Below are 63,767 nucleotides of genomic sequence, written 5' to 3'. Positions count from 1 at the left end.
TAGAGTTATTTTACCACATTTTTTAAGCTAAAAATGATTTAGTTCTTAAGTTTTTAATTAAATTATTAAGTTTTAATTACTTTTCTGAATTCATTAGCTCTATTTTAATTTTATAGATTTTTGTGTGTTTTTATAGTTATTTTGTTGTAATATATTATAGTTTAATTATTTGAATTATTGTTGTTAATTTGTGGTAAAAAAATGTGTGTTTTATTGAAACTAAATGTTAAATTAAATTAAGTTATAATCAATATTTTCAAATAATTAAATTGATTTATTTTATAGTTGAAAATATTGTATTATGATTTATTTTATATTTATTTTGTAGGAAATTGGTCTATTGTTGGTGCTTGAAAATTAATAAAAGCAAAGAAGAGAAATGTGTAATTTTGAAAGAAATAGCTAAAATATGGCATTTCAGCCACAGTGGGCTCGCCAGAAATCTGCCCAGGCCCGAAGCCCAATTCACGTTCAGCCTTCTTCAGGTGCAGCCCAGGCCCGAAGCCCACTTCACATCCTGCCAACAATCACTCACCAACGTGGCAGCATCACCCAAGCCTTCATCCACGCCAGTTCTTCTCTTGCCCAACAGCAACAAAGTCATCAATCTTCATATGCTTCCACGCCAGCTGGCACCACCGAAACTCTAGCAACCGAAGCACTCTTTCAGCAAAGCCAGCTTCAACGGGCCTTAGCATTCCGCCAGCCCAGGCCTACTCCAACAACCCATGGCCCAATTCAGCCCAAACCGAACCCACTCTGCCATAGCCACAACCACAAAAAGTACCCAAAAAAAATCATGTTTTTATTCCCAATATTTTTCACTCAAATACCAATTCACTCTTCCCTATTTTTCTTACCTAAATAAACATTCCTAATTTATTTTTTTACCCTAGCTTTTCACTAATATTTTACCCAACCAAACATTTCATCTTTCCAATACTCTTACACTTACTCTACTTATCCTACCACTTCCCAACACAATTAAATTAATCAATTTATTTATTTTAATTTGATTAATTTAATCTCTATATTTTGCCTATAAATAGAGTCTTGTAAGACCATTTGGGGAGCTCTTCTTCTTCATCTTTTCAACATCTTCTACACATATTTTTCTCTCTTCTTTTCACTATTTTCTCTCTACCATTTTCATCTTTTGAAGAGCATGTCAAGTATGTTATTTTGTAATTTTTATTTCAATCCAGTTATGAGCTTCTAATCTTTTTCAAAGGTTATTAAGATGATGATGAAACAAAATGTAACTAGATAGTATTTTTTGGTTGTATGTTGATTTCCCATTTGTGTAACATTGTTTATGGATTTTTCTATCAAAGATATGCATTTTTCATCTATTATTGAGTGTTAAAACATATTACACTTAGTTCTTCATTATGCAAAAACATGATATTCTTTGATTAAATGTTTTTCATTAAATTGTTCACATCTAATTCTTAGAGCATAAGTATCATATTTTGCCTAAAGATAATCTCTTTGATTTCTTGTAGTTTCATTAGGTTGTAACACAACTAATGCTTAGAAATTATATCTTTTATAAGTGAAGAAAAATCCTACCTTTTTTAAAGTAACTTGTGCTTGAATAGAAAATGTATTTTGAAAAAAATATAGTGTGATTTATTTCAACTATATCTAAACTTGGGAATCAATATACTTATAAATACTATTGAACTTGCATTGTGTGGATTCTAATATCTTAATAATCTTATTTTACATATCTCATTTGAAAACCATTTTTCTATTTAATCTTACATCTTTTTATTACTTGTCTTTTATTTTTCTAAAACAAAATCTCATCAAATATTTGGAACTAGGTTAGAATATTCTTGCTTTGTTTGAAATAGTTTCTTTTGATGTTAGTCAACTCCCATGGGTTCGACCTCGTACTTACATGAACATTATATTCCGAAACGATTCGTGCACTTGCGAGTTTAAATATTAAAACACCCTCTTTTGGGATGAACATAATCACACTAATGCATGACTCGGTGCATCCGAACAAGTCTAGCTCGGTACTCCTAACCCGAACGCGTGTCTCGGTGAATCGAAACAAGTTGTAGAGTCCAAGAACTTTACTTAGCTAGTTAGATAGTAGTATTATAGTATTAATAGTATTATCTTTATGGCTGTGGATTTTTGGTTCAGACCGGGAATTATTTGGACACTCATAGTAGTACTTGTAGATTTTCTAAGTTTAACCTATAGTTCAAGAATATTAATGTTAACCTAAGGTTTGATTAATATGACTGATATTGAGGATACTATTTATTATACTATAAGGTTTAAATAAGAACCAATAGGATTTTAAGCACATGTTATGTATGGGTGATTAAGGATATTTTTGAGGATTAAAATTAATAAGGGTAAAGTTTGAATGCTCTAGGGTCAGTCAGCAGCTTTGAATACGTTTGAGGGCTTAGTCAAGGCTGTTTACTCAATTTGAATTAAGCTAAAAATGTGTAATTTCGTGTTTAAATAATCAGCGAATGCCGATATATCGCAGCTATAGGGGCGATATATCGCAGCACGTAGATACGAAAAATACGAAACAATGCACGTTTGCCTCGGGCATAATGGTCCAGGCGATATATCGCCTATATGGGGCGATATATCGCCTCCTTCAACATATTTTGAATGCTTTTGAATTCGTTTTCCATTGAACCATTCAACCTTTTGATAAGTCCAGCACCTTTTTGAACGAGTCTTCAGCCTCTGCTGAACGATTATTCAAATTATTTTCACCTAAAAAGACATTATTTTTATTCAAGTTAAATTAAGATCCTTTCATTCCTAAACTCTATAAATAGGACCTAGTACCCATCCATTATTCATCTTTTGCTCTAAGTTCAGAGGCTGCAAGTTGCTAGGTGAGTGTGAGAGTGTAAACACTTGGTTGGGGAAATCATAAGCTTGATCACCATAAGCTTATCAAACACTTGGGAAAGTAAGGATTTATAGTATTTCGGTTCAAGGTTTAGATTGGTCTTACAAGTCTTCAAGGTAACCCAAACTCTAGTTCGTTTCTGTACTTTTTCTTTAAAAGTTCTCATAGACTTCTACTTATTCTAACCTTATTCTTATTTTGGTTAGGAAATCTAAGAACTCGCACATAAGTTTTTGGTAAGTATTTTCTCAATGGTTTAGTCCTTCCATTTCTTTCAATTCTCTTCTTCTCTATACTCACTCTTTTTCAAATGGTTCTTAGAAGTGTTCCAAAGTCCCACCTCTGTCCTCTTATCCCGGTTTTTGGGTAAGGAAAATAGGATAGAATTCATATGTTATATGTTTTATATGTGTTATCTCATGTTTTTATGTTATGAAATGTGTTATGATATGTATGTATGTAGGCTTGGGCATATGACCCATATGATTAACAAGACCCCAAATAGATTATGGGCATATGACCTGCTTAGCTAGTAGGACCCCACTAATCTAATGGGCATATGACCTGCTTAGTCTATGGGACCCCAAGTAATAATGGCCATTATAGTATGTGTATGATATAAGTGTTATGTTATGTTTTTATGTCTCTTATGAAATTTATGTATATGAACTATGTGGTAGATTTTCCTTGCTGGGCATTAGGCTCATTCCTTTTTGTTTATATGTGCAAGAAAATAGGTATAGTGGCGGGAAAGATTCGTGGATGCTTGGGAGAATGTGTATCGGTGATGAATGGATTCAAGGAGTCGAGAGTTCGATTTCGAGGATGTAGTCTTTTATTTATGGTTTATGTGTAATTTTTCCGCACCTATTTATGTAATTTCTTTTCATTTCAATTAAGATATGTTTTCTTTTTAAAACAATGGGATCCCATATCCTGCTTTGAGTTATGTAAGTTTTAACATTGGTTTTTACAAGTTTTTAATAAAGTATGATCTTTTTCACTTGTAAGTTCTATTAAAGATTAAGGTCTATGTATAGTTTTCGTTAATGGTCCAAAGTCTAGGGTAGTTGGGTCATTACACAAGTCCAGATTTTTGTAATCACTCTAACAAGTGCCTCGGTCTCCCGTAATGATTTGCATGGAAGTCGGTGCACCTGAAAGAGTGCCGAAAGGGTGTTAATCACACTAATGCATGACTTGGTGCATCCGAATGAGTCCAGCGTCATACTTCTAACCCGAACCCGTGTCTCGGTGAATCGAAACGAATCCAGATATTGTGTAATCACCCTAGCGAGTGCCTCGGTCACCCGTAATGATTTGCATGGAAGTCGGTGTACCCGAAAGAGCGCTGAAAAGGTGTTAATCACACTAATGCATGACTCGGTGCATCCGAACGAGTCTAGCTTGGTACTCCTGACCCGAACCCGTGTCTCGGTGAATTGAAATGAGTCCAGATCTTGTGTAATCACCCTAACGAGTGCCTCGGTCACCCGTAATGATTTGCATTGAAGTTGGTGCACCCGAAAGAGCGCCGAGATGGTGTTAATCACACTAATGCATCAATCGGTGCATCCAAGCAAGTCTAGCGCCGGACTTCTGGCTCGAACCCGTGTCTCGGTGAATCCAAATCTTGTGTAATCACCATAACGAGTGCCTTAGTCACCCGTAATGATTCGCATGGAAGTCGGTGCACTCGAAAGAGCGCCGAAAGGGTGTTAATCACACTAATTCATGACTCGGTGCATCCGAACGAGTCCAACGTCGGACTTCTGACCCGAACTCGTGGCTCAGTGAATCGAAACGAGTCCAGATCTCGCGTAATCACCCTAACGAGTGCCTCGTTCGCCTGTAATGAGTTGTCAAATTTAAGAACTTTGTGTTTCATAAATATATTGCATACAATATAAACTATTTTTTTTTAAATGACCCAAATTCCTATATGATTTTTAACATTGTATTTTAAATAACTAGAATTTTAAATTTTAAAATAACAAGCTTACAATCAAAATCTCATTATTAAGAAAATAATTTAACCATGTATTTCCAAAAATTATAAAAAGCTAAATAAATAGTTGTTAATCATCTTACAAGTCAAAAAAATTAATATAAATGTTGAAGGCCATGAGTTCTAGCAATGTGAATCCTAGAGCAACAACTGTGTAACTTATATTAAATCTCTATGCTAAATTATGTAAATAATGTGCAGTTGGCTATTACATTGTATGCATTCTAACAATTTCAACATACTACTTTTATAAGGAAAGACATTTATATCCCTATTCAATTAATTTTTTTAATATAAAAAAATCCAATCGATAACCAAAACTGGTTATCATAAATTAAAATTGTATATTGAAATAAAAAATGGACCTTCACCTTATAAATCAATTGTCGGAATAGTACACAGAAGTGTACTTGTGGACAACACCTACACAACCCTTTTATATTAAAATAATTGATATATACTATTTATATAATAAAGTAGAAGAGCAGAAGCCATTCCCCATATATTCCAAGCGGTTTGGAATCGTTATATATATATATATCCCATATACACATACACAAATACGACATTTTTTTTTTACCAATATTAGAAATAATTACTATTAGTATCTACCATTCAAAGTCATGATTCCATTGACAAAATAAATATCCAGAAACCATAAAAAAGTATTAGAAAACAACCAATATGATACAGAGAAGGGGAAAAAAATGAAAACACCGACTATCCTCTTAAAGACGACTACTGCTATGACAGAGTGGTGGCGATGGGTCTGGTGTCCGGTGGCCTTCTTTGCAAACCCAGGTGGGTTTCTCCGTTTGTCTTCTCTGTTAGAGGTCACCACTGAGTTCTCTCACTAACTTGCCTTGTAGGAGACGAAAATGCTTGACTTTAGAAAAGGCTTGGTTTAAATATATATTTTATCAAGTATTATTTTTAATATGTGTTTCTGTTTTTTATTTTAGAAATAATATTAAAACTTTTGAAAATAAAAAAATATTCGATTATTTAAAATGGAGGGTAATTTGGGTATTAATGAAAAATTATTGACTAAATTTGGGTGGAAGGTACTTTTTTTTACTGATTTTACAAATACAAGGTACTTGTTATGAATTTTTTGTATTAGAAAGTACCAAAGTTACATTTTAATAAAACACAGGGTACCAAATAAGTATATTCCCATTAAAGAAAACAAATTTAAAAATATTTATATTTATTTTAATTACAAGATGGTATTTATTCACCAATATGATACTAAATATAAATATATGTTAGTATATACAGATTAATATTTAGCACATTATTATTTAATTAAAACCTTTTGAAAGCAATATTAAAAATTATTAGTGAAAGTAACTTAAATTCTTATAAATATATCAATGCCTTATACACTTTCAACATATATAAAACCAAATCAATACTGACAATGAGGAGTGATTAAATTACGTATTGAGTAAAATATGTGAATCCATCAGGAATTCACTATACGTGTATGTTTCTCTAAAATTTGGCATGATGACGTGGCATGTAAAAATAAGTATTAGAGCGAAAATGGTGCCATGTGAATGCAAGAAATGTGCTAGCAGTATTGCTCGTCACACGACACGATAAAGAGGCACATAAACAGCACGCGCAACTCAAGTGTTTTAAAAAATGCTCTGCCACTAAAAGTTTTAAAAAGCAGAAGTGTTTAAATAAACTCTGCTTTCCAATGCATTTTTTCTACTTTTTCCAATAAGTTTAATGTAAGGCTCCACCGAAAGCTAAACTGGTCAATTTAGGCGACTTTCAAAGTAATCAAATAAATTAATATATTATATTTGCTATGTGGCAAAGTTCTGTAGAAATAGAGAGAGCGTTTGGGATTGTTTTTTGTTTCCAACATTATAATTTAAAAATTATAGAATAGAAAATAGTTTTTTGTAGAACACACCTACTGTTTTCTAGTTAAATAGCCTAACAAGCTCTAGTCTCTATGCATTTCCCATGCTTTTATCATTGCATCAATATATTTTATCTCATGTGTATATAATATATATATCACATGTGTAACCCATTAATTTGTATCCATGTCATTGAATTGATGAACTGTATTTTATCATGCAGTCGCCAATGACAAGAAAGGACTACATGCTTTTTTATCCCTATAAATAGCAGAGCACAAGTCTCAAAGTGTGAAACATATAAAACCACTACATATATTATATTAGTCATATGATGATGGGATCATTAATACTTCGCTTCAGTTTCACTGGTTTTCTCTTTCTGACTTTGTTATGGTTCTCTTTCTCGCAGCCAGTTTGCCATGATGATGAAAGGTCTTCGTTGTTGCAGTTCAAGGAAAGTTTTATTATCAACATGTCTGTTTCTAGTTTTTCTTCTCTTTCTTATTCGAAGGTTGCCTTCTGGACAAACAAAGAAGACACAAGAAATTGTTGCATGTGGCATGGGGTTGAGTGTGATGAGATCACAGGCCATGTCATCGGCCTTGATCTCAGCAGCAGCTACCTCTACGGCTCTATTGACTCAACTAGTACCCTCTTCAATCTGACTCATCTTCAGAGTCTTGATCTTGCAGACAACCACTTCAAGTATTCTCAAATACCCAGTGCTATCAAGCGGCTTTCTATGCTCACTAATCTCAACCTATCATACTCTGCCTTCTCCGGTCAAATTCCATCAGAAGTTTCAGAACTATCCAAATTATCCAATCTTGATTTGTCGTATAACATCGATCTAGTTTCTGGAGAAAATCTATTGGAACTCAAAAAGCCCAACAATTTGGAGACCCTTGTTTCAAACTTGACAAGCCTTGAGAAACTTCATCTCAGTGGTGTTGACATATCATCGGCAGTGCCTAAATCATTGGAAAATTTGTCTTCCTTGATATCACTGCTCTTGGGGGATTGCAAATTGACAGGTGAATTCCCAATCAATATTTTTCAACTTCCAAATTTACAAAGTCTAGATGTGGTGTTCAACAAAGATCTCACTGGAAGATTTCCTGTGGTGCTTGACCAAAAGAGCTCTCTCAAGTCATTGCTATTGCGAGGCACTGGCTTCTCTGGGGATCTACCGTCATCGATTGAAAAACTTGCTTCTTTGACTGAGTTGGAAGGTAGAAGTTGCAACTTTTCAGGAGTGATTCCAGCCTCCATAGGTAAGCTGAAACAACTCACTTCTCTCGACCTTTCTAATAATTACTTTGTGGGACAAATCCCTCCTTCCATTGGAAACCTAACTCAGCTCACTTCTCTCGACCTGTCCTCAAATCAATTTAGTGGTCCAATTCCCTTGTCATTCTCAAAACTCATAAATTTAGAAACCCTTTGGTTGGATGATAATAATTTAAGCGGAACTATGAATTTTGACATGTTTAATGGCCTAAAAATCCTCACTACCCTTATTCTATCCCAAAATAATTTTTCACTACTTGTTAGTCCTCATGAGATAAATGAAACATTTCCACAATTCACACGTCTAGAATTGTCCAAATGCGATTTAAGAAATTTTCCTGAATTTCTTAGACATCAAAAACAAATTGAGTCTTTGGATATTGGAGATAACCATATTGCTAGTCGAATACCAGATTGGATGTGGAACATGAGCATGGAAAGCTTGCAGACCATAACCCTTTCTAATAACTCCTTGATAGGAGAACTTTCACCTACAATATGTAGTTTTAGTTTTCTAAAAGTCCTTGACTTGTCCCATAACAGGTTAGGTGGTAAGCTTCCCCAATGTTTCGGTAACTTTAGTAAGTCATTGTCAATACTAAAGCTTAGAAACAACTCTTTTTCAGGCAACATTCCCCAATTTACAAATGGAAACCAACTGACAATTATTGATTTTGGTTATAATCTATTTGAAGGGAAACTATCAAAATCACTTACAAATTGTAAGATGCTTGGTTACCTCAACGTTGAAAGAAACAATCTCAACGATGTTTTCCCTTATTGGTTGGGGAGTCTTCGAGAGTTGAGAATTCTTATATTGCAAGCTAATGAACTCCATGGAGTTATAAGGGATCCCAAAACAAACCATCGTCAATTTGCAAAGTTACGTATAATTGATATATCATTCAACTCCTTCAATGGAAGACTGCCAATTGAATACATACAGAGTTGGAAGGCCATGGCAAGTACAAGCGCTGAAGACTTTGAATATATGATGGCAATACCTTTTGAACTCAAAGAAAATAGTAGTGGTCATATTTTTCGTATAGGTTACTTTTTCGAAATTACAATAGCAGTCAAAGGCAGGCATAGATACTATCATCATATCCAAAATATTATTGCAGTTATAAATCTCTCCAACAATAAATTTGTTGGAGAAATTCCTGAAGCCATTGGAAACTTGAAGGGGCTCTATTCTCTTGACCTATCCAACAACCATCTCAAAGGTGGACTTCCATCATCACTGAGTAATCTAAGAGCTCTTGAATCCTTAGACATTTCTCAAAATGATCTTTCAGGGAAGATCCCTATTGAGTTAGACCAACTTTCTTTCCTTCAATACTTCAATGTTTCACACAACCAACTCTCAGGATCTATACCACGAGATCATCTCAGTACCTTTGAGGCCAGTTCCTACGAGGGAAATGTGGGATTATGTGGTATGCCACTACAAAACTCTTGTGGATACTCCAGTCCACCAGAACACTCATTTCCATCATCAGAAGAAGAGTCGAGCTGTATTTTTCAATTTGGCTGGAAAGTTGTTGCGATAGGATATGGATGTGGATTCTTAATTGGATCGTTTGTTGGGAAAATTGTGATTGCAAGAAAACCTAATTGGTTAGTGATGACCTTTGGGATAAGGAGCTGATGAAACAAGAAAGGAACTCAAGGATACGATTGCATGAGGGTTGATTCTTAACTCCATTGATACTCAATTTTTGTAGTAGTTGTTTTTGGATAATGGTTTCGAATAATCATGTCGCATTTCTTGTTTGTTTGTATCAAAGTTTTTGTTCAATGAAATAATATATCACAAGTAGATTTTCTAACACTATTATAATAATATATCATTATTATAATAATGATATCCTATAACATTTGCATTTGAAATTGAATTTATATTAATGTAATTATTATATATATGTAGCCTTATATTATATATAATTATTATAATAATAATGATATTTTATAATATTTAAATTTATATTAATATGATTAATAAGTATCTAAATAAGTTAGTTAAAAGAGTATTCTATTAAATATTTAAAATATTTTGTTAAATACTTAGAATATTCTACTAAAGTTAACAAAACACTACGTTAAAACTGGTTTTATATAAAAGATATATATATAATAAAGAGTATTATTAATTAATTAATAAATTAATATATTGCCTCTAAATGTAGACATATTTTTTCAGGATTTATCAGCATAGACTGGAAGTTCAGAGATGTCGAAATGCATAATTCTAAAAATATCAATTAATTAACAATTTGTATTTTTCCTATGATAAAATCGCGGACTAAGTGAGGCTAATAACGAGTACTAATATTTGTTTTATTGAATTTCTAAGCTTGATTCAATTATATATGCAGACCTTTATCATATCTCTTCTATATAATAAGTGTGTAGTTAACGGTAATTCTTGGTTTTAACGGTTTTTTATTTTTTTAATGTTAACTTTAACAGAATATTATTTTATTTAACGGTAGTTTGTAAATATTTAAACTTAAATAAAATAAAATAAATAATTAAAAAATTAAAATAAGATATTTTTTTAGATATTTTACAATGATAATTATTTAAAAATAATAAATAATTAAAAAAATTAAAATATGATATTTTTGACATAGTTTACAATAATAATTATTTAAAAATAATAAATAATTAAATAAATTAAAATATGATATTTTTGAGATATTTTACAATGATAATTATTTAAAAAATAACAACATAATATGTTTTATAAGTTAAATAAAATTTAATTAAACTTAAACTCACTTACTAGAATAATAATATAATCTAATATCAATTAGCAACAAATTATTTTAAAAAAAAACTAGCAAGAAACTTAAATTTAAAATACACTTATAATATTTAATATTACATTAAACATATAATATATAATATCTTTTTGTCACTCCCAAATTCAAAAACTAGAACAAATATAAACTTAAACAAAAATAAATACATTATCTAATTAAAATATGATATTTATTTGAAATTTATATGATATTAATATAAATTTAATAAAAGTAATTAATAAATTCTACACACAAAATTAAGCAAACATGCATAATGCAAGTTTCTTGTATCTAGTATATATATATATATATATCTGAGCACTCTTAATGGTTATTATCTATGGATGATTATTTTAATATTAACCATTAATATCAATGATCCATATTTATAGTTGTTAATTAATATTTCTAAAAATAAATTTTGATTATTTTAAATTTTTAGAAAGGCTACCTGATTACATGTCGGTTACATATTTATGAAATTAAATAATTAAAAAAAATATTATTTAAGTATTATATATGAAAATTCAAAATTAATGTAGAATTTTTTTTTACCGTGACTTGCTATATCAAGTCACTATGTTGCGATAACATCATAATTATTAGTACCCATCTATGGTTAGTAACCATTGAGAAATCTCTTTCATATATATATATCACAAAATGAAAATGAGACTTTTTTCTTTAAATGAGGAATATCCATGATAAAATATAGTCTCTTGCAACTTTTCTAGGGCACTATATATGTATGCATGTGCTTGTGTACAATAAGCATGTACATAAAATTCAAATCATAAAGTTTATATATGCTGTAGACAAACAATTGCACTTATGAGTGTAGCACGATACCAAGTTGTTTTATAACAAATTATATTACTATCCAAGTTTATAATAAGTTTTGGAAAATTCTAGTAACTCTCATAAAATCCTAACAGTCTTGATATATTAATTATTAGCATAATTGTATTTCTCTCGCTCAAGAGTATTATTTCAATCATTTTTAAATGATAAAAAGACAACCAGCTTATTGTTTTCAAAACATTTTAGGACGAAGGTTTTTAAACTACTTCTAATTTCCATTAAATTAATAAAACCATTTCCCTTGGGGTTGAATTACTTTGAAACATAACATTTTATTCAAAATTTTAGGTTTTTATGCCAATTTGGAGAACTCATAACTTATACTCATGAGAAGCCTTTGAAGTACATATATGGAAGAATATGGAAGAATATTTAATGGCTATGTATTGATGATAATTATAATTTTTTTGATCGGGTCATAATAATTACATTTTAGGTATGTTATCAAAAGTTTCAACAACTTGTGTTATTGTATTGTTTTATCTCTAAATATAAAAAATTGAATTAACTATTTACCTAAAATATGATTGCAATTATATTAATCACTTTGATTTTATTTATTGTCAAAAATATTTTGTAAATTGCTTTTCTCACTCTTATTATTATAAATAATTAGGAACTAGTAAATAAAAACAATACAAGTTGTCTCACATGTCATTATTTATGAATTTCTTAAGCAAAACAAACAATACCAGAGATGTAGTTGGATCCGTAATCTCCACCCCATGAGGATTTCCTGGGAAAAAATGAGAGATAACACTAACCCCATTTTTCTCGAGCTTCTCCACAAACTCCATCTGGCGATCAAACACAGGATCACGATCACCCCCGACAACCAACAAACGCCACCCCAACTCTTTGATTCGAGCACAATTACTAGACCATTGATCATCGGCGGTTGGGTTGGAATACTTGTGATCGAGGTCAGCACCGATTGGCAATCCAAGTTCTCACACCAGATCCGTAGTGACTCGAGGAATGACTGGATCGTCGACACCCCTTATTTCGGAGTCAGTCCTGGCGACCCCACCAAAGAAAGGATGATGAAATATGAGCCCTCGGATGTTCAACGGAGCAAGTTGTTCGACGGATGTGGGTGCACTCGCACTCGCTCCGACATGGTAGACTATGTTGCCACCAGCACTAGTGCCCATCAGAAAACAGTTGGAGATGTCGGCAAACTGGCGCACCCAACTTTCGTCCGTGGATTTAACCCAATCCAGCGCCTCCATGGCGTCGTCGTATGCTGCCGGGAGCCGGCTCTCCGGGGCTAAGCGGTACTCAACGGAGACCACCACAGCGTCAAGTTGGGCAGCCATTGTGTCGCAGAAACCGTGGTTTAGAGATGTAGAAACACTACAAGAAAAAACATTTACGATAACTCTCGAAAAATGTTATCAAATGCAATTTATAACACTTTAACAAGTGTTAAGTCTGCCCATGTTATTAAAAGTCTTGTCATTTGATTACATTTTTTTCATATTATTAAATAGATTATTATAACGTTTTTTTGGTGTTATATTTTGTCAATAGTAACATTATCTAGATGTTATGATTCTTTATGTTAATTATATTTTTTCATTTAATTACATTTTTAAGATGTAATCTAATTATCTTTAATTACATTGTCAAGATGTAATCTTATTATCTTTAATTACATTTTCAAGATGTAATCTAATAATCTTTGATTATATTTTAAAAATGTAATCTGATTATCTTTGATTACATTTTAAAGATGTAATCTAATTATCTATGATTACATTTTCAAGATGTAATTAAATTATTTTTAATTACATTTATTTGGTAAAACAATTTATTATTTAATAATGTAATTTGAATTTGATAAAGTCTAATGTACTTTTTTTTATCAACCAAAATATTTAATACAATTGTCCCAAATGAAAAAATTTCAAGTGCAAAATACCATAATAAAAGTTTATGCTTAGAAATAATGTCTAATGAGTCTAATAAAAGGCAAATTGTAACATTTGTCCAATACTATCTCTTTATTAATTGCACGCATCCAATTCTCGTGTCGCTATCTTCGAAGTCTACATTTTGGCTTATCCTTGACATGTGTTGACTTTTCAAGTTCAGGAGAATTCTCAATGATTTGAAGTCTATGGTTTCGCTTGTGCTTCAAAGGTTCAAGAGACTCATTCTCTCTTTGTTTTTCGATCCTTTAAAGCTTTCTATTCCTTTCATTAGCCATGAGTGTCAACCTATTTAATAACAATACAACATAATTAGTCATGAATAGTACAATTTAATGAAAAATATAAAAACATCATATACCACTTGAGGAATCAAATATCACTGAAGAAATGAAAATAAGATAAATAACCAATAGAATAAATTGAAATGTAATCTCGAAAAAGTTCTATCATAATTGAAATATAATCTTGAAATTGTTCTACATAATTGAAATACAAACTCAAAATAGTTCTACATATTACTCAAACTAATATGCACTCACAATCCTTTCTTCTGACTCTAGCCCACAAACAAAGACACTAAAAACAGAGCAAGTAAAACAAAGACAATACTATCAGCTAGCAAATTGAACTCTCTAAGGATATATTAAAAATCACAATTCTGAAAACAAGAAATAACATAGTAAACATGAAGTGAAACTTAGTAGTACACGTTTATAGAAACAGAACTAGGGAAATTGAGTTCGTTTGTCGGGTCAAAAACTGCAAGTAAAGTTTAATTTTAACCAATACCCTCTAACTCTATCATCCTCAATTTCTAGACTGTAAAAATAAATGATCTGGTATGAGTTATCCTTGGGAGATGCATTCTCTTCTAGGTATCTTATCACTGTTTTTTAAGTGCCACTATTAAGAAATCAGAGAGAATGGAGATTGAAAAGAAATAAAAACAAAAGACACACAAGAGTATTTATGTTCAATCCAAATGCTCAAGAAAAAGTGTAAACAATAAGACAATGACATATAAAAGAAATTTTACATTCTAATGCAAGCAAAATAAGGTATTTTAGAAGAAGCTTTAGGCTTTGAAAATAAAAGAACAACACTTCCAATATTTCAACTTGATGCACTGAAAGAGATAGCATTAATACCCATTCTTCGTAGTTATGCAACAAAAATTCCTCTGTATCCTTCTTTCTCAAGAATTTTTGCTATGTTGATGTCTCCTGTCTTCACAATTTTTCCATCCTCCTATTGTCCAAAAAAGCAAATAATTACATTGCAAGGGAGTGCTTAATTTCATTAACTTGTCCATCACTATGATGACTTTGTAAGATTAACGACAACAACAACATTGGCAGAACATCATATTCCCAATGACAATATTTTTATTTCTTTTAACTTTAATTTGATCACTAACAAGTACTTATCTTCATATAGTTATGTCCTTAAGAACTTTTAATTTACATCCAAAAGTCATAAAATCATCTTAAATTTACATGTCAAGATACCATCAGAGTCTAGCCTGTTCAATATACTTAAAAAGCCATACATGGATTTCTTAAGTTTGTTTTCTCCCAAACAAGAAGCATCTGAGAAATGGTGGCTACAATCAAATCTCGTAACCTTTACTCAAATAGAAATTAAAAGTAGAAAGAGGAAGCAAAATGGACAGACTACTTTGAATGAGGAATAAAAGATTCTTGTGAAAGTAACTGTCAAAAAAATGGACTACAATACAGCTTTTAATATAGTTTGAATGAAAAAGAGACACAAATTGCAATACAAAGAGTCATCACCACTTCATATACAACACGTCAAAAGTTCACCTCCAGCCTATGCTATGCAGTCCTTGACACTTGAAAAGAGATTCCTTGATTTTGAAAAGTTAAGAATTTTTACGTTTTTTTTATTTCACAATACAAACAGATCCTCAAACGTTTGGAATATAGAAGTTGGTTGGGTTCATAAGGAACTTTTGAATGACTCAAATGGTAGAATTCATTGAAAGGATAATATGGTAATTTCAGAGTTTTGCTGGGCAGCATTGCCCTCATTTAGCATCTAAATAAGCTTTGAGTAGCACAATTTTCACACACTAACATCACACACACACTTATGTGGCAACAAGGGTCTGTGCACATATCATTAATCATATGCAGAAAAGGTAAAATTGAAGGTGCTTGAATGAAAATAAAAAAAACATGTAAAAGCTTGAATTTGACTGTAACGACCCGACTTTTCTTAACTAGACCCACCGAACACGACTATGACTGTCCGGGGTCAACTGGACCCTTACGGTTAACTTTGGTAAAAATCGGACGTTAAAAACTAAATAAACTTTAGAGTAAACTTTAGAAAATTTTACATTGGAGTACTTTGAAATAAAATAGTATTTGGATGGGATCCCATAGTTTTAAAAACAAAATGTAGTTTAAACGTAACTTAAGAAATAGTCTGTGGCCATAGGGCCTTCTTTAAGTAGAACTAGTAAACATGAAATTGATAAAACTCTTACTAGACTTAGCGAAAAACTTAAGAGAACCCTGACAACCCTGCAGGTCGGTTGTTTCACAGTATGCATACGTCAGACAGAATCCCCTCCAGCTTATTGCACTGCTCCTTAATCTTTGCCCTTACCTACACACACAGAGTAACTGATGAGCTATAACGCTCAGTAAGGAAGCTAGCTACAACTCATGATTCTACTATTCTAAACAAACTTTTCATAACAGAAATGCATATCTAGAACTGCAAACTGAGCAACACGTCTAGCATAATCACATAAGTCAAAGTGCTGCGTAACATACTGAAAACATATAACTGAGCCATCGTGTTATCTGTGGGGTTTTAATCCCAGTGTGGCCTCCACGACCCAGAGCAACCTCACCTCCCGTACCAAAGGGGTACACTCCGCTAAAACACAATGACTCTACTGACTTGGCGGATAACCCCACTGTACGGCTGCATGGGGAATCCGCCCTCACAAGGCACTGAGCCATTGAGTTATCTGTGGGGTCATGATCCCCGGGTGGCCTCCGCGGCTCAGAGAATACTCACATCCCGTGCCAAAAGGGTAATGTCCGCTAAAACTCGATGACTTTACGGACTGGATGGCGAACCCCACTACACGGCTGCATGGGATCCACCCTCACAAGGTTTCCCTTGACAGTCATAAACATTGCACATACATTCATGATAACTTTACTACACTAAGCACATTCAAACTCGATAGATGGGTACTATCATGCGCATCCAGCCATATAATCACACACATATATAGCATCTAGAATTTAACCAGCAATCTACAAACATGCAAACAATTCACTCGAATCACAACAAGCTAAGTTACTCTTGGTGTATACTTCCTTATCTCTTGTCCTCCGCTTTCGCGAATTATATCTTTGTGAGTATTTCCGATCGCGTTTAGACCCTATAATCATATTGGGACAATATGTCTTAGTTTATGCTTTACTAAGATTTTAAATATAAATAAGAGAATTTTAAAATAAAAAACTAAAATTCCCGACCTTGGCCCAAACCCGAGCCCTTGGGGTAAAATGACCATAATACCCTTCTCAAAAATCCCGAACTCAACATAGAAAATTATTATTTCCAATAATAATTTTACCCTAGACCACGTCCGAAATTTCAAGTCAAAACTCCAATTATTTCTTAAAATTCCATTTTCCGATGCTCGAGTCCAATTCACGAGCCCCGAGCCCACCTCTTGACCTTAAGACTTAAAATTGGCAATATTGTACTTCCTTAAATATTTTCTAAGTCCTTAAAAATATTTCATAAGTTCTAAGTCATCAAATTCAAACTTTGAAACTAATTCCCGAACCTATAACTTTTCATGAAGCTTAAATAATAATTCCCGAGTCTAGTTCGTAAATTATTAATCTTAAATATTACTTAGATAAATGTTCTAAACCTCGATCGTCAAATATCAGTTTGTAAACATTGGGGTTCCTAATCCCGAGCTTCACGACAAAATTCCAAAGTTTTGGGACCAAATACCACTTTTTGTCCCCTTTGGTTACAAATTGGTAACCATTAATTACCAAAAAAACAACAAAGCATGCATGCATGCTCACGTGCACAAGCCTTCATCAATGGCTTCCTTGTGCACGGCCAAGAATGGCAAACACTCTTCATGTTTCGAGCCATAGGTGCCTCCCACAACGTTCACTGCATCGTCCCGGCACCACCATGATCCTCACCTCCGACCACCACCACCACCACCACCGGCGGTGGTTGATGAAACAAATGGTCAAACATGGCTTCCAAGCTTCGGCCGTGACTCCCAAATTCGTTATTGTTGGAACCCAACCTCAAGGCAACTCCTAATATACCTCTAGAACTCTTAGGGGTGTGGAAAAAATACCCAACCCGTGGCCCTAACACCCTATCCGCCTGCCACCACCATTAACGCCGATGGTGCCACCAAACCATCGGCCATGGCTTCAACCACCACCTTGCCACCCAAAAACTTAATATCTACCATATTAGACCCTTCCCAATACTTTAAGGATGTCCTCTAGTCCTAAAACACTGATTAAAACAAAGTAAAACAACTCAGAAACTTGAACCAACTTTTACAAAACGAAATCGAAATTGGTACCGTAAAAACTTCGAAGGAAAACTACAGGCTTGTACCTCTTTCTGTGGCCGGTTCCTGGTGATTTCTTCTGCCCTTTCCTATAGTCCTCAACACTATGAACACATACAAACCGTTCGTCATGAGTTTCACGCAAGGAATTAAGAGAAAACCGAAGCCAAAGATGGCACTTACACTAGTTCGAATTCCGACCGAAATTTCTGAAACTTGGATCAAATTCTCTCCTCTTCCTTTGCTTCCTTCTACAATCAGCACAAGGGTTCTAAGGATGCGTCTAAGGACTGTAACCCAAAGGAAAAACCAAAGAAAACTCACCTTCGATTCCTCCTTCTTGGATCCGAAGTGAACGTACACCAACCACAACACTGTAAGTGTTCCTTCTTCTTAATATCTCAAACTGACTTTGTTTTCTCTAATAATTCTAATATTGACTGAAGCAAATGAAGGAAAAAAAAAAAAGAATGGCACCAGTTCCCTCCCTTGTAACCTCCAAACTGCCAAGACCATTTTTAAAAATGGTTTCCCTCCACTCAACGGGTTGGCCAAGACACGTAGAAGCACAATCATATATGTGCTGAAATGTTACATGCATTTTATCCAAAATAATGCATTAAACTATGGCATAAAATAATTAAAGTTCAACTATGGTTTAAGCACTAAATAATGCAACTTTAGTATAAAATTATGTCTATGATTTTATGTGAGCCCTTTCAACATAAAATCATAATTTTAATCCCATAAAATTCCTCTTGCATTATTCATAGACTTTTAGTGAATAAATCACAAAATCATAGTCTAAAATAATTCTAAGATTTTACGTGGATTCCAAACATATAAAATCATATACTTAAACTCTTTGAGCAAGATATCCATCTTAGATTTATTTCACATCGAAGTCCTCACACTATGGTCTTAAGCGATCAACTCACATTTCTTTAATTAAAATAATATTCACCAAATATTATTTTAATTATTATCCATACTCTTAAAAAAAAAATTAATTCACAGAATAATGTTTACATAAAACACAATAAATAATAAAAAAAATTTAGGTTATTACATTGACATTGTTTCTCATCCAATGCTTGAGGACTAAAATGCCAATGTGAGTGAAATTTTGATTCAGACAGAACAACCAACTCTTATTCCTACTTCAAAGTCATAAGGGAAAAGAAAGTTTGTGTACCATCCTGAGTCATGAGTGGATAATCAGCAGCACTTAATGTGATAAACCAGTCCCAATCTGCATTAATCTTGAGAAACAACGCTGCAGCGTGAAGTGCGGCTGCCAGAGCTGACGATCCAATCTCGTTGAGTGCATAACTCTTTCCAATAACATCAACATTGGCAAAGGCTTGAAACACTTTTTCTGATTGAACAGAAAGTGCTAAACTCTCTCTTTCATTGTCTGAAGAACCAAAATCAAGCTCTAGCAGGTACCGATTTCTTGGATGATATATTGCCTTTAAAACTGTCGCCATTAGTTCCATAGATCCAATAAGCAAGAACATGAGGATGCCCTTTCTCTTTTGATGGGATTCTGGTTATTGGAACTTGAAACTCATTGCCTTTTCTAGAAAATCTGCTCTGGCCTAACCTCAAAATTGCTCCCAACAGCACTAAACTAAATGCAAATGCCAGAATCCATAGACAATAACTTGAGATGAGTGAATGAACATGCAGTTTTCTCATTGCTAAAAAGACTAGAATTCTTCTTGTAATCACAGCAAGCTCAAAAAACTTAAGCCAATATCAATGGGTGACACAAATGAACAGAACAAAGTTGTTGGAGAAGATATGAGTGGCTATTAAAGCAAAGACAATGCATGTTGGAACCTCAAAAAGAGCTCAGAAGTCCTACTATTTCATCAACTATATATGCATATAATATCATCATCATCATCATCATCATAAGGTTTATTCATTAAATGAATTGAAAATGGTACAAATGAAAATGGTATATATATATATATTTTATATATAGCTGCACCTGAAGATTGTTCTAGTGGTTAAATGTTTTGAAGCAAGCATGGCAAGAAAAGTGAGTGAAGCCAACAAGTATTTGTTCTGGAGTTGGACTTGTGGTTGAGATGGGCATGGTGATGGTTTCTTGCGTGACCTACTCTTGTGGCCAAATTCATGGCAATTCTTACACTTTTTAGTGCTAGAAACACCCATTCTGTTTGGCTGCTTCTCTGACATAGGTGGCAAAGGCCTCTCCTCTCCTGCAACCCTTCTTCTACAATGCTTTTTAGGTCTCCCTGGTGGTTTTCTTACAACAGGTGGTAATAACTCCTCATCATGAAATTGAGGCCACATTGATTCATCAGGGAAAAGATGAATGACATGCTCAAATGTCTTCCTCCACATTTCAGTAGTGAAGTATGGAGAGCAATAATTGACTATGTCAGCCCTGGTGGTGGTTATACAAGCAGCTGCTTGAATACATGGTATTCCTCTTACATGCCCTTGGCCACAAATGCAAAATAATTCATTCAGTCGAATAGTACACCTTTTTTTTGTCATAATCCACCTGAAATTCTTCTTTTCCAACCCTTGTTACTAATGCAAAACGTTCTCTTTTATGGAGTTCTTGCACCTTCACATGGACTTTTGGAGTGAGCTTGTGCTCCCATCTGTCTACTGTTGCATTCCTTGCATCCATCATGGTTGTTTGTTGTATTCTTATACCCTCTAGCAACTCAATTGGGGCCTTGTATCGATGGTCTTCTATCCAATCATTAAATGACTCGACAAAGTTATTGGTGAGATGTTCTACCTTCACATTTGGATCAAACTTGCTCATTGTCCAATGCTTAAAGTCAATATTGCTCAGCCAGACATGTGCCTCAAGGTTGAATTCCTTAATCCGCTCCATTATTCGCTTGAAATTCTCAAAATTGGCTGTCTCAGCTGCTGCCCAAAAGAGACCTTGAAGGTGTGATGTGCCAAACTTTTTTACCTTGTTATTTTCCAAATGAAAACAACAAAAACGATGCCCTGTATTTGGGATGTCTGTGATAGCCTCAATTAAAACTTAAAAATATTTCCAATTAATTGTAAGATTAAGCATCTACTAAAAGCATTTACAGTAGAAAAAAATATATATACACAAAAGAATTTGAAAGAGAACACTAACCTTTTGTCTGTCACTCATGATACACCATGGTTGGCCTTTATTAGTATCTCCAATTTCGTTTCTCAACAAGTCCAAAAACCATTTCCAACTAGAGTTGTTCTCGGCTTCTACAATTGCATAAGCAATTGGATAGAAGTGAAGATTGGCATCAAGCCCCACTGTAGACAATAAGATGCCCTTGTATGGCCCTTTTAGATGACAACCATCTAAGCCAAAAAATGGTCTACATGCTGCTAAGAAACCTGTTTTCACACCTGAGTAGCAAATGAAAATTCTGTTGAACTGAGACTTCATTATTGGGGCTGCCAAATTATCATCCTCCAAATTCTCATCATCTAGATTTTGCTCAACTGGAACTAGATTTCTCTGTATAATAGCAGTACTCCCAGGGTTAGTTTTGTGAATCATAGCAGCATAATGCCTCAAATTGCCATATGAGTGAGCATAATCATAGCCCCCATCTTCTCTAGCTTTTTGTCTAGCTTTCCAAAGTTGTCTGTTTGTAGCTTCAATTCCAAAATGGTCTTTCAACTCTAGCCTTATCCTTTGCAAACTCATGTCAGGAGTTTTAGTTAAGGTACTAGAAAGCTTTTTGGCAATCCACCTTGATGTGGCTATCCTATTCTTGACAACACATTGACATTTGTGCTCTGGATTGTAGGTCTTGATTATAAATTGTCATCCATCTGGTGATAAGGAAGCATGGATTCTCCATGTGCAACCTTCAAATCTACAAACTGAAGTGATTCTATGTGAAGTATGTTTCACTTTACGGAGCTCGAATCCTTCTTGAATGGCAAAGTCTTTCAATACTGCCCCAAAGGCCTTGTGATCTTTGAATCTTTGCCACTGTCGAAGTAGTATTTTTCCATTCTCATATATGTCCTCATTCTCTGGTCTTGGAAATTTACTATTAGGATCCACCAAATTTTCATTCCTTGACAATCCCTCGTAATTCATGTGCTCAGCCTCATCACTGTCATAGTACTCTCCAAACCATGTCTCAATGTCAGATTTGTCACAATTTATCTCTAAGTCAAAACTGTCCTCATCATCAGATGAAGTCTTATTCCTTTCTTTCTCCACTCCAAGTCACTGTCATCTGTTGGACTTGACAGAGATTCCTCATTCGCTTCACCTATGCTCATCTCATTTGGCATGCTAGATGCCCTTCGAGTTGCATATTTGAGCCTCCTAGGGGCAGCACTTGATGATGCACCTAAGGTGAAATTTCCATATGGTGGAACCCCTGATGTGTCAATGCCTCCAAGGTCATATTGCATGAAATCATCATCTATTGTGTCAATTTATGCCAATTGATATTCATATGTATCAAATTCTGGGGCAACAAGGGGCATTGGTTCATTTTCATTAACTTCTGGTACAACTGGGTCTGATGTTGAATTTCAGGTGGTGTTGGTTCATTTTCAAGTGCTTCTGGTGGTGGTGTTGGATCTACTGTTGTAGAAGCAGAAGCAACTGAATGCACTATCATGTCCCTGGTTCAAAGCACAAATAAACACAATCACAAAGAAAAAATCAAATAAAAAACATCAACTTTCTCTATAAATAGAGACATTTGAAGCTACACTTCGGAAACCCAAATGTAAAGAAAAGATCAAATTTAAAAAAACAAAAAAAAAACTTTTTTCATATACTGAGACAATGAAAGCTATATATCAAATTCCCAAACAAACCAAATCATTAAATTATATTAAACAAAAGATATGGAGTACAGTGAAGATCCCAAATAGTTTTGTTTGATAAAGTGTTAAATTATGATATATATTCTATTTTAAAATACATAACATATTGAACTTATTAACATGCAATATTACGTGTATGACAATAATTTTTGTAATACTTTGGATACTATATATCTACTATATATGTTTAGATTAGCACCAATAAGATGGAAGAGTTTATTATTCTTCTCCATCTCCATAGTATTATTATATAATACAGTAAACTATAAATGTATCCCTTGTTGGATTAAACGAACCAAATCATTAAACTATATTAAACAAAAACTCTTGGCCTATTAACAACTGAAAATTATGTAAGCATTATCATGCCTTGACAGTTGAACAATGATGAACTTATATCAGTACATTCCTCTTTCAATTTGCTTATTCCCTAAACCATTCAAGTAATATACATGCATATATGATATATACAACATTTACAAATATATTTATATATATATTCCCTAAACCCCTTAAACAATATATGCATACATATATCCCATATACACATACACATATTCAACATTTTTTTTACCCATATCAGAAATAATTACTATTAGGATCCACCATTCAAAGTCATGATTCCACTAACAAAATAAATACCCAGAAATCATAAAAAAGTATTAGAAAACAACCAATATGATACAGATAAGGGGAAAAAAATGAAAACACCAACTAACCTCTTGAAGACGACTACTGTTATGACAGAGTGGTGGCAATGGGTTTGGTGTCCGGTGGCCTTCTTCGCAAACCCAGGTGGGTTTCTCCGTTTGTCTTCTCTATTAGAGGTCATCACTAACTTGCCTTGTAGGAGACGAAAATGCTTGGTTTAAATATATATTATATCAAGTATTACTTTTAATATGTGTTTCTCTTTTTTATTTTAGAAAATAATATTACAACTTTTGAAAATAAAAAAAATATTTGATTAATTAAAATGGAGGGTAATTCGGGTATTAATGAAATTTTTTTGACTAAAATTGGGTGAAAGGTACTTCTTTTTTTATTTCTGATTTTACAAATACATGGTACTTGTTAGGAATTTTTTGTATTAGAAGATACCAAAGTTAGATTTTAATGAAACACAGAGTACTAAATAAGTATATTCTCATTAAAGAAAACAAGTTTAAAAATATTTATATTTATTTTAATTACAAGATGGTATTTATTCACCAATATAATACTAAATATAAATATGTTGGTATACACTGATTAATATTTAGCACATTATTATTTAATTAAATCCTTTTGAAAGCGATATTAAAAATTATTAGTGAAAGTAACTTAAATTCTTATAAATATATCAATGCCTTATACACTTTTGACATATATGAAACCAAATTAATACTGACAATGAGGAGTGATTAAATTAGGTATTGAGTAAAATATGTGAATCCGTCAGGAATTCACTATACGTGTATGTTTCTCTAACATTTGGCATGATGACGTGGTATGTAAAAAAAGTATTAGAGCGAAAACGCTGCCATGTGAATGCAGGAAATGTGCTAGCAGTATTGTTCGTCACACGACACGATAAAGAGGCACATAAATAGCATGCGGAACTCAAGTGTTTTAAAAAATGCTCTGCCACTAAAAGTTTTAAAAAGCAGAAGTGTTTAAATAAACTCTGCTTTGCAATGCATTTTTTCTACTTTTTCCAATAAGTTTAATGTAAGGCTCCACCGAAAGCTAGACTGGTCAATTTAGGCGACTTTCAAAGTAATCAAATAAATTAATATATTATATTTGCTATGTGGCAAAGTTCTGTAGAAATAAAGAGAGCGTTTGGGATTGTTTTTTGTTTCCAACATTATAATTTAAAAATTATAGAATAGAAAATAGTTTTTTGTAGAACACACCTACTGTTTTCTAGTTAAATAGCCAAACAAGCTCTAGTCTCTATGCATTTCCCATGCTTTTATCATTGCATCAATATATTTTATCTCATGTGTATATAATATATATATCACATGTGAACCCATTAATTTGTATCCGTGTCAAAGAATTAATGAACTGTATTTTATCATGCAGTTGCCAATGACAAGAGAGGACTAAATGCTTTTTTATCCCTATAAATAGCAGAGCACAAGTCTCAATACTTGGCTCATCTCAAAGTGTGAAACATATAAAACCACTACATATATCATTTAGTCATATGATGATGGGATCATTAATACTTCGCTTCAGTTTCACTGGTTTTCTCTTTCTGACTTTGTTATGGTTCTCTTTCTCGCAGCCAGTTTGCCATGATGATGAAAGGTCTTCGTTGTTGCAGTTCAAGGAAAGTTTTATTATCAACATGTCTGTTTCTAGTTTTTCTTCTCTTTCTTATTCGAAGGTTGCCTTCTGGACAAACAAAGAAGACACAAGAAATTGTTGCATGTGGCATGGGGTTGAGTGTGATGAGATCACAGGCCATGTCATCCGCCTTGATCTCAGCAGCAGCTACCTCTACGGCTCTATTGACTCAACTAGTAGCCTCTTCAATCTGACTCATCTTCAGAGTCTTGATCTTGCAGACAACCACTTCAAGTATTCTCAAATACCCAGTGCTATCAAGCGGCTTTCTATGCTCACTAATCTCAACCTATCATACTCTGCCTTCTCCGGTCAAATTCCATCAGAAGTTTCAGAACTATCCAAATTATCCAATCTTGATTTGTCGTATAACATCGATCTAGTTTCTGGAGAAAATATATTGGAACTCAAAAAGCCCAACAATTTGGAGACCCTTGTTTCAAACTTGACAAGCCTTGAGAAACTTCATCTCAGTGGTGTTGACATATCATCGGCAGTGCCTAAATCATTGGAAAATTTGTCTTCCTTGATATCACTGCTCTTGGAGAATTGCAAATTGACAGGTGAATTCCCAATCAATATTTTTCAACTTCCAAATTTACAAAGTCTAGATGTGATGTTCAACAAAGATCTCACCGGAAGATTTCCTGTGGTGCTTGACCAAAAGAGCTCTCTCAACTCATTTCTATTTGGAGGCACTGGCTTCTCTGAGGATCTACTGTCATCAATTGAAAAACTTGCTTCTTTGACTGAGTTGGATGGTAGAAGTTGCAACTTTTCAGGAGTGATTCCAGCCTCCATAGGTAAGCTGAAACAACTCACTTCTCTCGACCTTTCTAATTATTACTTTGTGGGACAAATCCCTCGTTCCATTGGAAACCTAACTCAGCTCACTTCTCTCGACCTTTCTTATAATAACCTTGTGGGACAAATCCCTCCTTCCATTGGAAACCTAACTCAGCTCACTTCTCTCGACCTGTCCTCAAATCAATTTAGTGGTCCAATTCCTTTGTCATTCTCAAAACTCATAAATTTAGAAACCCTTTGGTTGGATGATAATAATTTAAGCGGAACTATGAATTTTGACATGCTTAATGGCCTAAAAAACCTCACTACCCTTATTCTATCCCAAAATAATCTTTCACTACTTGTTAGCCCTCATGAGATAAATTAAACATTTCCGCAATTCACACGTCTAGAATTGTCCAAATGCGATTTAAGAAATTTTCCTGAATTTCTTAGACATCAAAAACAAATTGAGTCTTTGGATATTGGAGATAACCATATTGCTAGTCGAATACCAGATTGGATGTGGAACATGAGCATGGAAAGCTTGCAGACCATAACCCTTTCTAATAACTCCTTGATAGGAGAACTTTCACCTACAATATGTAGTCGTACTTCTCTAAAAGTCCTTGACTTGTCCCATAACAGGTTAGGTGGTAAGCTTCCCCAATGTTTCGGTAACTTTAGTAAGTCATTGTCAATACTAAAGCTTAAAAACAACTCTTTTTCAGGCAACATTCCCCAATTTTCAAATGGAAACCAACTGAAAATGATTGATTTTGGTTATAATCTATTTGAAGGGAAACTATCAAAATCACTTACAAATTGTAAGATGCTTGGTTACCTCAATGTTGAAAGAAACAATCTCAACGATGTTTTCCCTTATTGGTTGGGGAGACTTCGAGAGTTGAGAATTCTTATATTGCAAGCTAATGAATTCCATGGAGTTATAAGGGATCCCAAAACAAACCATCGTCAATTTGCAAAGTTACGTATAATTGATATATCATTCAACTCCTTCAATGGAAGACTGCCAATTGAATACATACAGAGTTGGAAGGCCATGGCAAGTACAAGCGCTGAAGACTTTGAATATATGATGGCAATACCTTTTGAACACAAAGAAAATAGTAGCGGTCATATTTTTCGTATAGGTTACTTTTTCGAAATTACAATAGCAGTCAAAGGCAGGCATAGATACTATCATCATATCCAAAATATTATTGCAGTTATAAATCTCTCCAACAATAAATTTGTTGGAGAAATTCCTGAAGCCATTGGAAACTTGAAGGGGCTCTATTCTCTTGACCTATCCAACAACCATCTCAAAGGTGGAATTCCATCATCACTGAGTAATCTAAGAGCTCTTGAATCCTTAGACATTTCTCCAAATGCTCTTTCAGGGAAGATCCCTATTGAGTTAGACCAACTTTCTTTCCTTCAATACTTCAATGTTTCACACAACCAACTCTCAGGATCTATACCACAATATCATCTCTGTACCTTTGAGGCCAGTTCCTACGAGGGAAATGTGGGATTATGTGGTATGCCACTACAAAACTCTTGTGGGTACTCCAGTCCACCAGAACACTCATTTCCATCATCAGAAGAAGAGTCGAGCTATATTTTTCAATTTGGCTGGAAAGTTGTTGCGATAGAATATGGATGTGGATTCTTAATTGGATCATTTGTTGGGAAAATTGTGATTGCAAGAAAACCTAATTGGTTAGTGATGACCTTTGGGATAAGGAGCTGATGAAACAAGAAAGGAACTCAAGGATGCGATTGCATTGAGGGTTGATTCTCAACTCCATTGATACTCAAATTTTGTAGTAGTTGTTTCTGGATAATGGTTTCGAATAATCATGTCACCTTTCTTGTTTGTTTGTATCAAAGTTTTTGTTCAATGAATAATATATCGCAAGTAGATTTTCTAAAAAGATAGTATTGGACAAATGTTATAATTTACGAGGCTTCTCGGCGAATTTGATATATATTATGTTCTTTCACTTTAAAGTTTAAATTAATCACTATTCTCTGTTGATGTGATTTTATGTTTGAATTTAGCGCATAAGAGTTTTGTTAATATAATATGGCAAGTAGCTAAATCCCTAACTATCTATAGTTCAATTTCACCATAGAGATTGAATTTTTAGTCATTGATACATTGCTCACAAAAGGCCTAATTGCTCTGCTCTGCATTTCATTGTTTCATATGTGTTAGATTGATTATTAATGATTGTCGGATTCTTGTTCGGGAGCACGAGGTAGCAATTTCATTTTCCTTATTGGATTTTGATTGATATCCTTAAATGTAATTGAATTTAGTTCCCTTGTTTGAATAGTATAATTTCGATAAAATGTGAGCATGAGAAAGTTAGATTAAATAATAGGATTGGAAGTAGGTGTTTTTTTTTTTGGGAGTTCTTTGTTTAAGTTATATTCTGAAAATTGTTCTATTTACAGTGCAAGAAAACTGTTTGATAAAATATCTCAAAGATATATTGACTTGGAGATAAAGTAATAGTTGAGGAAGCAACAAGATGAAGCAAAGAAAATATAATATAGGATATGTAGCTGACACGGCTTTGTTAATATACAGAGTGATTACTGCTAATTTTAATTTAAGAAGTGGTTTTCAGCTTAGAGGTAAAGTGTGGTGAGTCTGTATTTTTTGTTTTACTGATATTACTATACCTTTCTAGATCTAATTAATATTACAGAGAGAAGAGAGTTATGTATATAACGTATGAAAATATATATGACATATTTTTAGTTTAGCTTTAGCATGGATGACAGAATCACTATATTTAATAATAGTAAATTCTTACTGCTTGGTGAGTAATTTGGTGAGTAATTTTTCATCTTCTTTTTATTTATGGGGGAAGAAATGATTTTATTTCTCATGTTCACATAATAGAAATTTGATTCTGAAGACTTGCCTTTTATCTGAACTTCACTCACAACTTTTCTAAAGATTCCTGGACCCAGAAATGAATCTATGAATTACCCAGAATCACTGGATGCTTTAAATAAAAGTAATAAAGTAATATATAATATTACTCTACTTTGTCTGACATAATTTTTGGATTCTCTTAGATTTATTACTCTACTTTGTTTTATTTTGTTGAACCTTTGATCGTTTTCATTATCTAAATCAAGTCTCTAGTTATGATTATGTTTGATGGCTTTTATTCTTTGTTTCAATGCTCTATTTGACTAGACGTTTTGGATTCTTAAATGCAAACTGCAATTAAATTATTCTGAAAAGATGCATTTATCCAAATCAAGTCTCTAGTTATTTTACAATTGTTGTCCTCTTTCTATGTCTCTAGTACCTACCAAGCTATGAAAAAAGGCTCAAAATTAATGAGTTTGGACTAGCACTACAAAAAACAAGGCCTATACCGAGAACAAATGTCCTCGGTATAAGCTCGAATGTCCTCGGTATAACCTATACCGAGACAATGTCGTCGGTATAAAGTTATCGGTACAGCCGCGTCGGTAAAACAAAAATTATACCGACGACATTAAAAATGTTCTCGGTATTAGTTTTACCGAGGATAATGTCCTTGGTAGAAAGTGGAAAATGTCCTCGGTAGAACAAACCCCAATTTCTCATCGTACTGGTATTTACCGACATCTTGGTGGTATATACCGAGGACAATGTCCTCGGTATAGACTTGTCCCCAATTTTTTTTTATATTTGTTATTCCCTTATTTATTTATTTATTTTGAATTAAATATAAGAAAATAGAATAAAATTAAAACACTTATATTAAAGATATAAATAAAAACATAAGAGTGTATTCGTTGAATTAAAATAAAGACTTGTCTTAAACATGATAATGTAATAGTCAATTGTAATAAAATTCATACATAAGTCCTACTGAGTCGGTGCTCCAACATCAGGATCATCGGGTGGTGGTGGTGGGGCAGATTGAGATCCCGGGGTGATACAATGAGTCCGGACATGCTCCTCTAACTGTCGAAGACGCTCTCTCATCTCAAACAACTCTTCATCTCTAGTTTGTGAAGGACGAAAATCAAATGGAGTTTGGTCCCTTATGTTAAGGATACGTCCATATCCTTTCTGGTGGCCCCGTCGTTTTCCGAAGACATTTTGTACCAAAGATATGTCTTCATCTTCAGGCGCACTCGAAACTGGTGTGGAACTCTCAGTATCAGTTGCCTGTGTCTGCTGTGTGTCGCGGTATGCACGCAATTCCTCCTGTGATACAATGTATAATGTAATTAAAATTTTGAAACAATTAAAAATTTGAAAAATGTTTAAAAAAACTTAACGTACCCAAGTATTTTTTGCTGTCTCTGTCACCCACCCTGTGCCTGATTTATGGTGAGTATCCATCCAGCTATCCGGGATGGACTCAAGTTGCCCAGTCTCTAAATTGCGCTGTCACGTACATATATTTTTATAAAATTAATAATTAAACGTAAATAAGAAAAATAAACTAAAAAATAATTAATTAACTAACCTTTTTATAGCGTAAGGCTGGGATTGACTGAGAACCTCCATAGCTAAGCTCTTTCAGTTTCTTTCTATTTTCCTTGTTGACCACAGAACGTTTCTGCAAAAAGTTATCGTTAGTAATATATTTAATTAAGATAGTTAAGTTTAGCAAGAAATTAATACTGTAATTTCTGGGCGACGGAAAAAATCAATTGCTTTTTGCCACTGCGTATCCGTGCAACAACCATAATGATTTTGTGGCCCATTAATCGTTAAGTGCTCTTTAATATCGTACTTCCAGTCAGAATACTTTTTAGCACACGAAGTATCAATGCCTCTCAAGATCCCAGGCATATGCCCTTCTCCATATCTAGTACGCCCAATATCAAACAAATCATCCTAATTTACAAACATTTATTAGTAAATATCATATATAACATAAAATGAGAATTAACATAAAAATACATAAACTACTTACTTCCAAATGTGCAAGTATTCTTTCTTTCGAGGCATTTGGTACTTTTGACCATTGAGGACAGTCCGGATCTGTGTACTGTCGAACAAGTAATCCGAGCTCTCTTGAGAAATTTGAGCTGTACTCTCCGATCTCTTTATATGTTCTCCCCCGCACATCCCACTCGAGAGGGAGAGGACGCCCCAACTGTTCCCTCTTTTCCCGCGTGTTCAATCCCTTATGGCGTCCACGTTTACTTGGAGGCGCTATTGTATGCAAATTCAATATTTTAAAATTAATATGGATTAATTGTTAAATTTTAAGGAGTATATCAATGTGTAAAATATTACCTCGTTCACAATCAGCTGGGATATCTGCCGGTCCACGTGGAGGATCGCATCCTCCACCATCACCCCCGTGAGATTGAGCAATAACATCAGTCATATCTGTCAAATTAATCGATATTAAAATTACATTTATCAGTTAAAAATGACAATATAAAATTATTTATTGTTAAAAATAATTACTTCAACATATTATAAAATTACCACTTAATTATCACTATAATAATCTTCACTATCATCATCGGTTTCTATGTGTTCATCTTCCTCTTCATCATCTTCATATTCAACCTCCTCCTCCTCCTCCTCCACTTCCTCTTCCTCCTCCTCCTCTTCTTCTTCCATTTCCTCCTCCCTCTCTTCCTCAATTGCACTATTTATTAAATTAGAAATTTTATTGAGTACTTCTACTAATATTCACAATATCTCTAAATTTTACAATTCTAAAAAAATATTAAATATGTTTACTAATATGTTTAATACACATAAAATTCACCAAAACAACATAGAATTTATTTTTAAAAAATACTAATCAATCATATAACAATTTTCCAAATCCTAATATCATTTTTACTAATACATATTTTGAAAACCTAAAAATAAATACATTCTATCTAATATAATAATTTCATATTTTTATTAAAATTAATATTATATTATTTATATAAAAAAACATAAATTATTCAAAAATTGAAAAAAAAATTAAAAAAATTAAAAAAAACTTACCAATGCCTTCAATATCTTGCTAGCAATCTCTTTAGTCCAACAAAAACCGAATACCCAACCTTCAAACAAAAATTACAAAATATCATTATACAATTTCATAAATATATATATATATATAAAATGAATAAATCGTTAGAATTACTTTAAGATTTATTACTTATTTAAATAAAATTTCAGAATTAATGTTTATTTTTATTAAAATTTGGTTGCATAATGTTATTGTTAATTTGATTTAATCATGATTAAAAATATATTATACAACTTATCAATTCACTATTTCTTAAATTATAAATTTTATTGAGTATTTTTAATTCTAAAAAAAATTGGGCAGCATAACGGCTGTATTTTCATATATCCCAAAATTTAAAAACCTGCAAATAATACATAAAAAAATATTCAGTCGCAGAACATACACAAAGCAATACAAATACATTGTAAATGACTATATAATTTATAATTATTACTCTAAATTTTATTAATTATTCAATTTTCTATTTAAAATATCATAATTCTACTAAAAATTAACAACAAAAACAAAGCATCAATATTCATCAACACTAAGAATAAAAAAATTAACAACAACAACAAAATTCAAATTAAATAAACAAAACTCACTCTAATAATCAAAATTTATTAACCAAATCTAATAATCTAAAACTAAAATTATTTAACTCAATCTAAAAAACAAACAATCAAATATTAAATTTTCATATAAACATATATTTATAACTAAAAGTCAAATTATATACCTAAAAAATAGATTATTAAATTAATAAATTTTCATACTAATAAATTAATTATTTATCATAGGATTAAACTAACTAAATCTTAAAACTATATATGTATTTTACAAAAATACTACACAATATATTATTTCCTCTAAATTGGATATCACTAAATTTTTAACTAATTTTCATCACAAATTATTATTTTTACCTATTTTAATTACATAATCAGAAATTATATATATAATATAACAAATAACAATATATTAACAATATTAAACAAATTATAAATAAAACCCTAAATATATTTATGCAAAAAATATAAATAAAACCAAAAAATTACAAAGAAAATGTGAAATACCTCTAAAACCGCTGGTATAAAATGCAAAACCTGAAAAAAAAAAAATACCACGAAAAACTCATTATAAAAAATCAAAACTGAAAAAAAATTTAACAATTTATACAAAAAAAAAAACTGAAATATTTGTAAATAATTACCTCAATAAGCCTTATAGCCACTTAAATCGCCTTTGGAAGGAAAACTTTGACCAAAAACAAAGTTTGTGGGGGCCGAAATCCAGGAAAACAAAAATGGGGGGCGGAGAAAACGGGGTTTGGTGTTTTTCCGTTTCAGAGAAATGAGCTCTCTGTTTGGGGAAGATGAAGATTATAAAGACCCTATACCGAGAACATGTTCTCGGTATAGGGTCCTCGGTACACAAACTAAAATGAAATAACCGCGTAAAAAAGGCGGGAGTCTGAATTAACTATACCGACTACACGTTCTCGGTAAAGACCTCGGTAAAGATCCTATACCGAGAATATGTTCTCGGTATAGGGTCATCGGTACACAAACTAGAAAAAAAAACCGCGTAAAGGAGGCGGGTGTGGAAAAGATCTATTCCGAGAACTTGTACTCGGTACGATGTTCTCAGTATAGGACGTTTTTTTTGTAGTGTAGTACTGTCAATCCAATATTTCTATAGAGGATTTTGATTTTGTTAGTTGACAACTAATAGGGCTAAGATTTTATCAAGCAAATCAGACATATATAGCTAGTTCCAGATATTACATTGTCAGTATAAACACATTCGCTTATGTTTAATTAAGCTATCTATGACTTAGAAACTAGATTACATTATATGTGTCTTTCATGTTTTGATAAATATTAGTAAATCGTTTGTATAGTTTACCTTGTTAGACTTTTGTTATTAAAATTGTATTCCCTACATTGCATACATTCTATAGAGTTTTTTTCCAAACTTTAATGGTAATGCTAACTCTATTCTTTTATGATGAAATTATGTAAAAGTGCATGTATGCTGAAGTTATATATAACTAGGTGGTCAAAATATGAAATGCCATTATAGCACAAATAAAATAAAAAAATTAAGTGGAATATTACTTTTCTCATTAAGTAACTTCTGAATTTTGTTTGATTATATGTAATAGATAAAGAAGATTTTTGGATAATGCCAAACACGGCAGTGGTCTTCTTGAATCACCATATATGCGAAAGTCACCTTGAAGGAAAAATAAGTTCCTCTTGGATTATTATTCTTTTAAAGAGACGCATTTATGAAATCCATCTTATACTCATTTTCCTTATGCTTATTGGTTAAGAAGATAACATGTGAGTTTTGTTTTCTTATTGCATTTTTTTAGGGATAACTAGTATTGAAGATAGTGTTGAAAGTATTACTGCTTGGCTCGCCGATAAAGTTATAATGAGGTAAAGATTGATCTTACCTGTAATAGTGAGTTGTATCATATTGTTTCTAGAATTGTTATGTGAAAATTTGCAGGTTTCAAAATTAAAGATTTATTGAGAAATAAATGTTATGTTGCCGATATGTTTTTAGAAAAATAACAACCAACTGATATGCGTATTGCTTATGATAATATAACACGAGTTTTATTTTCTTATTGCATTTTTTTCTCTATGTTATTTAGGTGATGAAGATAGCGACACGAGAATTGGATGCTTGCAATTAATAAGGAGATAATATTGGACAAATGTTACAATTTTCCTTTTATTAGACTCATTAGACATATTATTTCTAAGCATAAACTTTTATTATGGTATTTTGCATTTGAAATTTTTTCATTTGGGACACATGTATTGTATATTTAAACAATTTTACAAAATATAGGGTCCAAAAATAAATTTTTTAAAACAGAAGGTCCAAACAGATAATCAGAAAAAATACAAGGTCTAAAAATGTATAAACTCTATATTTTAATATAAATTTAAATGTTATAAAATATCATTATACTAATAATATATAATATATAATGCATAATCTTAATTTTTATTGAAAAGTTATCATACTATATATACTTTAAAAAAAATTATAAACAATATTTTGGTTTAATTTTTTATTTAAACATAATATTTTTTTTATATATAATATTGTTTATTTGAAATTTATATGACAATAATACAAATTTAATAAATATAATTGAAAAATTCTATAAATAAAACTAACAAAATAATCTAAATACTCTGCAGCAAGAAAATCGGAACGACAAAATGCTTAAAGAAAATCATATATTAATCTATAGGATGTACACTGCAAATGAAAAATCAGGTTAATTTTGGTTACGTTATATGAGGGGCAAAAGAGAGATTAGGCATTTCTTAAAAAACAAAAAAGTTTAGGGGCTGATTGGTTAAGAATTTGAATCCTATTTTATGATTTCAAAAACTATAAAATTGTGTGTCCATGATAATAGGTGATTGGTAACTAGTTTTTGAAAACAAAATCCAAATCTATATTCAGATTTTATGTTGTAAGATTGAAAACAATAAAATGACGTTTTCTTTATTTTGTGAAAGTTATTCTCAAAAATTCTAAAAGTAAATTATTTCTACTATTCCATTTTGCTCTTCTCCCTCCATTATTTGAGAAAAACAATTTCTCTTTTGACAACAGTAGCTCGCCATGTTCATATATATATATACATATATATATATATATGTGTATATATATTTGCCTTTGTTACTATTATGGGGTTTAGTTAGTTGGAAAAAAAATTATAGGAAAGTGGTAGAAACTCATATATATTTGTATAAAGATAACTTTAATTTAGAAAAAAAAAATTTAATAACAATGCAGTATTGTTATGAATTTAATCAATGTACTATTATTAAATCTATTGATAAATAAAAATTTAATATTATACAACTTGTGTATATAAAATTAAAATAATATTCAGATTCAGCTGAACCAATCACGTATTCAGTTTCTGTTATATTTTTAAATTTAATACCAATCACATATTCAATTTTTTAAAACTCAAAAACAGTTTACAGATATTGAACTAATCACATTTTCAGAAACATGTTTTTAGTCACTAAATTCAGATTTTCATTTCAGAATCTCACTTTTCAAAAATACAGTTTTCCAATCGCGAACCAATCAGACCCTTAGGGATAATATATCAAGATTTTGTTTTTATAATAATTATATATATTATTTTTTTGTTTTTATTTAAAAAAAAAAGTCAAATACGCCAATACATAGCATTACTTTTTTGGCAATATTTATTTATCCATTTTTTTTTGTTTTCAATAATTCAATAACTTTAATTAAATTTTTTTATATGGTATTGTGTTGTAAATATTTTAAAAATATTCCAAATAATATTCAGTATCGAAAATAAAATTTAAATAATTTATTGTGCATATATCTATTTTTGACTATTTATTAAATATTATTTTTTGGCATCATAAATTATTCAGAATCATCTATGTTCATAAAATATCCTAAATAACTATAATATATACTATCATATACATGTATAATAAAATTACGATTATAACTATCCACGTGACAAAAAAAAAAATTGGGTTGCAATACATTAATAGTTACCAATATATATATATATATAACATACTATAACATAAATGAAAATAACAAAATGTAGAGTTATAAAATATAGTTTTAACTATTAATCTCTATAGTTATAGGATGCATGCATGCATATATAAGCTATAACTGCTATAACAAGTCAATTGAAATATTCAAAATTTAGACACCATCAAAATATAATCAAACATACTAAAACAGTAATTAATATAGACTTTCATTAAAACAAAAATTCATACTTAGCATTGTTGCACAGTAAAAAAAAATCGAACGGAAAGATTTGTGGTTTAATAAGAAAGTCACAAAGAAACTTTCGAAAAGGAAGTTGGCTCAACAAAATCAAGATTGTCTTTGTTTTGTTTTGTTTGACTTACTTTGTCTTCGTTTTGTTTTTCTCAGAGAATTTTCTTTGATCGAAACAGTTGACATGACATGTTTTCTTAGTCGTACAATAGGGAGTGAAAATAGTGTAACAGATGATAGTCGTGAAGCCATTAATAGGAAATTCTGGAAATATAGCGATATGTAACCACTCCCATATGCATCATAATGTATTGATAAGAAGATATATTGAAAAGTCTTATATATTGAGTTTCTTATTTTCATATAGAATATATTGTGGCAATCCTATAATTAAGTCTTGTACCAACGAATACGGCTAGACCATTCATGTCAACAGATGCCACCTCGAAGATTAGAGGGGTGTGTGTGTGGTCAGTAAGTTTTTGAGCATGACGTTTATATATATGAAGAAAAAGATTCATATTGAAAAGTCTAAAACATTTATTCTGTTGTGAAATTCTATTTTTAATAATTACCAAGTATTTAATTAGATCTACTTAATATATTTGCGGAATTTAATGGAGAATAAATTATTTGTACAGAAAATGATTCTGTGATCACAACTCGATAAGTTGTCACAATAGAGTATTAATGATCTGGAAACGAAATGATAAAAAATCAATTTTAATGTCAAGTTTAGAAATTCATTAGGATAACCTCCATGTCAAAGAATTGATGAATTGTCTTTTATCATGCAGTTGCCTATGACGAGAGGACTAAATGCTTTTTTCCTATAAATAGCAGAGCACAAGTCTCAATACTTGGCTTATCTCAATGTGTGAAACATATAAAACCACTACATATATTATATTAGTCATATGATGATGGGATCATTAACACTTCGCTTCAGTTTCACTGGTTTTCTCTTTCTGACCTTATTATGTTTCTCTTTCTCGCAGCCAGTTTGCCACGATGATGAAAGGTCTTCGTTGTTGCAGTTCAAGGAGAGTTTTATTATCAACATGTCTGCTTCTTATTTTTCTTCTCTTTCTTATTCGAAGGTTGCCTTCTGGACAAACAAAGAAGACACAAGAAATTGTTGCATGTGGCATGGGGTTGAGTGTGATGAGATCACAGGCCATGTCATCGGCCTTGATCTCAGCAGCAGCTACCTCTACGGCTCTATTGACTCAACTAGTAGCCTCTTCAATCTGACTCATCTTCAGAGACTTGATCTTGCAGACAACGATTTCAAGTATTCTCAAATACCCAGTGCTATCAAGCGACTTTCTATGCTCACTAATCTCAACCTATCATTCTCTGCCTTCTCCGGTCAAATTCCATCAGAAGTTTCAGAACTATCCAAATTATCCAATCTTGATTTGTCGTATAACAGTGGTCAAGTTTCTGGAGAAAATCTATTGGAGACCCTTGTTTCAAACTTGACAAGCCTTGAGAAACTTCATCTCAGTGGTGTTGACATATCATCGGCAGTGCCTAAATCATTGGAAAATTCGTCTTCCTTGATATCACTGCTCCTGGAGGATTGCAAATTGACGGGTGAATTCCCAATCAATATTTTTCAACTTCCAAATTTACAAAGTCTAAATGTGAAGTTCAACAAAAATCTCACTGGAAGATTTCCTGTGGTGCTTGACCAAAAGAGTTCTCTCAAGTCATTTCTATTTGGAGTCACTGGCTTCTCTGGGGATCTACCGTCATCGATTGAAAAACTTGCTTCTTTGACTGAGTTGGATGGTACAAGTTGCAACTTTTCAGGAGTGATTCCAGCCTCCATAGGTAAGCTGAAACAACTCACTTCTCTCGACCTTTCTAATAATTACTTTGTGGGACAAATCCCTCCTTCCATTGGAAACCTAACTCAGTTCACTTCTCTCGACCTGTCCTACAATCAATTTAGTGGTCCAATTCCTTTGTCATTCTCAAAACTCATAAATTTAGAAACCCTTACGTTGGATGATAATAATTTAAGCGTGACAAGAATCATGAGACTCCATCTAAAAACCAATTGGTGATTAGTGGAGTTACACATGTTCTTATTAATAGTTCAATATTCTTACACATATTCCATGTGGGACACCATAGTCTAATATCCCCCCTCAAGATGGTGGCGATTTTTCGCTCACCAATCTTGAATCACCTGATCACAAGTGGCCCATTTTGTCAGCTCGTTTATTTTTTTGGATCTCAAGTATCTTTTCGCACTATGCGGATCTTGTGCGGCTTAGCTCACTCTTTTAGATCTGTGTGGATCGAATGCCCGCTAGGGAATTGGCTCTTGATACCATGACAAGAATCATGAGGCTCCATCTAAAAACCAATTGGTGATTAGTGGAGTTACACATGTTCTTATTAATAGTTCAATATTCTTACACATATTCTATGTGGGACACCATAGTCTAATAAAGCGGAACTATGAATTTTGACATGTTTAATGGCCTAATAAACCTCACTGGCCTTTTTCTATCCCGAAATAATTTTTCACTACTTGTTAGTCCTCATGAGATAAATGAAACATTTCCACAATTCACACGTCTAGAATTGTCCAAATGCGATTTAAGAAATTTTCCTGAATTTCTTAGACATAAAAAACAAATTGAGTCTTTGGATCTTGGAGATAACCATATTGCTAGTCGAATACCAGATTGGATGCGGAACATGGAAAGCTTGCAGACCATAACCCTTTCTAATAACTCCTTGATAGGAGAACTTTCACCTACAATATGTAGTCGTAGTTTTCTAAAACTCCTTGACTTGTCCCATAACAGGTTAGGTGGTAAACTTCCCCAATGTTTCGGTAACTTTAGTAAGTCATTGTCAATACTAAGTCTTAGGAACAACTCTTTTTCAGGCGACATTCCCCAATTTACAAATGGAAACCAACTGTCAATTATTGATTTTGGTTATAATCTATTTGAAGGGAAACTATCAAAATCACTTACGAATTGTCAGATGCTTGGTTACCTCAACGTTGAAAGAAATAATCTCAACGATGTTTTCCCTTATTGGTTGGGGAGTCTTCGAGAGCTGAGAATTCTTATATTGCAAGCTAATGAATTCCATGGAGTTATAAGGGAGCCCAAAACAAACCATCGTCAATTTGCAAAGTTACGTATAATTGATATATCATTCAACTCCTTCAATGGAAGAGTGCCAATTGAATACATACAGAGTTGGAAGGCCATGGCAAGTACAAGCGCTGAAGACTTTGAATATATGATGGCAATACCTTTTGAACTCAAAGAAAATAGTAGCGGTCATATTTTTCGTATAGGTTACTTTTTCGAAATTACAATAGCAGTCAAAGGCAGGCATAGATACTATCATCATATCCAAAATATTATTGCAGTTATAAATCTCTCCAACAATAAATTTGTTGGAGAAATTCCTGAAGCCATTGGAAACTTGAAGGGGCTCTATTCTCTTGACCTATCCAACAACCATCTCAAAGGTGGAATTCCATCATCACTGAGTAATCTAAGAGCTCTTGAATCCTTAGACATTTCTCAAAATGATCTTTCAGGGAAGATCCCTATTGAGTTAGACCAACTTTCTTTCCTTCAATACTTCAATGTTTCACACAACCAACTCTCAGGATCTATACCACGAGATCATCTCAGTACCTTTGAGGCCAGTTCCTACGAGGGAAATGTGGGATTATGTGGTATGCCACTACAAAACTCTTGTGGATACTCCAGTCCACCAGAACACTCATTTCCATCATCAGAAGAAGAGTCGAGCTGTATTTTTCAATTTGGCTGGAAAGTTGTTGCGATAGAATATGGATGTGGATTCTTAATTGGATCGTTTGTTGGGAAAATTGTGATTGCAAGAAAACCTTATTGGTCAGTGATGACCTTTGGGATAAGGAGCTGAACCAAGAAAGGAACTCAAGGATGTGATTGCATTGAGGGTTGATTCTCAACTCCATTAATACTCAAATTTTGTAGTAGTTGTTTCTGGATAATGGTTTCGAATAATCATGTTGCATTTCTTGTTTGTTTGTATCAAAGTTTTTGTTCAATGTAATAATATATATGTACCTTTTATGTTGAATACTACACACTATCACAAATAGATTTTCTTGTACTATATGTGTTTCAATCTAGCTATTAACAAATGTTATAATTTTTCTTTTATTAGACTCATTAGACACAATATATGAAATTAAGAAACTCAATATATAAGACTTTTCAATATGATCATATTTTCTTATCAATACATTATGATGCATATGGGAGTGGTCACAGAAAAACTCTAAACATTACATATCGCTATATTTCCAGAATTTCCTATTAATTTGCGATTACGACTATTTTAATTCCGAAGAAAATGTCCAAAACGGATGGCTTCACGACTATCATCTGTTACACTATTTTCACTCCATAATGTAAGACTAAGAAAACATGTCATGTCAACTGTTTCGATCAAAGAAAATTCTCCAAGAAAAACAAAACGAAGACAAAGTAAGTCAAGCAAAACAAAACAAAGACAATCTTGATTTTGTTGAGCCAACTTCCATTTTGAAAGTTTCTTTGTGACTATCTTACCACAAATCAGCTTTTTTGAAGTATTGCTTTTCAAGTGAATACTTCATGCGGAAGTCTTGTCCTTTGACATGCTCGTAGTGGTCTGTTGTGGTTGTCGGTGGTGTACCAATATTTTGAGTCTGGGTGCGTTAGCAAATGGCGTCTTCAAGCAGGGAGGCGGTGGAGACATTAGCGGATGACTGGAAAAACCTGCATATCGGTGATGAAGATGATCGAGGGGTGGCGTTTGAAAGAAACATAACAGAGGAAGATGAGGTTGATATGCGTTGGTGCCTGGTGGGACGTTTGCTTTCTGATAGAGTTTCAGACTTTGAATCTGTGCGTAATGTAATGGCGTCTCTGTGGCGTCCAGGCATGGGTATGTGTGTGTGAGAGTTGGAGACAAATCGATATATGTTTCAGTTTTTTCATGAGGTCGATATAAGCCGTGTTCTTGAAGGTTCGCCTTGGACTTTTAATAAACAGCCTCTACTATTGGAGCGTCTGAAGGAGGGTGATGATCCGAGTACGATTCCGATAGAAGCTTTGGAGATATGGGTCCAGGTCTACGACTTAAGGGCGGGATTCAAATCGGATCGTGTGTTGCAAGCCTGTGGTTAGTTCATCGGTAGTTTTGTGTCCTCATGCCCCAAGAATTACATGGGTACTTGGAAAGAATTCTTATGTGTTCAGGTTCGTCTTCACGCAGATAATCCATTAAAAAGACAAATGAAAATCTTCACATCAAAGGAGGAGTTTTTCTGGGTGACGTTTAAATATGAACGATTGCCCACATTTTGTTTCATATGTGGTAAGATTGGTCATTCCGAACGGTTTTGTCGCAAACTTTTTGAAGCAAGGATAGAAGATATACCGAAGCCTTATGGTCTCTTTCTGAAGGCTCCTGAAAGACGCTCAAACAGGCAGATAGGAGCAAGGTGGCTACGGGACACGGTGGAGAGGCGGCCAGCACATGTCGTCGGGCGGAGCAACCAGTCGGCGGAGAGATCTACGGGGGTCTTTAATGGCGCGGATTTTGTGGAGAAAACGGGACAAACTGCTCAATTAAGTGAGGAGATCGTGGGGGCTATTAAGAACGTGGAGAGAAATCAGGGAGTTATATCCAAGGATCCTGTAGTAAATATATCAGATAGCATGGTTATTGATGATACAAGTCAAACTGATGGTTTCTGTTTTGTGGACCCGAAAAGAAGGAGAGTCCAAGAGGGTTTAGGAGTGGGTCCCACGGATGGGGTTATTTTGGGCCATGAGATACAAAACATAGAGGGCCATGAGTTACAAAACGTAGTGGGCCAGGATTTTAATATTCATATGGGCCAAGATCACTTTACTCATGTGGATCACGACAATCACAATGTCCAAGAGTCTGATAGTTTGATTGAGATACAGAGGCACATTGTGGTGAAGGATGGGATTCCATCGCACGCAGGCATCGTGGAAAAGCAGGTGCGCATAGGGCCAGACAATTCCTTGGGCCAGGTGGATTGTGTTGCGACTGACCACACAGAAAGCAGTGTCCATGCAGCAGTGGCTCAAAAAAATGGTGTTGGGGCGGGTACCACTGGGTGGTCCCGCCAATCATTATGAGCATTTTGAGTTGGAATTGTCGGGTGCTTGGGAACCCTCGGATTTTTCAGTTCCTAAAGGAGTTAATCCTCCAAAAGAGACCCATAGTATTATTTTTATGTGAAACGATGTGTAAAAAGGAGAGGATGGAGGTTGTTAGTAAGGAATTGGGGTTTGAAGGGTGTGTGGCCGTAGAAGCGGCGGGGCATAGTGGGGGCTTAGCGTTGATGTGGACTAATCATCAGGCGATCCAGTTACTCAGTTTTAGCTCTAATCACACTGATGTTGAGATTTGTATAGCTGGACATCCTAAGTTTCGTTTGACTGGTTTCTATGGCGAGCCTCGTCGTCAGTTATGTCCTCAATCATGGTCGTTGATTCGTCGATTAGCGCAGGTGTCACTCTTACCTTGGTGTGTTATTGGAGATATGAACAATGTGTTGTCTCAAGATGATAAGAGAGGTGGTAGAAGTTATCCGGCCTGGCTTGTGCAGGGGTTTCAAGATGTAGTGGCTGACTGCAATCTGTTAGATATGGATTTGATGGGATATCCTTTTACGTGGGAGAAGGGTAGAGGCAGTCAGAATTGGGTTGAAGTTAGACTGGATAGAGCTCTTATTTGTGGTCGTTGGCAGAGCCTTTTCCCTCACGCTAGATTGGTTAATATGGAAGTGTCGCTGTCTGATCATACCCCCCTTTGGCTTGACATTGGGCTCTCAAAGAAGAAAAGCTTTGTTAGAACATTCAGATTCGAGAATGCTTGGGCCAGGGAGCCTATGTGCCGTCAAATTATTCAGGATATTTGGTTGCGGTATCAAATGGACCCTCTTTATCCTAAAATCAAGTGTTGTAGTACGGCGCTGGCGGAGTGGGGTCGCAATATAATTGGCTGTTTCAAAGAGAGAATAACCCAGTGTAACAAAATTCTGAGGCAGATCAAGGGTAGAAGGGATGAGGAAGCTGTAGTGCGGTATAAGGAGGTCCATGCTCAATTATTTGAGGTCCTTTCACAAAAAGAAGTTTACTGGAAGCAGCGGTCAAAGCAAATGTGGCTCCAAGCGGGTGATCAGAACACGAAATATTTCCATGCTTGGGCAAACATAAGAAGGAGAAGGAATCAGATTCGGTCTCTAAAGGATGTTGAGGGCAGGTCAGTTGATTGGGACAGTGGTCTGGATAAGCTTATGGTGGATTATTTCTCAGAATTATTTACCGCGTCTGACACTTGCTGGGATAGAGTCATCTCAGGCGTTCAGGGGCAGATTTCAGAGGAGTTGAATCATACTTTGATGGCCACTATTGACAAGGACGAAGTGAGAGCAGCCCTTTTTCAAATGCACCCAGATAAATCACCAGGACCAGATGGGTTCAATCCAGGCTTCTATCAGAAATACTGGGATATTGTGGAACCTGATGTTTTGAGCGTTGTGCAGGGCTTCTTTGAGCGTGGAGTGTTTGATGACCACCTGATGGAGACTAATATTGTGCTGATACCCAAAAAGTCACAACCTGAATCTATGAGTGACTTAAGACCAATTGCCTTGTGTAACATTATATACAAGATTGTCTCCAAGGTGCTGGCTAATAGGTTGAAGATTGTTCTGCATCATGTTATTTCTGAGTCTCAGAGTGCCTTTATCCCAGGAAGACTTATTACTGATAATATATTAGTATCTTTCGAGGTGATGCACTATATGAAGAGGAAAATGGCGGGGCACAAAGGAGTGATGGCCATAAAACTAGACATGAGTAAAGCGTATGATAGAGTGGAGTGGGGTTTCCTCAGAGCTATGTTACACAAGATGGGTCTAAACGAGCACTGGATCAATCTGATAATGGTTTGTGTTAGTAAGGTGAAATATAAAATCACGACGGAAGGCAAAGAACTGGGTCCCATTATTCCCAGTAGAGGGCTTCGTCAAGGGGATCCTCTATCACCATATTTGTTCCTTATATGTGCTGAAGGTCTATCTGCCCTCATAGCTGACTTTGAGCGACAAGGTAAAATTAAAGGGTGTAAAGTGGCAAGAACAGCCCCAGTGATTTCCCATATGTTTTTCGCAGATGATGCCTATTTATACTGCAGAGCAACACAGGAAGAGGCTACTCATGTCATGGAAGTCCTGAAATTATTTCAGATGGCATCTGGTCAACAGGTTAATTTACATAAGTCCTCAGTGTTCTTTAGTGCTAACACAGTTCCAGATATGAGGAAGGATATTTGCTCTATTTTGAATATGAATGAAGCGTCTGTTAATACTATGTATATGGGATTACCAAATATACTAGGCAGGAGGAAGAGTGCAATTTTGGGATTTCTAAAAGATAGGATGCGTGCAAAAATTCAGAGCTGGGAGAGCAAGTTTTTATCAAAAGCTGGTAAGGAACTTCTTATCAAATCGGTGGCCCAGTCACTCCCATCGTACGCAATGAGTGTATTTCTTATTCCAGTGGGTTTGTGTAAGGATATGGAACAGCTTATGTGTAAGTTTTGGTGGAAAACAGATCCCAGGAACAATCGTGGCATCCATTGGCAAAACTGGGATAAACTATCGATACATAAATCTAAAGGAGGAATGGGGTTTAGGAGTCTTCATGATTTTAACTTGGCTTATCTAAGCAAGCAGGGGTGGAGACTAATTTGTAGACCCCAAAGTTTGGTAGGTAGGTTGTTCAAATCAAGATATTTTGCCAATGGTACTTTTCTCTCAGCCGAACTTGGGAGTAATCCAAGCTATGTGTGGAGAAGCATGTTTGAAGCTATTTCTCTGGTTAAAGATGTAGCCCGAATGAAGGTGGGTAATGGTGGTTCAATTCGTATGGGCATAGACCCCTGGCTGCCGTGTGAAAACCATTCTACACCTAGGGGTCTCCACGATTCTTTGAAGAATAATCTGGTTAAATCCCTCTTGGATCCGGTCACGAAGGAGTGGGATAAAGACTTGATACTGGACCTATTTCAACCTGAAGACGCCTACCTTATTCTGAGCATTCCCCTTAGTACTAACACAGATGATACATGGTATTGGGCTCTTGAAAAGTCAGGCAATTTCTCAGTCAAAAGCTTATATCGGCTCTTGCAGGAAAGAAGGGAAGATGCGGCTATGGCGGCACACGCAGATCTCTGGGTTAAATTATGGAAGCTTAGAAGTCCTCCCAAGGTGAAAGACTTGCTTTGGCGTTCATCAACAGGTTGTCTCCCCACAAGAATGCAGCTTAGCTTGAAGCATGTTGATATTGAGATGAATTGCCCTTATTGCCCCTTTGAACCTGAATCAATTACACATTGCCTCATCAATTGCCCCTTTGTTCATAATTGTTGGAGACGTTCTGGGCTGGCTGTTGAAAGCCCGTTCTTGGGTTCGTTTGGAAACTGGTTAGATCACTGCCTGCGCGATAAGGATGAGAGTGAGTGCCAAAAAATTGCCTCTCTGCTATGGAGTATATGGCGTACGCGTAACAACTTGGTGTGGCATCATAAAAAGATGTCTCCAGCTTCTGTTGTCTTCTTGTCCAGCTCAATGCTTAATCAGTGGATCCAGGCACAAAACAAGATTGAGGTGCCTCTTGCTGCTTTCTTGACTGATGCAGATGGCGCAGATACATGGCAAAAACCATCTGCTGGAGGTATAAAAATAAATGTGGACACAGCTATTTTCTCCAATTTTGGCTCTTTCAGCTATGCTTGTATTGCTAGAAATGAAGCAGGGAATCCTATTGAGGCAATAACTAGCTGTAAGCAGGGGTCAATGTCTCCAGAACTAGCAGAGGTCATGGGGATCAGGGAAGCCTTAAGTTGGATCAAACAGAAGAAATGGTCGAATGTTACAATTGAAACCGATTGCCTACTGGTGATACAAGCTCTTCGCAGCAATGCTACTATGGCCTCATACTTTGGTGATATTGTATTCGAATGTAAAAGATTGAGCCAAGTGAGTAGTAATATTTCTATTGTTTTTGTAAAACGGTCCGCAAATAAGGTGGCTCATGCGTTAGCTCGAGCATCTTATATTCCCGCTGATCGTATTTTTAAGGTGGGGGATATCCCATCCTCTATTATGGATGTATTGTTGAATGAAGTTTGAGAATAAAGATTTTGTTTGATCAAAAAAAAAAAAAAAATCTTACCACAAATCTTTGCGTTACATATTTTTTTTTACTGCGCAACAATGCTAACTATGAATTGTTGTTTTAATAAAAGTCTATATTAATTATATTTTGATGGTGTATAAATTTTGAATATTTCAATTGACTTGTTATAGCATTTATAGCTTATATATGCATGCATGCATCCTTTAACTATAGAGATTAATAGTTAAAACTATGTTCAAGTATATTGGATATTCAAGCTATATCCTCTACATTTTGATATTTTCATTTATCTTATAGTATGTTATATATATATATTTATTTTGGTAACGATTAATGTATTGCAGCCCAAATTTTTTTTCGTCACGTGGATATAATCGTAATTTTATTATATTTTATAGTATATATTATAGTTATTTATGATATGATGAATTCTGAATGATTTATGGTGCCAAAAAATAATATTTAATAAATAGTAAAAAATAGACATATATATGCACAATATATTATTTAAATTTTATTTTCGATACCGAATATTATTTGGAATATTTTAAAAAAATTACAAGACAACACCATATAAAAAATTAAAATTATTGAAAACAAAAAATGGATAAATAAATATTGCCAAAAGAGTAATGCTATGTATTGGCGTATTTGACTTTTTTTAAAATAAAAACAAAAAGATAATACATATATAATTATTATAAAAATAAAATCTTGATATATTATCCCTAAACTTTTTTGTTTTTTAAGAAATGCCTAAACGTAGCCAAAATTAACCGGAATGTTGTATATATGATCAATATTTTCACTATAATAAAAATAATTAAACAAAGATACAAGAACCTGATTTTTCATTTGCAGTGTATCCTATAGATTAATATATATGGTTTTCTTCAAGCATTTTGTCGTGCCAGTTTTCTTGCTGCGGAGTATTTAGATTATTTTCCCACACTTGATTCATGATCTACCATATACAAGTAATGTGCAATGTAAATTATTTGGTTAGTTTTATTTATAGAAAATTTTCAATTATATTTGTTAAATTTGTAACATTATCATATAAATTTCAAATAAACAATATTATATATATAAAAATATTATGTTTAAATAAAAAATTAAACCAAAATATTGTTTATGATTTTTTAAAAATATATTTATATATATATGGTATGATAACCTTTTTAAACACAAATGATATTTTTTTAATAAAAATTAAGATTATGCATTATATATATTATTAGTATAATGATATTTTATAGTATTTAAATTTATATTACAATATAAATATTAAATATCTAGTCTAGTATAAAATATTATTATTATAATAATAATATTTGAATTTGTATTAATATAATTAATAAAAAAATTAAGATTATATATTATTATCATAATAAAATTTTATATCATTTTGCATTGTCATTTTGCATTGTCATTGTCATTGTCATTTTGTCATTTTGCATAAGATCAGTGAGAACATCCATCATCTCATCTTCATCATTTTGATCTATCCGAGCTCTCATTGGTATTATTTCATCCTCTCCATGCCAATGCCAATTGGTATATTTCCGTAGAAAACCATTTACAAAAAGATGATTTTCTAATACATCAATTGTCTGAAATTCAACGTTGACACACCTCCTACACGGACATTTCACCAATCCCCTTGAGTCAACGCACTGCCGGGCTCTCTGGAGAAAATCCATCACACCAGCCTCATACTCATCGGATAATCGATCTGTCAAATTAATCCAACTCTTGTCGATCGACATTGTATGAATGTAGCACTGCACGGAACACTAATCATCAAACTTACAATCAATTTGTGTGTGTCCTAATTCAGAGAGAGGCAAATGTAAGAGTCTTCAATGACTCACCCTCTCTAAACGGGTCTAAGGCTTCTTGTGATGAACACTAAAAAAATATAATATTATCACTATGTGATAATAATACTATTATATCTTTGGTAATAATTTCTTATTACCAAAGAAAAAAGCAAATATAATTAAATATGTTTTTTTAATGTCTTATGCTTTTTGAAGTTAATTATGTTGTTTTATGATATCTAACTATAATATATTTCAGTGTAAATATTATTAAACTTATTTAAATTTGACATATTAATTTAGTATTTATTAAATTACATATTTTACTTATGCTTTATTGAATAGTTTGATTAATTTAAACAAAATTTCTAAAATTTGTTTAAAATTTATTTAACTACTTTAGGATTAATTTTTATTTTTATTAAAATTTAGTTGCATAATGTTAATGTTAATTTTTTTTATTCTTAATTTTAAAATATATTATTTATATAAAAAACATAAATTATTCAAAAATTGAAAAAAAATATTAAAAAAAATACAGAAAAATTAAAAACAACTAACAAATAATATTAAAAACATATTTTTTTAATTTTAATTTTAATAATGATTAAAACTAACAAATATTAAATTTAATTTTTTTAATTTTAATTTTAATTTTAATAATGGTTTTCTAATAATATATTTGTTAATTTTATTTAATCAGAACTAACACATATTATTTTTTTACATATTAATTTAGTATTTATTAAATTACATATTTTACTTATGCTTTATTGAATAGTTTGATTAATTTAAAAAAAAATTCTAAGATTTGTTTAAAATTTATTTAACTACTTTAGGATTTAATTATTACTTAAATTATTTAATTAATGTTTATTTTTATTAAAATTTAGTTGCATAATGTTAATGTTAATTTTTTTAATCTTAATTTTAAAATAAATGATTTTACTTATCAATTCACTATTTATTAAATTAGAAATTTTATTGAGTACTTCTACTAATATTCACAATATCTCTAAATTTTACAATTCTATAAAAAATTCGGCAGCATAACGACTATATTTTCATCTATCCCAAAATTTAAAATCCTGCAAATAACACATAAAAAATATCCAGACCCAGATCATGCAGAGAGCATTACAAATTCATTTTAAATAACTATATAATTTATAATTATTAGTCTAAATTTTATTAATTATTCAATTTTCTAACCAAAATATTAAAATTCTACTAAAAATTAACAACAACAAATTAATCATCAATATTCATAAAATCTGAATTTTTACTACTAACATAAGCAAAAAAATTAAAATTGACAACAACAACATACTAACATTACCACCAAAATTTTCAAATTAACACTCAAATATTTAATATGTTTACTAATATGTTTAATACACATAAAATTCACCAAACACAACATAGAATTTATTTAAAAAAAATACTAATTAATCATTTAACAATTTTCTAATTCCTAATATCATTTTTACTAATACTTATTTTGAAAACCTAAAAATAAATACATTCTATCTAATATAATTATTTCAGATTTTTATTAAAATTAATATTATATTATTTATATAAAAAAACATAAATTATTCAAAAATTGAAAAAAAAATTAAAAAAATACAGAAAAATTAAAAAAAACTTACCAATGCCTTCAATATCTTGCTAGCAATCCCTATAATCCAACAAAAACCGAATACCCAACCTTCAAACAAAAATTAGAAAATATCATTATACAATTTCATAAATATATATATATATATAAAATGAATAAATAAACCATACCTTCAACAAATACACAGAAATTCCTTCACCCTTGGCAATTTTGGGGCTTAAAACCGAGCTTTTATGGAGGAAAACGACTATAATCGGCGGAGGGAGGCGGAGGTTTCGGAGAAAACCCAGAGAAACCAGAGAGGAAGGAGAAGGGGCTTCGCGGCTGAGTGTGATATTTATAAACCCTATACCGAGAACATGTTCTCGGTATAGGTCCTCGGTATAGCAACTAAACCTATTCAGAACCGCGAAAATGTCCCGCGCATATGAAATGTATATACCGAGGACATGTTGTCGGTATAATGTTCTCGGTATTGAACCTTTTTTTTGTAGTGATGGTTTTCTTCAAGCATTTTGTCGTGCCAGTTTTCTTGCTGCGGAGTATTTAGATTATTTTCCCACACTTGATTCATGATCTACCATATACAAGTAATGTGCAATGTAAATTATTTGGTTAGTTTTATTTATAGAAAATTTTCAATTATATTTGTTAAATTTGTAACATTATCATATAAATTTCAAATAAACAATATTATATATATAAAAATATTATGTTTAAATAAAAAATTAAACCAAAATATTGTTTATGATTTTTTAAAAATATATTTATATATATATGGTATGATAACCTTTTTAAACATAAATGATATTTTTTTAATAAAAATTAAGATTATGCATTATATATATTATTAGTATAATGATATTTTATAGTATTTAAATTTATATTACAATATAAATATTAAATATCTAGTCTAGTATAAAATATTATTATTATAATAATAATATTTGAATTTGTATTAATATAATTAATAAAAAAATTAAGATTATATATTATTATCATAATAAAATTTTATATCATTTAAATTTATATTAATGTGATTATTAAATATCTAGTCTTTTATTATATATTATTATAATAATGATATCCTATAACATTTGTATTTCAAATTGAATTTATATTAATATAATTATTATATATATGTAGCCTTATATTATATATAATTATTACAATAATATATTTTATAATATTTAAATTTATATTAATATGATTAATAAGTATCTACATAAGTTAGTTTTAAAATAATATTATGTTAAATACTTAGAATTTTCTATTAAAGTTAACAAAACACACCATTAAAACCAAGAACTTTTATATAGAAGATATATATATATAATAAAGAGTGTTATTAATTAATTAATAAATTAATATATTGCCTCTAAATGTAGACATAATTTTTCAGGATTTATCAGCATAGAATGTGGAAGTTCAGAGATGTCGAATTGCATAATTATAAAAATATCAATTAATTAACAATTTTTATTTTTTCTATGGCCAAATCGCTGACTAAGTGAGACTAATAACGAGTACTAGTATTTGTTTTATTGAATTTCTAAGCTTGATTCAATTATATATGCAGACCTTTATTATCATATATATATATATATATGTGAGTGTTAGGATTAGTTAGTTTTCTGTTTTATCTAACAGCAATTCTGTTCGGTGTACAGTTTCTCTAACTGATTTGTACAGCTAACTCCTAACAACCTCTTGTATATAAACTCTGTAATTTACTGTTTAATCAATGAGAATCACATTATTCCATTCAATACTTTGTATTCTTTACATGGTTTCAGAGCCGAACTGATTCTCTTCACATTTTTTTTTCGTTTCCGCTTACTCTGATCTGTGGTTCCTCAATCTGTTTGTTCATGGCGAATCCAACTGGTTCTTCAGCTCCCTCGTTCTCTCCAGTTGTTTTCTCGCACAACCTCTCTGTTAAGCTCGATCTTCACAATTTTCTCCTATGGCGTCCCCAAGTTTATGCTGCAATTGATGGACACTCACTTCAAGATTTCATCGATCCCGATTTCCAATCGCCAGAAAAGTATCTTACGGAAGCTGATCGATTTGCGAACAAGATCAATCCAGATTTTATAAAATGGGAGCAACAAGATCAGCTACTCTACTCTTGGCTGCTATCATCGATGACGGAAGGCATTCTCACGCGTGTGATTGGTGGCAAGACATCTGCGCAAGTCTGGGCGATCTTGGATACGTACTACACAACTCAGACAACAGCCAAGGTAGATCAATATCAAACTGAATTGAAAAATATCAAGAAAGGATCTCTTTCCTTGAATGAATACCTTCTTCGTATCAAAAATCTGGTTGACAAATTGGAATCAGTTGGTCAATCTGTTTCTCCAAAAGAACATATAAGTGCGATCTTTAATGGTCTCCCAGCTGATTATGATGTATTCATAATTTCGATTCAATCCCGTACCCAAGCGTACACAGTTGCGGAGATCGAATCGCTGCTTCTTGCTCAAGAGAATCAACTGGAAAAACATAATCTCGAACTTGATTCTGATCCAGCTATGGCGAATCTCACTAATATGAATGGCTTCAAGAAACGATCGGTGTTTCCCAATCCGTTTGCTAATCCTCAGTCGTTGACTCATCCGTCTGGTTCTAGCCGCACCAATGCCTCTAATAACAACAATCGTGCATTCTGGAATCCCTATGCCACTGGAGGTCGAGGCATGTTCCCTAGCATGTATCCCCAATCTGGTGGCTCTACTCGCGGAGGCTTTACCACTCCAGGTGCATCACACCCAATTTTCCAACTATGTTCTAAGCAGGGCCATTTTGCTTCTAAATGCTATATGCGGTTTAATCCTGATTTTCTAGGTTATGGAGCCGGTCCAGTTGATAAACAACAATCTCAGATGTCGGCAATGGTGGCTACTGCTGATATGGTTAATGATTCGTGCTGGTATCCTGATTCCGGAGCAACAAATCACTGCACTAGTGATGATTCCAATCTTATTCAGAAGCAAGAGTATCTTGGATCTGACAAATTACATGTGGGTGATGGTACGGGCCTGATGGTATCTAATGTTGGTAAGGCGTTTATACAATCTCATTCATCTCCAAAGTTTTTTGTTTTAAACAATGTTCTTCATGTTCCATACATAACCAAAAATCTTATTTCTGTGTCTCAGTTCACTAGAGATAATAAGGTCTTTTTTGAATTTCATCCTGACTTTTGTCTTGTGAAAGATCAGGCTTCCAAGGAGGTGTTGATGCAAGGCAACCTCAGTAACGACCTCTATGCCTTCCCTACATCTTCAATGTCTTTTGCTCACACTGATTCCTCACACTCCTCTGGTTCCGAAGTGTGTTTCCCTACTGCCTTATTTGTTCAGTATAATCTACCTTGTAATTCTTCATGTAATTCTGCATCTGTTATCTCAAACTCTACTTTTCATTTGTGGCATAGCAGGCTGGGTCACCCTGCAGAAAAATTTGTACGAAATGTAATGTCGTTGTGTAACTTGTCAATTCCTAATAAAACATTTTCTGATTTTTGTAATGCTTGCTGTCTAGGAAAAATTCATAAGTTTTCCTTTCCAATTTCTGAAACTACATATAATTCTCCCTTACAGCTCATTCATTCGGACCTTTGGGGTCCAGCTCCTGTTGTCTCATCCAGTGGATATAAATATTATATCCATTTCATTGATGCATATTCAAGGTAAACTTGGGTCTATCTTTTAAAAGCTAAGTCTGAGGCTTTGCAAACATTTATAAATTTTATAACCCAAGTAGAAAATGAATTTAGTCGCAAAATTAAATCATTTCAATCTGACTGGGGGGGTGAGTTTCGTGCTTTTTCCTCTTATCTAACTCAGCAGGGCATTAGTCATCGACTTTCATGCCCAACCACACACCAACAAAATGGTGTTGCCGAGAGGAAGCATAGACATCTTGTGGAGACAGCCTTGACATTATTAGCTAATGCATCAATGCCCATGAAATTCTGGGATGAAGTTGTTATAACTTCTGCATTTCTTATTAATCGTTTACCATCTCATGTTTTGTCTGGTCACAGTCCTTTTCAAGTTTTGTTTCAAAAAATTCAGATTATAACCAACTAAAGTATTCGGCTGTTCTTGTTTCCCTAATACTCGCCCTTACAATGCGCATAAGTTGCAATATAGATCGATGGAGTGTACATTTCTGGGCTATTCATTGAAGCATAAAGGATTCAAATGTCTTGCTTCTACTGGCCGAATCTTTATCTCTAGAGATGTCATCTTTAATGAGCATCTTTTTCTTCTTGCCTCGGTCAGTTCATCTATTCCTTCTGCTTCTAATCCTATTTCTTCTAAACTTCCTTCAGGGTCTATTCCTACAACTCATAAGATACACTCCACACCACCAATTGATACCCCCACTTTACCTCATGAGACAATGTCTCAAACTGTTCCTGTCACTACACCTTCTCCTACTCCATCTTCCATTCACCCGAATCTCCCTTCATCTCCCACCATCTCTCATTCATCAACTCCTAATCTTCCATCTTCTTTTATCCCTCCTCCATCTAACTCTGTGCCGAACACTATGACTGAGATTGTATCTACTGCTGTACCAACATTACCTTCCACAGCCACTACTAACATGCACAATATGGTTATAAGATCCAAGGTTGGTATATACAAGCCTAAGGCTTATATTATCTCAAAAGAACCACTTACTGTGACTGAAGCTTTGCAGGACTCACTTTGGAAGGCTGCTATGGATGAAGAGTTCTCTGCTCTTGTGAAGAATGGCACATGGGATTTAGTTGATCTTCCACCAGATCGAAAACCAGTAGGATGTCGATGGTTGTTCAAGATTAAGGAGAAGCCTGATGGTTCCATTTTGAAGCACAAAGCACGGCTTGTTGCAAAGGGATTCAGCCAACAATTTGGCTTTGACTTCACTGACACCTTCAGCCCTGTGGTCAAGCCTACAACAATCCGAGTTTTACTCACTATTGCACTCTCTAAAGGCTGGAAAATAGGGCAATTGGATGTTAATAATGCTTTCCTTAATGGATTGCTCAAAGAGGAGGTCTATATGAGTCAACCGTCTGGTTTCATTGACAAGGTATATCCATCAAAGGTGTGCAAACTTAACAAGGCGAGATATGGGTTAAAACAGGCCCCTAGGGCCTGGGTTGATAGACTAAAGCACACCTTAATCAACTTTGGCTTCTCTGGTGCAAATCTGATCAATCTCTGTTTATCCGTGTAACTCCTTTTCATACAACTTTCATTCTAGTCTATGTAGATGATATTTTACTGCTTGGGAGTTCTAATATGGTGATTGATAACATAGTTGCTGAGTTGAATTCAGCTTTCTCTCTTAAGGATCTTGGTGAAGCTCAATACTTCCTTGGTATTGAGTTAATAAAAACATCTACTGGTCTTCATTTATCTCAGCGCAAATACCTTATTGATATACTATGCAGAGCCATAATGGAACATGCTAACTCCTTACCTACTCCAATGACGGCTGGTGAAAAACTCTCTGCACAAGGCAGTGAGTTAATTGATGATGTCTCCACTTACAGAAGCTTGGTTGGGGCATTACAATATGCCACTATAACTCGTCCGGAGCTATCATTTGCAGTTAACAAGGTTTCACAGTTCATGCAATCACCTCTATTGTCTCACTGGAAAGCCCTTAGGAAAATACTCAGATATATTCGTGGGACTTTGGATTATGGTCTTACCTTTCCTCCCAGCAGCTCGCTTGATCTCATTGGTTTCTGTGATGCAGATTGGGCATCCGATTTGGATGATAGGCGATCAACTTCTGGGTATTGTGTATTCTTTGGACAGAATTTGGTTTCTTGGTCATCTAAGAAACAACATACAGTGTCTCGTTCCAGCACAGAGGCAGAATATCGCAGCCTTGCTCACTTAACTACAGAAGTGGTTTGGCTTCAGTCATTGCTCTCTGAGTTACATCTTTGTCTTCCATCAACACCAATTGTTTGGTGTGACAACTTGAGCACGGTTCTTATGGCTGCTAATCCTGTCCAACACGCTCGGACTAAACACATTGAGCTGGATTTGTACTTTGTTCATGAAAGAGTGACTAATAAACAGTTGATTGTTAAGCATGTTCCTTCCTCCGATCAAGTGGCTGATGTGGTCACAAAACCTCTCACAGCTGCCAGATTTTCTCTTCTTCGGCACAAACTTAGAGTCTCTCTTCTTTCCCCTCTAAGTTTGAGGGGGGATGTTAGGATTAGTTAGTTTTCTGTTTTATCTAACAGCAATTCTGTTCAGTGTACAGTTTCTCTAACTGATTTGTACAGCTAACTCCTAACAACCTCTTGTATATAAACTCTGTAATTTACTGTTTAATCAATGAGAATCACATTATTCCATTCAATACTTTGTATTCTTTACAGTGAGCACTCTGAATGGTTACTATCATAGATGATTATTTTAATATTAATCATTAGATTAAGATCAATTATTCATATTTATAGTTGTTAATTAATATTTCTAAAAATAAATTTTGATTTTTAAAATTTTTTAGAAATGCTATCTGATTACATGGCGGTTACATATTTATTAAATTAAATAATTAAAAAAAATCTTATTTAAGCATTATATATGAAAATTCAAAATTAATAGTGACTTGCTATATCAAGTCGCTAGCTGTCTGCGCCCCAGCACGCCACGTGTCCCTGCTCCAGCCGTCCACAGTAGCAACGTGATCCTCAGCTTGCGCCACCTGTCCTCACCTGCCAGCACCTTGCATCAACTCTCCAACCAGCCTCTCACGTCCACGCCTAATATATCAATGCCTTATACACTTTTTACATATATGAAACCAAATCAATACTGACAACGAGGAGTGATTAAATTAGGTATTGAGTAAAATATGTGAATCCATCAGGAATTCACTATACGTGTATGTTTCTCTAAAATTTGGCATGACGATGTGGCATGTAAAAAAAGTATTAAAGCGAAAACGCTGCCATGTGAATGCAGGAAATGTGCTAGCAGTATTGCTCGTCACACGACACGATAAAGAGGCACATAAACAACACGCGCAACTCAAATGTTTTAAAAAATGTTCTGCCACTAAAAGTTTTAAAAAGCAGAAGTGTTTAAATAAACTCTACTTTCCAATGCATTTTTTCTACTTTTTCCAATGAGTTTAATGTAAGGCTCCACCGAAAGCTAAACTGGTCAATTTAGGCGACTTCAAAGTAATCAAATAAATTAATATATTATATTTGCTATGTGGCAAAGTTCTGTAGAAATAAAGAGAGCGTTTGGGATTGTTTTTTGTTTCCAACATTATAATTTAAAAATTATAGAATAGAAAATACTTTTTTGTAGAACACACCTACTGTTTTCTAGTTAAATAGCCAAACAAGATTTAGTCTCTCTGCATTTCCCATGCTTTTATCATTGCATCAATATATTTTATCTCATGTGTATATAATATATGTATATATATATCACATTGTTCTATTTATTGACCATTGTAAGCTATTTTGTCAAAATCTTATTCTTTAATAATTTAAACAGTCACTTACATGTGTAACCCATTAATTTGTATCCATGTCAAAGAATTGATGAACTGTCTTTTATCATGCAGTTGCCAATGACAAGAGAGGACTAAATGCTTTTTTATCCCTATAAATAGCAGAGCACAAGTCTCAATATACTTGGCTCATCTCAAAGTGTGAAACATATAAAACCACTACATATATTATATTAGTCATATGATGATGGGATCATTAATACTTCGCTTCAGTTTCACTGGTTTTCTCTTTCTGACTTTGTTATGGTTCACTTTCTCGCAGCCAGTTTGCCATGATGATGAAAGGTCTTCGTTGTTGCAGTTCAAGGAAAGTTTTATTATCAACATGTCTGTTTCTAGTTTTTCATCTCTTTCTTATTCGAAGGTTGCCTTCTGGACAAACAAAGAAGACACAAGAAATTGTTGCATGTGGCATGGGGTTGAGTGTGATGAGATCACAGGCCATGTCATCGGCCTTGATCTCAGCAGCTGCTACCTCTACGGCTCTATTGACTCAACTAGTAGCCTCTTCAATCTGACTCATCTTCAGAGTCTTGATCTTGCAGACAACCACTTCAACTATTCTCAAATACCCAGTGCTATCAAGCGGCTTTCTATGCTCACTAATCTCAACCTATCATTCTCTGTCTTCTCTGGTCAAATTCCGTCAGAAGTTTCAGAACTATCCAAATTATCCAATCTTGATTTGTCGGATAACAATTTGGAGACCCTTGTTTCAAACTTGACAAGCCTTGAGAAACTTCATCTCAGTGGTGTTGACATATCATCGGCAGTGCCTAAATCATTGGAAAATTTGTCTTCCTTGATATCACTGCTCTTGGAGGATTGCAAATTGACAGGTGAATTCCCAATCAATATTTTTCAACTTCCAAATTTACGAAGTCTAAATGTGGTGTTCAACAAGGATCTCACTGGAAGATTTCCTGTGGTACTTGACCAAAAGTGCTCTCTCAAGTCATTGCTATTAGGATTTACTGGCTTCTCTGGGGATCTACCGTCATCGATTGAAAAACTTGCTTCTTTGACTGAGTTGGATGGTACAAGTTGCAACTTTTTAGGAGTGATTCCAGCCTCCATAGGTAAGCTGAAACAACTCACTTCTCTCGACCTTTCTAATAATTATTTTGTGGGACAAATCCCTCCTTCCATTGGAAACCTAACTCAGCTCACTTCTCTCGGCCTTTCTTATAATAACCTTGTGGGACAAATTCCTTCTTTCATTGGAAACCTAACTCAGCTCACTTTTCTCGACCTGTCCTCAAATCAATTTAGTGGTCCAATTCCTTTGTCATTCTCAAAACTCATAAATTTAGAAACCCTTTCGTTGAATGATAATAATTTAAGCGGAACTATGAATTTTGACATGTTTAATGGCCTAAAAAACCTCACTACCCTTATTCTATCCCAAAATAATTTGTCACTACTTGTTAGTCCTCATGAGATAAATGAAACATTTCCACAATTCACACCTCTACAATTGTCCAAATGCAATTCAAGGAATTTTCCTGAATTTCTTAGACATCAAAAACAAATTCAGTCTTTGGATCTTGAAGATAACCATATTGCTAGTCGAATACCAGATTGGATGTGGAACATGAGCATGGAAAGCTTGCAGGCCATAACCCTTTCTAATAACTCCTTGATAGGAGAACTTTCACCTACAATATGTCGTCGTAGTTTTCTAAAACTCCTTGACTTGTCCCATAACAGGTTAGGTGGTAAGCTTCCCCAATGTTTCGGTAACTTTAGTAAGTCATTGTCAATACTAAAGCTTAGAAACAACTCTTTTTCAGGCAACATTCCCCAATTTACAAAAGGAAACCATCTGACATTTATTGATTTTGGTTATAATCTATTTGAAGGGAAACTATCAAAATCACTTACGAATTGTAACATGCTTGGTTACCTCAACGTTGAAAGAAATAATCTCAGCGATGTTTTCCCTTATTGGTTGGGGAGTCTTCGAGAGCAGAGACTTCTTATATTGCAAGCTAATGAATTCCATGGAGTTATAAGGGAGCCCAAAACAAACCATCGTCAATTTGCAAAGTTACATATAATTGATATATCATTCAACTCCTTCAATGGAAGACTGCCAATTGAATACATACAGAGTTGGAAGGCCATGGAAAGTACAAGCGCTGAAGACTTTGAATATATGATGGCAATTGTACCTTTTGAATTCAAAGAAAATAGTAGTATTCATATTTTTGGTCAATACCCTTTCCAAATTACAATAGCAGTCAAGAGCAGGCATAGATACTATCAGCAGATCCAAAATATTATTGCAGTTATAAATCTCTCCAACAATAAATTTGTTGGAGAAATTCCTGAAGCCATTGGAAACTTGAAGGGGCTCTATTCTCTTGACCTATCCAACAACCATCTCAAAGGTGGAATTCCATCATCACTGAGTAATCTAAGAGCTCTTGAATCCTTAGACATTTCTCAAAATGCTCTTTCAGGGAAGATCCCTATTGAGTTAGACCAACTTTCTTTCCTTCAATACTTCAATGTTTCACACAACCAACTCTCAGGATCTATACCACAATATCATCTCAGTACCTTTGAGGCCAGTTCCTACGAGGGAAATGTGGGATTATGTGGTATGCCACTACAAAACTCTTGTGGATACTCCAGTCCACCAGAACACTCATTTCCATCATCAGAAGAAGAGTCAAGCATTTTTCAATTTGGCTGGAAAGTTGTTGCGATAGGATATGGATGTGGATTCTTAATTGGATTGTTTGTTGGGAAAATTGTGATTGCAAGAAAACCTAATTGGTTAGTGATGACCTTTGGGATAAGGAGCTGATGAAACAAGAAAGGAACTCAAAGATGCGATTGCATGAGGGTTGATTCTCAACTCCATTGATACTCAAATTTTGTAGTAGTTTGTTTGTTTGTATAATGGTTTCGAATAATCATGTCGCATTTCTTGTTTGTTTGTATCAAAGTTTTTATTCAATGAAATAATATATCACTAGTAGATTTTCTAAAGAGATAGTATTGGAAAAATGTTATAATTTGACTTTTATTAGACTCATTAGACATACTCTGTCTTATTATGGTATTTTGCATTTGAAATTTTTTATTTGGGACATATGTATTCACGACAACAATTTTCCTATTTAATTATATAAAATAATAACACGTTAGAAAAAGCGTAACTGACTTGTATTAAAAACAATTTCTAATTTCATTAAAGAAAAAAAATGAATTTCTCATTTCCCGTTTTCTGTTTCTCTCTACCATTTCTCCTCATCTCTCTGCACCACTTCGCCATCACTCTCACAATCTGATGCTCTCCTTGGCATGGGTAAGTACTTCAACTAACAATTTTGGTATTTTGGGAGGTTGATGAAGCTTTTCACAACTTTGTTCTTAGAAGATTAACGAGGCTTCTTTAATGAAAGTAATAACCCAGATGAAAGTAATACATACAATATTATGTATGTATATATACGTGCAGATGAATATAACCCAGAAATGAATCTATGAATTACCCATAATCAGTGAATGCTTTAAATAAAAGTAATAAAGTAATATATAATATTACTCTACTTTGTCTGAGATAATTTTTGGATTCTCTTAGATTTATTACTCTACTTTGTTTTATTTTGTTGAACCTTTGATCATTTTCATTATCTAAATCAAGTCTCTAAATCAAGTTATGATTATGTTTGATGGTTTTTATTCTTTGTTTCAATGCTTTATTTGACTAGACGTTTTGGATTCTTAAATGCAAACTGCAATTAAATTATTCTGAAAAGATGCATTTATCCAAATCAAGTCTCTAGTTATTTTACAATTGGTGTCCTCTTTCTATGTCTCTAGTACCTACCAAGCTATGAAAAAAGGCTCAAAATTAATGAGTTTGAACTAGTACTGTCAATCCAATATTTCTATAGAGGATTTTGATTTTGTTAGTTGACAACTAATAGGGCTAAGATTTTATCAAGCAAATCAGACATATATAGTTAGTTCCAGATATTACATTGCCATTATAAACACATTATTAGCTTATGTTTAATTAATCTATCTATGACTTAGAAACTAGATAACATTATATGTGTCTTTCATGTTTTGATAAATATTAGTAAATCGTTTGTATAGTTTACCTTGTTAGACTTTTGTTATTAAAATTGTATTCCCTACATTGCATACATTCAATAGAGTTTATTTCCAAACTTTAATGGTAATACTAACTCTCTTCTTTTATGATGAAATTATGTAAAAGTGCATGTATGCTAAAGTTAGATGAAATCTGTTTGTTTTGGTTGTCTACACCAGAATCAAGCTAGGTGGTCAAAATATGAAATGCCATTATACCAAAAATAAAATAAAAAAATTAAGTGGAATATTACTTTTCTCATTAAGTAACTTCTCAATTTTGTTTAATTATATATAACAGATAAGGAAGATTTTTGGATAATGCCAAACACGGCAGTGGTCATCTTGAATCACCATATAAGCAAAGTCATCTTGCATCCGAGCGAGTCCAGCACGGGACTCCTGACCCGAACCCGTGTCTCAGTGAATCGAGACGAGTCCATATCTTGTGTAATCACCCTAACGAGTGCCTCGGTCACCTGTAATGATTTGCATGGAAGTCGGTGCACCCGAAAGGGTGTTAATCACACTAATGCGTGACTCGGTGCATTCGAACGAGTCCAGCGCCGGACTTCTGACCCGCACCCGTGTCTCAGTGAATCGAAACAGGTCCAAATCTTGTGTAATCACCCTAACTAGTGCCTCGGTCACCCGTAATGATTTGCATGGAAGTCGGTGCACCCGAAAGAGCGTCGAAAGGGTGTTAATCACATTAATACATGTCTCGGTGCATCCGAATGAGTCTAGCTCGGTACTCCTGACCCGAACGCGTGTCTCGGTGAATCAAAACGAGTCCATATCTTGTGTAATCTCCCTAACGAGTGCCTTGGTCATCCGTAATGATTTGCATAGAATTCGGTGCATCCGAAAGAGCATCGAGACGGTGTTAATCACACTAATGCGTGCTTGGTGCATCTGAGCTAGTCCAGCGCGGGACTCCTGACCCGAACTCATGTCTCAGTGAATCGAGACGAGTCCATATCTTGTGTAATCACCCTAACGAGTGCCTCGGTCGCCTGTAATGATTTGCATGGAAGTGGGTGCACCCGAAAGAGCGCAAAAAGGGTGTTAATCACATTAATGCGTAACTCTGTGCATCCGAACGAGTCCAGTGCCGAACTTCTGACCCGAGCCTGTGTCTCGGTGAATCGAAACGAATCCAGATATTGTGTAATCACCCTAGCGAGTGCCTCGGTCACCCGTAATGATTTTAATGGAAGTCCGTGTACCCGAAAGAGCGTCGAGACGGTGTTAATCTGATAACTCTAGAAAT

At 33.5% G+C, this 63,767-nt stretch overlaps 9 protein-coding genes, 1 long non-coding RNA gene and 2 pseudogenes across 10 annotated transcripts; 7 read left to right on the top strand and 5 right to left on the bottom strand.

Annotated features, from left to right (window-relative positions):
* Positions 1-7,124: 7,124 nt before the first annotated feature.
* LOC133809267 (receptor-like protein 7) lies at positions 7,125-9,731 on the top strand. The gene has a single exon (XM_062245933.1). It carries the CDS (start codon positions 7,125-7,127, stop codon positions 9,729-9,731), a length of 2,607 nt encoding a protein of 868 aa, XP_062101917.1.
* Positions 9,732-12,281: 2,550 nt separating this feature from the next.
* On the bottom strand, positions 12,282-13,229 carry LOC133809266 (probable carboxylesterase 120; annotated as a pseudogene).
* Positions 13,230-14,831: 1,602 nt separating this feature from the next.
* LOC133809270 (beta-glucuronosyltransferase GlcAT14C-like) lies at positions 14,832-20,239 on the bottom strand (annotated as a pseudogene).
* A 558-nt stretch (positions 20,240-20,797) lies between these two features.
* Positions 20,798-22,003, bottom strand: LOC133809265 (uncharacterized). The gene is made up of 2 exons (XM_062245932.1): positions 21,446-22,003; positions 20,798-21,268 (listed from the first exon to the last, which is right to left on the bottom strand). The coding sequence occupies exons 1-2, from the start codon at positions 22,001-22,003 to the stop codon at positions 20,798-20,800; spliced, it is 1,029 nt and encodes a 342-aa protein (XP_062101916.1).
* Positions 22,004-25,344: 3,341 nt separating this feature from the next.
* On the top strand, positions 25,345-26,662 carry LOC133809264 (receptor-like protein 7). The gene has a single exon (XM_062245931.1). It carries the CDS (start codon positions 25,346-25,348, stop codon positions 26,660-26,662), a length of 1,317 nt encoding a protein of 438 aa, XP_062101915.1. The 5' UTR covers position 25,345.
* Positions 26,663-26,806: 144 nt separating this feature from the next.
* On the top strand, positions 26,807-28,030 carry LOC133809263 (receptor-like protein 33). The gene has a single exon (XM_062245930.1). It carries the CDS (start codon positions 26,807-26,809, stop codon positions 28,028-28,030), a length of 1,224 nt encoding a protein of 407 aa, XP_062101914.1.
* A 2,237-nt stretch (positions 28,031-30,267) lies between these two features.
* On the bottom strand, positions 30,268-31,852 carry LOC133809269 (uncharacterized). Its single transcript, XM_062245934.1, has 4 exons — positions 31,550-31,852; positions 31,224-31,465; positions 30,771-31,144; positions 30,268-30,505 (listed from the first exon to the last, which is right to left on the bottom strand). The coding sequence occupies exons 1-3, from the start codon at positions 31,641-31,643 to the stop codon at positions 30,911-30,913; spliced, it is 570 nt and encodes a 189-aa protein (XP_062101918.1). The 5' UTR covers positions 31,644-31,852; the 3' UTR covers positions 30,268-30,505; positions 30,771-30,910.
* Positions 31,853-38,029: 6,177 nt separating this feature from the next.
* Positions 38,030-39,181, top strand: LOC133809262 (receptor-like protein 7). Its single transcript, XM_062245927.1, has one exon. It carries the CDS (start codon positions 38,030-38,032, stop codon positions 39,179-39,181), a length of 1,152 nt encoding a protein of 383 aa, XP_062101911.1.
* Positions 39,182-39,581: 400 nt separating this feature from the next.
* LOC133809261 (receptor-like protein 7) lies at positions 39,582-41,042 on the top strand. Its single transcript, XM_062245926.1, has one exon. It carries the CDS (start codon positions 39,582-39,584, stop codon positions 41,040-41,042), a length of 1,461 nt encoding a protein of 486 aa, XP_062101910.1.
* A 2,368-nt stretch (positions 41,043-43,410) lies between these two features.
* Positions 43,411-47,367, top strand: LOC133809260 (uncharacterized). Its single transcript, XM_062245925.1, has one exon. It carries the CDS (start codon positions 43,411-43,413, stop codon positions 47,365-47,367), a length of 3,957 nt encoding a protein of 1,318 aa, XP_062101909.1.
* Positions 47,368-48,828: 1,461 nt separating this feature from the next.
* Positions 48,829-51,318, bottom strand: LOC133809268 (uncharacterized). Its single transcript, XR_009881028.1, has 3 exons — positions 50,989-51,318; positions 50,850-50,908; positions 48,829-49,158 (listed from the first exon to the last, which is right to left on the bottom strand). It is a non-coding gene; the product is annotated as an uncharacterized LOC133809268 (long non-coding RNA).
* A 7,250-nt stretch (positions 51,319-58,568) lies between these two features.
* Positions 58,569-61,196, top strand: LOC133809272 (receptor-like protein 7). Its single transcript, XM_062245935.1, has one exon. The coding sequence runs from the start codon at positions 58,569-58,571 to the stop codon at positions 61,194-61,196; it is 2,628 nt and encodes an 875-aa protein (XP_062101919.1).
* The last annotated feature ends 2,571 nt before the right edge of the window (positions 61,197-63,767 follow it).

Source organism: Humulus lupulus, assembly GCF_963169125.1.
Source record: "Humulus lupulus chromosome 8 unlocalized genomic scaffold, drHumLupu1.1 SUPER_8_unloc_44, whole genome shotgun sequence".
NCBI classification, from domain to species: Eukaryota; Viridiplantae; Streptophyta; class Magnoliopsida; order Rosales; family Cannabaceae; genus Humulus; species Humulus lupulus.
The sequence above is the reverse complement of the archived record's forward strand: the minus strand, read 5'-3'. Positions and strand labels throughout refer to the sequence as shown.

Coding starts and splice junctions, on each gene's coding strand:
- LOC133809260 (XM_062245925.1), top strand. CDS start 43,411: ATGTGTAAAAAGGAGAGGATGGAGGTTGTTAGTAAGGAATTGGGGTTT.
- LOC133809262 (XM_062245927.1), top strand. CDS start 38,030: ATGGGATCATTAACACTTCGCTTCAGTTTCACTGGTTTTCTCTTTCTG.
- LOC133809261 (XM_062245926.1), top strand. CDS start 39,582: ATGAATTTTGACATGTTTAATGGCCTAATAAACCTCACTGGCCTTTTT.
- LOC133809269 (XM_062245934.1), bottom strand. CDS start 31,643: ATGACTGATGTTATTGCTCAATCTCACGGGGGTGATGGTGGAGGATGC. Junction 31,466..31,549: donor CCCAGCTGATTGTGAACGAG/GTAATATTTTAC, acceptor TGCATACAATAG/CGCCTCCAAGTAAACGTGGA. Junction 31,145..31,223: donor GAATACTTGCACATTTGGAA/GTAAGTAGTTTA, acceptor TTTGTAAATTAG/GATGATTTGTTTGATATTGG.
- LOC133809267 (XM_062245933.1), top strand. CDS start 7,125: ATGGGATCATTAATACTTCGCTTCAGTTTCACTGGTTTTCTCTTTCTG.
- LOC133809272 (XM_062245935.1), top strand. CDS start 58,569: ATGGGATCATTAATACTTCGCTTCAGTTTCACTGGTTTTCTCTTTCTG.
- LOC133809265 (XM_062245932.1), bottom strand. CDS start 22,003: ATGAGTTTGCAAAGGATAAGGCTAGAGTTGAAAGACCATTTTGGAATT. Junction 21,269..21,445: donor TCATGAGTGACAGACAAAAG/GTTAGTGTTCTC, acceptor GAAAATAACAAG/GTAAAAAAGTTTGGCACATC.
- LOC133809263 (XM_062245930.1), top strand. CDS start 26,807: ATGAGCATGGAAAGCTTGCAGACCATAACCCTTTCTAATAACTCCTTG.
- LOC133809264 (XM_062245931.1), top strand. CDS start 25,346: ATGATGATGGGATCATTAATACTTCGCTTCAGTTTCACTGGTTTTCTC.